We start from the raw sequence: 69,776 nt of genomic DNA on the forward strand, positions 1-69,776 counted from the left end.
GAAGGGGAGAGAGGCTGGAACTGGAGTTAATGATCAATGGTGCCTACATGATGAAGCCTCCATAAAAATCCCCGAAGTATGGGGTTCAGGGAGCTTCTGGGTGGGCGAACACATCTGCATGCCAGGAGGGTGATGCACCCCAGCTCCATGAGGACAGAAGATCCTGCACTTGGGACCCCTCTGGACCTCGGCTATATGTATCTCTTCAACTGGCGGTTCATCTTTATCCTTTATCATATCCTCTATTATATAATAAACCAGTAAACATAAGTGTTTCCCTGAGCTCTGTGAGCTTTTCCAGCAAATGACTGAACCCAAGGAGGGGTCGTGGGAACGTCCAATTTACAGCCAGTTGATCAAAAGCACAGGTGAAAACCTGGACTTGTGACTGGCATCTCGGGGGGTGGTGGGGGACAGTCTCATGGGGCTCAGCCCTTAACTTATGGGCCAGATGCTTGGGGAGAAGCTAGGAGTGCTAACTCCAGGTAGAGAGCGTCAGAATTGAGTTAAATTGTAGGACCCCCGGGAATTCCCTGGTGGTCCAGTGGTTAGGATTCTGCACTTTCACTGACGAGGGTCCGGGTTCAATCCCTGGTCAGGGAACTAAGATCCTGCAAGCCACACGGTGTGGAAAAAAAAATTTTTTTTTGCAGGACCCCCAGCTGGCGTAGCAGAGAAAATTGCTTGGTGTGGGGATCCCACACATCTGGTGTCAGGAGTGCAGTGAAGTATCGGGTGGGAATAAAGGAGACACATAGGGGGTTTTTCCTACAGTGGGGGGAGTGTGTAGGCCAGGGTGGGGCTGGGGGGGGGTCTTTAGATCAGGATGGGGCTGTAATCTTTTGCTCTGCTCCCAACTCCCTGTGTGATTTGGGGGCAGAGTTCTTTTTTTTTTTTTAATAAATTTATTTATTTTTGGCTGCGTTGGGTCTTTGTTGCTGCGCGCGGGTTTTCTCTAGTTGCAGCGAGTGGGGGCTACTCTTCTGTTGCTGTGCACGGGCTTCTCATTGCGGTGGCTTCTCTTGTTGCCAAGCACAGGCTCTAGGCGTGCAGGCTTCAGTAGTTGTGGCACACGGGCTCAGTAGTTGTGGCGCACGGGCTCAGTAGTTGTGGCTTGCGGGCTCTAGAGCACAGGCTCAGTAGTTGTGCCGCATGGGCTTAGTTGCTCCGTGGCATGTGGGATCTTCCCGGACCAGGGCTCGAACCCGTGTCCCTTGAATTGGTAGATGGATTCTCAGCCACTGCGCCACCAGGGAAGCCCGGGGTCAGATTTCTGCCCCCACCATCCTGGTCCTTGGTTCATAAGATGGGAATAGGGGTGGGGAGGTGGGTGGTAAATTGCTGTTGGTTTTGATCATAAAATATCATGCATATAAAGCACATTTGTAAGCATGGCTTAAAGATAATAAAAAGAACAACTATGTTAGGAACCCCTGGCTTAAGAAAGTAACGTTCCCTGGACCTTTGAACCCCCTACACCCACCTCTCCAACCCATCCCCTCCCCAAAGGTACCTGCTTTCTTGAATTTGGATTTTCTCCCATTGTTTTTCTTTTCTTTTTATGTATATGCCCCTCAAATGATGCTGTGTTCGTTGCTTTTGTTTATTTGTTTGATCATTTGTTTGTTTTGCTGCTTTCAGCCCGTATGTAAAAAGAACCATGTTGTAGGTATTCGTCTGCGATTTCCCTCGTGCAGCTCAAAACAGTGTTTGGGATCCGTCCACGTGGATGAGGGTGGCCACTGTCCCCCAACACACTCACCTGTTCCCTGGCTGACGGACCGCTAGGTTGTTTCCAGTTTGAGGTCTTGTTTAGTTTTGTTCTGGTTTTCCTCATTTGTCCCTGTCTCATGGCATGTGCATTCAGGAGGGAAATTTACAAATTCTTGGAGGACATGCGCCCTCATATTCATACGATGATGTCGGATTGTCTTCCCAATTGGTTGTACCAATTTACATCCTCACAGCAGAATATAAGTTTCTTTTGTCTGGTATCCATGATGACATTTTGTATTGTCAGACCTTTTAGTTTTTGCTGTCTTGTAGTTGTAAAAGAAAAAACAAAACCAAAAATAAACACAAACAAACAAAAGCTGATTACAAGTGGGGTTGGGCATCTCTCAAAAGTTGGTGGACTGTGTGAGTCTCCTTTTCTGTGAAATAGTTATCCATGCAAATGTCCATTTTCTATGGGGTGGTTTGTCATTTCTCGTAATGATTTGTAGGAGTATTTACACTATTCCTTTATCAGTTGGAAGAATTGTCAAAACCTCTGGTAGTTTGTGGCTTTTCATTTTACTCTGTTTATCATGTCTGTGAATGGATGGAAGTTTTAAATATGAATGTAATCAAATTTATCATCTTTTTTCTTCATGGTTTAAGTCTCTGGGGGCCTTCTTTAAATCAGAGATTTTCAATTTACTTCTTAGCAACACGCCTCTTTGTTCTACAGAAGCCACATATGGATCCCAACACAGAATGCCCATCCCCTTCCAGGGCCAGCTCTTTCTTTAAAGAAAATTTCTTGGGCAAACTATCATACATCAAAGACCTAATTGCCATGGAGAGTAGTAATGTTACATTTACTCAATAGTTTGTTAACACTTTTCAATAGTTAACAAAATAAATGTGTAACGCTCAGTGTCTAAATAAATGAATCTTTATAACAACAACAATAACAAAACTCAGAAAGGTAAAGACGAAAGAAATCAATGACACCACTGCAAACGCTGCCCAAGGTAGCCCAGGGCATGCTAGCCACCTGGCCACCTACATGCCAAGGTCAGGCTCCAGGATGACTCTCTTCTTCTGCCATTTTTATTTTTTTCCAGATAAAATTAATTCACTTTACAAAATTATTCTTTGCTGTGCAAAGTCATTTCAGAAAGTTGGTAAGTAAGGACATTCTTCTGGAGATCTTGAGATGCAAAAAGCCCAGAGCAGGCCTCCAAAAGATGAAGAGCTTCCAGGAGGCAGGAGGGCAGGGGCAGTAAATGAAGCCTCTCCACTCAGATGGGCTTCTCAGACCTGAACGGCTGCATGCTGGGGTGTGGGGGGCTGTGAAACTGATCCCGCCTTGCTGGCGGGTAGCGCCAGCTCAGCCTGGGACCTGGGCTCCAGCGCCCCTAGCAGGGAGGTGAGGGACCCAGCCAGCCCCACCTGGTCTTCCCTTCCACCTGGGCCCTGTTCCGGCTGTCTGTTAAAATCTAAGTATGGCCATTTGTCCTCCAGCTGGGTGGTTCAGCCCCCGGTGGTGCTGAGGCAGGTGGGCTGGGGTGGAGAGAGCATCGCCCCGGTGCCGGGCCCGCTTTTTGGCCTGGAGGCCCTAACTCAAGGAGCCTGGAACTGGGAAAGAATCCATGGATCCTGTTTCCCCTCCCACGGCTGCAGCCCATTCTCTGGTATATTCCTTCCTTCTCCTTCCTACCATCTAACCAGACTGAGGCCACAAACACCTGGGGCTCCTCATCCTCGTTCCCCCCTTTTTGCCTCAGAGAGGAGATCAGATGACACCTCGGACCCAGGTCCTGGGTACTTCCTGGGAAAGGGGACACAGAGGCGGTCCAAGGCGTCTAGACAGAGGCTGCAGGCAGAGGGGTAGGAGGGGTGTCCGGGGAGCAGGAGCCTCTCTTCAGATCCCGGTCCTGCCACTGACGGTGTGACCCTGGATGACGACCTTCACTGCTCCGTGCCTCAGTTTGCCTCTCTGGGAGAGCAAAATAAGACAGCATTTTCTCCAGGGCTCTGCACACAGCGTCTGGCTCTGGCACGGCTGCAGGTCCTCTGGAGGGGGTAGTAATTATGCTCTCAAGGAGCAGGGGTGCCAGGGATTTGTACCAGCGGCCCAGGAACCCCAGTGGGAGAGAATGACTCCAGTGCATTGCAAGGGCCCACCCAGCTCCAGCCAGGCAGGCTCTCCACACGCCCCCGAGGTTGATTCATCCCCCCACCAGCCCTGGTGTCTGCCCCCCCCCACTCGCTCCGCACCTCCCCATGGCACTGCCTCCCCATCAGCTGGAGGGCTTCCGGTGCTCCTGCCTTTCCTGCTTCTCTCCCGCGCCTGGCGCTTCAGCTCAGATGTGGCCACCCCCTCCCTGACTCCCACCCTCGTGGGAGGGCAGATCCGGCCCAGGGCTGTTTGCAGACTCGATCCCCTCTCCTCTCCTCTGAGCCCAGGGTGAAGCGCGCACAGCCTGGCCTCCGGCAGGACTAATTCTAGTAGATTCCCAGATGGTCCATTTAAGCCAGGAATGCTTGACTTCCTGTTTTGTTTTCCGTCAGCAGTTCTAAACCAGAATTTTCTTTCCCACAAGTAGTATTTCCTCAGGTTATTAACATTGTCACCCCACTCTGAAAACGGGGGAAATTTGGGGGACTTTTTACTTGGATCCGAATTAAAATTAAGGCCGTCCAAGGAAGCAGTGAAGGTTTAAAGCTCAGATCTGGACCTGAGACCTGGGTTCAAACCCCACCCCCGCCTTGAGGCACTTGCTGGCTGCCTGGCTTTGGGCTAATTGATCAGGGACTTGTTCAGTTCTCTCCTGCATAAAAATAGAAAGAAGGATTTCTCTGTTACAGACTTGTAGAGATTAAATAAAATGTTGCAGGAAATAGCTTCTAGCACAGAGCCTGGCGTAGGAAAAACACTCCATGTCCAAAGAAACAAAACTTCTCCCCGACCCACTCCCAACTCAGGTTTTATAGAGAAGTCGGAACCGAGAAAAAGACCACGTGAGAGGCAAAAATTCCTGACAAGAAAGGCTGGCGAAGAAATTTTTTTAAAGAGAAGGTATCTGAAAGGCAAGGGAGAAAAATTGCTGAGGCTCAAAGAAGCAAGTCCAGGCACCAACCTGAATCCGTCTCTCTAATTAAGGAAGAATTTTGCGTCATTTTCCAGGAATTTCCACATCTTTGGAAGGAGCAAAGAATGTGAAATATTCAATCAACCTAAAAGATGTCTATTACTCATGAGGAAGTTTCTATGGGTATTAAAAATATATGTATATATACTGTATATTGCCCAGTGGAAGAGCCAGTCTGAAAAGGCTACATACTGTATGATTCCAACTATATGACATTCTGGAAAAGGCAAAACCACTGTGAAAGCAAAAATATTAGTGGCTGCCTGGGACTGGGAGGGAGAGGAAGGGAGGAGGATTGAATAGGTGGAGGACAGGTGATTTTTAGGTGCTGAAACTATTCTGTTAGATACTGTAATCGTGAATACATGCATGACATTATGCCTTTGTCAAAATCCATAAAACTGGTGAACATAAAGAGTGAACCTTGGGAATTCCCTGGTGGGTTCAGTGTTAGGACTCCATGCTTTCACTGCCGAGGGCCTGGGTTTGATCCCTGGTCAGGGAACTAAGATCCCACAAGCTGTGCAGCGCGGTCAAAAACAAAAATAAAAATCAAAAACCAAAAACTAAACAAACAAAAAAGAGTGAACCTTAATGTAAACTATGAGCTTTACATAATAATAATGTATCAACGTTGGTTCACTAATTATAATTAATGCACCACATTAATGCAAGATGTTAATAATAGGGGAAGCTGTGTGCCAGGGAATAGGGTATAGGGGAACTTCTCTGTATTATCTACTTAACTTGCTGTAAATCTAAAACTGTTCTGGGGGCTTCCCGGGGGCTTCCCGGGGGCTTCCCGGGGGCTTCCCTGGTGGCGCAGTGGTTGAGAATCTGCCTGCCAATGCAGGGGACACGGGTTCGAGCCCTGGTCTGGGAAGATCCCACATGCCGCGGAGCAACTGGGCCCGTGAGCCACAACTACTGAGCCTGCGCGTCTGGAGCCTGTGCTCCGCAACAAGAGAGGCCGCGATAGTGAGAGGCCCGCGCACCGCGATGAAGAGTGGCCCCCACTTGCCGCAACTAGAGAAAGCCCTCGCACAGAAACGAAGACCCAACACAGCCATAAATAAATAAATAAATAAAATTTAAAAATAAATAAATAAATAAATAAAACTGTTCTGAAGAATACCGTATTCATTTAAATTTTTTGTACTTGCCGGAAGTGTGATGCAGTGGAAAGAACATCGGACCAGGTGACAGGGAACCGCGGCAGATTATCACCGATTCGTTGAATGGCCCTGAGCAAGCTCCTTGCCCTCTGAGCCTGTTTCCTCATCTTTAAAATGAGGGCTTTGGGCTAGATTATCTCTAAACACCCCCTCTGGCTATAACATGCTCAGACTTTAGCATTTCTGAAGGATAAACAAGCGAAAGTCCTGAGTTTCTCAGGGAACAGCCTTATGAAAAAAGTTCCGGGTATATGCCCTGCAAGTAGTTTAGTTCCAGGAACCCTCAGATAGTATAGAAACAGCCAAATCTCCCGCCCCGGGTCACCTTGACCGGCCAATTCAAATTTCCTCCAAATACCACGCGGGAGGCGACAGCAACCGAAACGCTAAACTGCCTCTGGTCCCTACCAGCTGGCGGGGGTTTCTTCCCTCCTTGGCTCGGCCTGGAAACTCATATTTTATTCATGAAAATTGAGGCCCTGGGAGGCCTCGGCATAAACAGGATGTAAATATTTGCGGGTGGTTGTGGAGAGGTGGTATTTGATCGGGGACTGTCCAAAGTAGGGACCTCCTGGACAATGCTTACTTGGGACCCGCCCACCTCCGTCTCCTCTATAGGTTGGGAGTGGGGGGCATGTGCAGGCTCCACCCCCCGATTGGAGACCGGGTTTGGGACTCCAGTGCCCTCCAAGTGAGTCGGGATGCCGCTTATCCTTACGGTGCGTCCCGTTCCCCTAATCCCTGGGTCCCTTCATCCCCTCTTCCTCGGTTTGAGACAGGATTGGCTTTCTGGCACTCGCAGAAGTGCCTGGCCTCCCCTCCAGCCCCTCACCTGCCCTTCCTGCAGCTGGGCATCCTTTGTCTCAGCTATTTAAGAGTGTCCCTAACACCCGCACCCCACCTCCCCCGTCATTCCCCAAACTGTACCTTCTCAGGGTGCTGTCCCTTTGTTTTTTCCAATTGCTCCACCCGGTGTGAACTCACCTCTGTGAGCTTCAACTGGTCTCTAAGACACCCCCTCCAGATGTTTGCATGGACTACACCCTTTCCTGGAACCCAGGGCACCCCATCTCTTGGGCTCCCCCAGGAGGATAACTCCCTCTCAACTCTCAGGTCCTGGCCTGGGTCCTGATGCTTCCCCTCCAAATCTGGGTTCAGAGTCCCCCTCCCCGCATCCATGGCCTGGGATTTCCCTTATTGTAGCACCTGCAATGCTGAGCTAAAGCTCTTCCTCATCCGTATCCCACACTCTGATAGGGCCCAGACTCTTTGTTCCTGGTTCACTAAATAAATACTTGCTGAATAAATGAATGGATGGATGGATGGATGAAGAGAACTCAATTACCACCTGTGTCTGTGGCCATCTCTTCTTTTTTTAAAAAAATAAATTTATTTATTTATTATTTTGGCTGCATTGGGTCTTCGTTGCTGCACGTGGCTTTCTCTAGTTGTGGCGAGTGGGGACGACTCTTTGTGGCGGTGCGTGGGCTTCTCATTGCGGTGGCTTCTCTTGTTGCAGAGCTCGGGCTCTAGGCATGCGGGCTTCAGTAGTTGTGGCTCGTGGGCTCTAGAGCGCAGGCTCAGTAGTTGTGACGCACGGGCTTAGTTGCTCCACGGCACGTGAGATCTTCCCGGACCAGGGCTCGAACCTGTGTCCCCTGCATTGGCAGGCAGATTCTTAACCACTGTGCCACCAGAGAAGCCCTGTGGCCATCTCTTCTTGCTACCACCCTCAGATGGAACCCTTCACTCCCGCGCATCTGCTCCATGGATGTCAGACCCTACTCTTTTAGGGCCTTACACACACTGTGCACCAGCCTTTCTTGCTGTGTCTCCTCACCGCCTCACCCTTCAGCCTGTGTACTACACATCTCTGCACCCAGGACACTTCCTGGAGCATAAGAAGTTATAGTCTTGGTGGAATCAGGGTACAGAGGACTTTCGCAGTTACACCCTGCACCCAATGGCCTCAGGTATGAAGAAAACATTTCCACCTGTGAGACACATCCTTCATGGAACTGACGTCCTCGGGGCTTCCCAAGGAATGTGGCATGCTTGCGTGAGCATGAGTGGGCATGCTGGGACTAAGCTTTGTTTAAAATGTTCATGATGCCTTCTTCAGATGAGACCCATGCTTGGCTATTTCTGGGATTAGGGGAAACATAAAATATACCCCCCAAATTGGAGCACCAGCCAGCTAGACTGGACCAACATGAAGCATTCGCAGTGGATGTGGTATTGAAATGGTGGACATGACGTCACATTGAGAAATAATGTCCTGGGGAGACTGTTACTGAAAGAAATGTGAAACTGCTTAGATGAGGTTTTTTGAATGCAGTTAATCAACCCCTAATTGATCCTGTGAGGACATACAGTTTTCTTCAGTATAGGCCTTCTTTTTTTTTTTTCCTATTCAAAAATTTTTTTGGGGGGCCAGGTGGCTTGTGGGATCTTAGTTCCCTGACCAGGGATTGAACCCGAGCCCTAGGCAGTGAAAGCACAGAGTCCTAACCACTGGATCACCAGGGAATTCCCAGGACTTCTTAAGTGGGTTTCCTGATCTGGCAGTCCAAATACCCCATGCCACAGAGTACCCAACAGGAAGTAAAAAAAAAAAAAAAAAAAAAAAAAACCCCACAGATCAGCCTAAAGAGCCTGCCCTGGCTCTCACGTTCCTGCTGGGAGAATCTCCCCACCCCTACTCACACTGCTTCCCCCTCATTTATTGATGCCTTAGCAGAGGTTCAGCCCAGCTGCATGCCCAGGCCCCCAGACCTACTACATCAGAAGCTCTGGGGTGGGTCCGGGCCTCTGCATTTGTGTAAAACTCTCTAGGTGAATCTCTGCAGCCAGGCTTGAGCAAAAACATGCTGTCTCATTAATCATCCTCATACGTTAAAATGTAGTAATTTTAACATTACTGATAGGGACAGAGTAGGTGATTAAATAGTTAATCCCACTAGGGGATTATAAGTAAAGAAAAAATTATGGGCGACCCTGTAAGTTAATGATCACTCAAGAAAGCAGGTTTGCTTAACCACAAAACCAAGCAGGCTTGCTTAGCAGCAAAACCATGCAACAGAAGCATGAGACATGCCCCCAAACAATAAACGGTGGAATGAGACCCACATCCTGCCCAGTGAGCTCAGTAAGTTAATGATTCGTAGAACATGCTTCTCGGTGCCCAAGAAAAACAAAAATATAAGGAAAAGGTGACGTTATACTGAAACCTGAGATGATTTACCGTATTTTAGTATATGTTACTGCCTTTTGGCTCTTTTCCATTGCACCATGACAGTCCCGGCTTGACCACGTAGGGACAAAATAACTCCCCCACCTGACGTGGAGGAGGAGCTGATGATGGAAACTTGATGTCTACTCAAGAATGAGGGAGAAGGTGGTCTTCTCCCCCTCCCCACTTTTCCTTTGATTATAAAACTATAGCCCACTAAGTTCTCAAGGTGCCACTCCCTTGCCCACCCGCTTGTATCTCTCACAAGTGTCTTATACTAATAAACTCTTTCCTTACTTGTCACTCTGCCTCTCGCTGAATTCTTTCTGCCCTGAGACAGAAGAACCTATGCTCTACTGGGTACTGAGATGCGTTCTGCCGGTTTCATTACTGGTGGAGAGATTCCTGAGAGCCTGCATTTCTAACCTGCTCCCAGCTGGTGCCCATGCTGCTGGACCCTGGACCACACTTGACGTGGCAAGACTTTAGACAGAATAATTTTCATTTGAAATAAGATATTTCGGACACAAGTAGCTCACAGGTAACTCTTGTTGTAGAAGATTACAACTAACAGAAGTCCATGAGAGAAAGAGTTCCTTCTCCGATTCACCAGCAGCCCCTCCACACCACTGCCCTCCCCAGAGGGAAACACAGCTAACATTGGTTGTTTCAGGCTGAGATATAGTTTCTTTTTAAATGCATTGGATTATGCTTTTCCTGTGAGTTTTTTTTGGGGGGGGGGCACACGGAGATCTTTCCATTTCAGCATACGTAAATGGTCTTCATTTTTAAGTGACTGTACAGCATGAATATACCATAATTTCCCTACTCATTCAACTACAGATGGACATGTCTATCATTTTCTGTTTGTTTCCATTCTAAACTGTTGCAATGAGGGAATTCCCCGGCGGTCCAGTGGTTAGGACTCCACACTCTCACTGCCAATGGCCCGGGTTCGATCCCCGGTCAGAGAACTAAAATCCTATAAGCTGCTCAGTGCGGCCCCCAAAAACAAAACAAACCAAACAAAAAACCGCTGCAATGAATATCCTAGTGCATATATCTTTGTGAATACGTGTATTTCCTTCAGACAAGTTTCTAGAAGCAAATTCTGGGTCAAAAAAATGTATAGTTCTAAAGCATCAGGACTTCCCTCGTGGCTCAGTGGTTAAGAATCAGCCTGCCAATGTAGGGGACACGGGTTGGATTCCTGGTCTGGGAAGATCCCACATGCCGTGGAGCCACTAAGCCCGTGCGCCACAACTACTGAGCCTGCACTCTAGAGCCCTAGGGCCACAACTACTGAGCCCGTGTACCACAACTACTGAAGCCCACGTGCCTAGAGCCCGTGCTCTGCAGCAAGAGAAGTCACCGCAATGAGAAGCCCATGCACTGCAACGAAGAGTAGCCCCCGCTCGCCGCAACTAGAGAAAGCCCGCGCGCAGCAACGAAGACCCAACGCAGCCAAAAAAATAATAATAATAATAAAAATAGAAATAAAAAACAAAGCATCCCTAGAAACTGACACATTGCTCTCCAAAAGGGCCTTATAATTTGTACAGAACAGAAAAATGGACAAACAGACAAGTCACAGAAGAGGAAATGTCAAAGGTCAACACACATATTAAAAGGAGCTTATCAAGGAAATGAAAACTAGGGAGTTTTCTCGCAGTCCAGTGGTTAGGACTCCACGCTTCCACTGCGGGGGGCTGGGGGCACGGGTTGGATCCCTGGCGGGGGTATCCTGCATGCCTAGCGGCATGGCCAAAAAAAAAAGAAAACAAAATGAAAATTAAAACAGCAATTATACATACACATATGTTATCATTTACAGATAATATGTATATTACATGTACTATACGTGTGTGTGTGTGTGTGTGTGTGTATATATATATATATATATATATATATACACACCAGATTGGCAAAAAAACAAAAGTACTCTCTCTCATCTCTCATTTGCATAATGTTAAAATGTAGTAATTTTAACATTATTGGTGGAGGGATAGCCGGGACATAACTGAACGAACTTCATGTTCTGGTCCCCCATCCACTAGCGGATTGAGAGGTAGCCACACGGAGGCCAGGGCAGACAGACTGACTGAGAACAGGAAGAAGGGAGAGCTTGGATGAATAAACAAACAGAACAAAATGAGAAGTAAAAAATCCAAAGAGACTAACGATCCGGGCTGTCAAGTGTGAGGACAAGTGGTCCAGCACATCCCGCAGCCCTGGGGTCAGCCCCCCATCACAGCACACAAGTCACGCAGCCTCTGTAGTGAAAACCCTAAGGCACCAGGAAACATTCATCCGCTTTTATTTTAAGAAGGCAAGGAAGTGTGTAAAGCAGTTTTCAAAATTTCCCGATTGTTAAAATGTAACGAAACAGTTAAAATGAAAAATTTACATACAGAGGGCACTGAACTGGAACTGCATTTTTGTAGACTAGCTGGTTCTCTGGGAGGGTTTTTAAAGGACTGTTACTCGGGATTTGCCTAAAGCAGGGTGGGCTCTCTGAAATCCCCAGTCCCACCCCCTCTAAAATGCCACCTTGTGAGGAAAAATGAAGGTCTTTTAAAAGGTGCATCTTAGGGTCCTGTGTAGGCATCTTCCCCCTGCCCCTCAAAATGGAGGTGTCTGGGGGCCTAGGACCCAAGATTTTCCGCTGAGAGGTGTAGACGTTTAAAAATCAGGCGTCCTCTGGACACTCTTGCTCAGGAGCATCGATTTAAACTTGAGCTGTGCTTCCTTTGAAGGCTGAGCTCACAGGTCATCTCCCCGTGGGGCCTGGGCCACTCCAGCCGCAAGTGCTCTCCAGGTGCGAGGACCTTCCGATCATGAACTTCTCGTTGGGCTTATTTTTGCATCTCCCACTGTGGTCAGAACAGTGCTCCCAGAACAGAGCTCACACAGGGCCGGTCTTTCGTGGACTGACCATGTGAGACTCACATCCTGGCTCAATAGCTAGGACTGTCCTGGAAAAATGGGCTGCCTTCTCTGGGACGCCTGTGGAGAGAGCCGGCTGGAGGTCACTCCGTGACCTCGTTATCCGGAATGACAGGAGCAGGTCGCAAATTCAGAGACACCAGATTCAGGGAGAGACTCCAGGAGAGACAGAGACAGGCACGGAGGGAGGGCCTTTCAGGTGGCCAGTGCACCTCCTCTGCGGGCAGATTGACCTTAACCCCAGGCCATCAAGGCCCCCAGGATGCCACGATGTCCTCAGAGAGGCAGACTGAATCTCAGTGACCCTTGGTTCTCTCATCTGTACTAACAATAGTACTCAAGCATTGATTAGCACTTAACAAAAATTACCTCCTGGTACTGCGGTAGGAACTATGCTGGTACACGCTGCAGGATACAGTGACAACACCCAGGGGAAATGGGGGTTTTCTGGGGCCCTGAGACAACTTCTGCGCACTGAAATTTTATTTGCAAAGTTACTTAAGTTTTTTTTTTTTACATTTTTGGCTGCGTTGGGTCTTCGTTGCTGCGAGCGGGCTTTCTCTAGTTGCGGAGAGCGGGGGCTACTCTTCATTGCAGTGTGTGGGCTTCTCATTGCTGTGGCTTGGCTTTGTTGCAGAGCACAGGCTGTAGGTGTGCAGGCTTCAGTAGTTGTGGCACACGGGCTCAGTAGTTGTGGCACACGGGCTTAGTAACTCCGCAGCATGTGGGATCTTCCCGGACCAGGGATAGAACCCGTGTCCCCTGCATTGGCAGGCAGATTCTTAACCACTGCGCCACCAGGGAAGCCCAAGGCAAAATTTTAACATCTGTCTTGGTGGCGAGTACATGAATGTGGATATTATTTTCAGTCTATTTGAAATGTTTTACAATTTAAAATTTAGAAATTGGGACTTCCCTGGCGGCCCAGTGGTTAAGACTCCACGCTTCCACTGCAGTGGGTGAGGGTTCGATCCCTGGTCAGGGAACTAAGATCCTGCAAGCCGCTCAGTGCGGCCAAAAATAAAAAAGTATCATCATTAGAAATTAAAAGATCACAAAAAAACACAAACAATTCTGCACGCATTTCCTCCACATGCACGCTTGCCTCCCTCCAGACCACCCGAGGCACGGTTAACCAGAGTGATCGAAACATAAACTGGGTCGCGTGGCTTTTACCCAGCCTCCTCCAGGGGCTCCCTGCTCTTGTCTTGCATGCTCTGGCCCCTGCAGGCCTCATCTCTCTCCAACCCCAACACCCGCTCATCCCAGATCCATCTGTCCGTCACTCATCCCTTCAGGACAAATGGAGCACCTACACTGGGCCAGCACTACAGGCAACGGGGAGAAATGATAACCAGGACAGACAGAGTTCCTGTTCTTAACAAGCTGTCATTCTAGGAGGGGAAACAAACAATAAACAAGGCAATAAACCCAGATAATCGTGGGTAAGTACAATAAAGAAATAAACAGAGTGAGAGGGAAGACAGTCATGGGAGAGAAGGAGGGGGTTAGGAGGTGCCTGCCAGGCAAAGCCAACAGAGATTCAGGGTTCAGATCTCAGGTTAAATGCCTCCTCCCCAGCAAAGCCCTTCCTGACCTCCCAGGTGAGGTGGTACCCTAGGGCTGATATCCTAACAACTAGTCAGTGCTTCTTCTAACACATAATAATCACAGCTAAGTAAACGTATGATTGGCTGCCTGGTGTCCCTTTCCCTCCCTACAAGCTCCTTAGCTTGCCCTGTTCTGAACTTGCCCTGAACTGAAGCTTGCCCTGTTCATACATCCAGTGCCCATAACAGTGGGTGTAGGCTCTCAATCAATATTGTTAGACAGAAACCAAGAGTCAGGCTAAATGGTTTCCAGCTTCCAAATCCCGCAAATCTAATCAGAGCAATTCCTGAGAACAAATCCTTATACTGTAGATATGTTTAGGATATATGCTTTTTCACTACATAATGAGCGTTAGTGTTTTTTTGTTTTTGTTTTTGTTTTTTTTTGAGCGTTGGTTTTAATATTGAAAATGCTAATGAGAATGTTAGAAAAACTCTACCGGTGATGGAATACTGCGGTGTCTGAGGGCAAACAATTATTTCAGTGATAGTATCACCATTAGCTAAAATTCATAAGGAAATCCACTGGAAAACAACAAATGAATTTTTAAAACCTCAGTGTAAACAAAGCAAACAGCATCAAGTAGTTCAACATTTTGGGCCAATGGAGGCTATGAGTGGGTGGAAAGCTGGAATATCTGGCAGTCCTAGTCCTGAGATGCCACCAGATTTCCAACCCCACATCCTGCAATGTCACGGGAGAAGTGAGCTATACTTTAATGGTCAAAGTCAAGGTGTCATCTTAACCAAGACTTGTTGCCTGTCCCATTTGATAAATTTGACTGAAAGCTTCTGGCTTTAGGTAAAGGATTTTGTTTTCAATTTTATTTCCTTTCGACATCTTTCCTCTTTTCTCTAATTGCCCTCTTGTGATAAGAGTCTGGGAGCTTAGCCTATATGTGAATTCAATTTCCTGGGATTTCACAGATTTGTCAGGAGAGAAGTGGAAGATTTGCTTGGACTCCTCTTGCCCTTTTACAAGAGCCTGTGGTTTCCCCAACACTCCTTGGTCCCCCCATGTGGCTGCTGTGTGGCCCTAGGGGAGTGGCTGGAGCTTTTAAGATCTAAGCTCTGTCTGGGCCCAAGTCCAACAAATCACAGAAGGCTCAGACTAGAAAAAAGAAAAAAATGTCCTGATGGTGCAGTTCTGCCTCAAAGGTCATCTCCTTCTGATTCTCCTGGTATTCCAAGCACACCAATGAACGCGGGGTCCTGGGAGCACCAACAAGCCCCCTCTAGAGTGGGGTTTTTGGAGAACCAGGAAAGGGGAAAGAATTATGCACCATTTTCTGCATTTACTGAAAATGTTTAGTTTCTAAACTGTGTATGTGGTGGGACATGTGTGTGTGAGTGACAGCTGACTCTAAGGAAAATATGAATATTACCACATGGGAACAATCCCAAGGGAAAACCACAAAGAGACATTTCAAAAAAAGTTTATATTTCAAGAAAATTTGTGTTTTCTCCTCCAGAGAAATAAAGGGCCTGTGAATAGTGACTCTAAAAATACACAGGATGGCTCTGTTAGTTTAAAGGGGAATGGAAGAGATATAGCCAACTTCAAGTATTTTTTCCCAAATCATATAAAAGGGGAGAAGAAAAACACTGAGTTAGTTTTGAACCTGGAGACTTAAATAATTACCATCATTAAAACAAACTGCTTCAGAATCTGAGTCATTTGAGGTTCCTGCCCAATTGGCAATAACTTGAAAAGAATGAGGAAGCACATGTTTTCTTCCCAACTCATAGAACACAATTGTAAATTGTGCCCACTGCCTTGAACTTGCTAGCCTGGCTGCATAACTGGAAGAAGCAATTGGCAGACATCAATTCCATGCCGCTTATATACAAGGGAAGAAAATAGGAATCGAGGGGCAGGTCCCATGTCCTCAAGGAGCTAAATAAACACTCAGGTTGGAAAGATGAAGCACAGAATTTGCACACGAAAAATGAATAGAACAGCAATACTGTCTTCCCCAATACATTTCCATAATGGGCTGGGTTTCTTGAGGGAAAGAAAATGGAAAAATAAGGATAAAAAGAGAAAACAACTACTTGCAGTATAAATTCTGGAGCGCATATTTATTTGAAAGACCAATCAACTGCCTAGAAGAGAAGTCTTCTCCCTGTAATATATACATATTTTAACTGATGATGGAAGGAAGACATTCATGGGGCTTTAATCAGTTCTCTGATGAAAGCAACCCAGTTCCTCACAGCTGACCCAAGCTGTTCTGGAAACATGGATCCTTACGGTTCATTAAAGATACTCATATTGAACGCTTACAGAGCACCAGGCCTTGTGCTAAGCAACAGGGTAGAGACGAAGAGGTCCCAATCCTTACCTTCAATTCAGACTTTTGTTTTTGTTTTTGTTTTTTTTTGGCAGCTTGCAAGATCTTAGTTCCCTGACCAGGGATTGAACCTGGGCCCTCGGCAGTGAAATCACAGAATCCTAACCATTAAAGTCAGATTTCATCCCGAAATTATGATGCAATACGGTAAGTGCAATAAAACAGAATTTTATATGAACTGTTTTGGCAACATGGTGGGTTGGCTCCACCACGTACAACCCAAATGACACTGGACAAATTAGTCATTCTCAAGCCTGTTTCTTCATCTGTAAAACGAGGATAATGTGAGTATCCACCTCGGGTCTAGTGCTTAGTAGAGGACAGTAAATATAATCACCACTCGTTATTTTTATTAGTTGTTATTATTATGTTAATCAGGCAATGGGAGGAAAGATTAGTTCAACAGGTAGAAAACCAGCCCAAAAGAATACTCAAAGCACTTGTGAATATGCAGTATCTATTTTTCTGGAATGAAACTGAGTCACATTTTACAGAGGGGCAGTTCCTCCTCTGCAAAATGAGAGTAATTCCCATTTTGTAGCATTATGAGAATTTCCTGAAAATAAACGTCAAGTTCCAGGGTGCAGGAGCCCACCCAATGGGAGCTAGTGTTCCGCATGGGGACATTCTGAGCAATCGGGAAAAGTGGGCAAGGGCAGGTCCCAGACGTCGGCTCCGGCCTTCCGCCGTCCAGGACCGCTGGACATCAGTCCCTGTCCGTGTCCGCCGTCGGGTCCTGCGTTTGGGCGGAATGTCCACAGGCTCCGGCTTCTCCCTGCACCGGGCAGGATGCTCCCACCCTGCCAGGCCTGCCCGGCGTGCGGCCCCACCTCCGTGCAGCGGTTCCCCACGGGCCGCACAGAGACGGCCACCCCGACAAACCTCACAAAGACGAAAACCAACGAACGTCCCTTCTGGGAGCGACCAGCCTTCTCGGAAGGCGATGCGGTCCAGTCTCGCCTTCCCCTCACTACCCAGACCGGACACCAGGTCTCCCATAGCAACTGCGGTCAATAGCAACTAGCGCCCCCGCCAGGCCAGTGCCCTCTGCGCAGGCGCAGAAAGGGGCGGGCAGAAGGCTTCCGCTCGCGCCCAGAGTCCCTCGGAAACAAGGGGCGGTGCCTGCGTGATGGCGTCATGGGGTGAGGTCTCGGGCGGCGGGAAGAGGCGGCGGGAGAATGGAGGCGCAGGAGAGCGGCGGTGGCAGTGGCGAGTGCGGGGCCCAGGACCTTGACCCGGCCCCCAGCAAGGCCCCCGGCAGCGCCGGCCAGTACGAGCTGCCGTGGTGAGGATCCAGGCCATCAACGATGGGTTCTCTGGACATGTGGGTGGGCGAGTGGCGGGCCGTGTGTCCCGGGGTAACCCAGGGGCGGGAGCTCATTTGGGGGTCACCTGAGCGGAGCAGGAGGCCCCGGGGTGGTGTCCAGTAGATTATTATTTGAAGAAGGCAAGGGATGTGGGTCGCTAAGCCCACCTGGGGTGGAGAGTGACCAGTCTGTACTCTGGAAGCGGGGTCTTGGTCAGAACAATGCTAATTGTGATAATAGCCGCCCGCTGCGACCACCCACTGGGCACCAGGCGCTGTGCCAGCCGCGACTCTGATGGTCGCTCGGCGGGAAGTGTCGGACGCAGATTCGGAATCGGGATGGTGTGAAGGCACCCGCCTGTTTTCCGTGGCTTGCTCACTTTAAATAGCAGCATCCTGGGCAGCTGGGAGGAAAGGTGACGTGGGAAGTCACCTGCCAACTGGCGCAGGTGTAGGGCAGGCTCTCCACTCGGTTCCCACTCCCTGTGCGCACCTCTCGGAACTCTCCACTGGGCGTGGGAATGGTTTCCTCCCTGTCCGCTGCGTATTCCCATCCCTCCAGCCCACCCCTCTTCTTGGCGAGAGCAGATACCTAAACGAAGGGCAGTATAGCTTACTGGAGTATCTACGCTGCGCCACCCAGTCCCCCCGCCACTAGCCACATGAGTCTGGTGCTAGTCCGAATTGAGATGGGCTCGTAAGTGTACGATACACACCGTATTTCAAGGACTTAGTTTTAAAAAAAACTCATTAGTAATTTTTATATTGATTACATGTTGAAAATGATAATGTTTTGAATATATTAGGTTCTCTAAATTATATTAGTAAAATAACTTCACCCATTTTCTTTTTACCTTTTTAAATGTGACTACGAGGAAGTTTAAGATTACATATGTGGTTTGCATTATAATTTTCACACACGACCCTGTTTTAGATGCTTAAGATACTTCAGTGTGCAAAACAAATTCTGTTGTCACAGAGCTTACATTTGATAGAGAAAGACAAAGTAAAAAATAAACAAGTAGACCTATAATATATTTGATGGTGACAGCTTCTGTGGAGTAAATCGCTATGGTGGTCAGGGAAGGCCTCTGATGAGATGATATTTGAGTAAAGACCTGAATTCAGGGAGGAAGCCATGTGGCCATGGAGGCAGAGAGAGCTTTTAGTCAGGGAGCTGCTATGAAGGTCCTGAAGGAGGAGTATGTTTGCCTTGTTCAGAGTCTAGCTGGGAGGGGCTTCCCTGGTGGCGCAGTGGTTAAGAATCTGCCTGCAAATGCAGGGGACACGGGTTCGAGCCCTGGTCTGGGAAGATCCCACATGCCGGGGAGCAACTAATCCCGTGCGCCACAACTACTGAGCCTGCGATCTAGGGCTCGCGAGCCACAACTACTGAGGCCGCATGCCACAACTACTGAAGCCCACGCGCCTAGAGCCCGTGCTCTGCAACAAGAGAAGCCACTGCAATGAGAAGCCCGCGCACCGCAACGAAGAGTAGCCCTTGCTTGCCGCAACTAGAGAAAAGCCCGCGTGCAGCAACAAAGACCCAACGCAGCCAAAAATAAATAAATAAAATAAATTTATTAAAACAGAACAAAATCTAGCTGAGATTTCAGCTCCAAACCTTCCCAGGTGGCGATTCCTCCCTTCTCTGGGCTTCCACAGCCTGTGGTTTTTATAAGCAGTTTAGCATTGTAGTGGGATTTGCCAAGCTGTATCTCCCCTCTAGTGGGAAAGCCCTTGAGAGCAAGAACTATGTTTTGCTCAGGTCTGCACCTTCTACCTTCCTCCCGTTGAGTGTGCTAACTCCTTACACACCGCTTGGCACCCGGAGGGGGCTGAGTGTGAAGAATAAATGAGGAGGAACAAGCACGCTCCATCTGCTGACCTTGGAGGAGAGCTGTCTCTTTGTTCTCTGCAGTATGTGGCAAAAGAGCTTTGCCTGCAGCTCCTTCTGGTGCAAAACCAGTACCTGGAGGGAGTACAAGCTAAGAGTAAACCAGGGAGTATAATAAAGGGCAGAGGAAATCCTGATGGTCAAATCATTGCAAATCTACTTCCACTTCTCAGAGCCAGGGAAAGTCACTTTCTCTCATAGCATAGCTTGCTTAGTAGAAGAAGTATTGGTCTGAAAAGGCCACTAGGCTGTCCAGTCCACACAGCCTAATAGGATCACAGGATAGGCCTGCGGTTTCTGTCTAGTCAGCCGTGCTGGGCACCTGGCACAAGTCTGCAGACACTGGCAGGTAAGGGATGAGAAGGGGCCCAGTTGCATCCATGTCTGTCAGAGCAGATGATGTCAGTGCCGCGTGCGCGGGACCTCTGTTGTGATGGGCAGACTGTGTGGCCACACAGTGTCACATTTCTCCAGATGGCCTCCTCTGGCCCGTCTCCAGCACCAGCAGGTGTTTCTCTGCTGTGGCGGGTTTGAAGTCTGGTGCACAATTCTCATGCGCTTGACTTTTCAAATGGCACTCGGGCATCTCTTTAAATTTAAAACCTGCAACCCTTTGATGTATTTTTATTGAATGTATATCATCTTCTGACAAAGCTCCCAGAATTGCCCTTTAGTGCTTTCTTTTGGGTAGCGTGAAAATAGCCGTGTCAACATCTTTATGCATTTTCTTAAAAACAGGGTTGAAAAATATAGACCAGTAAAGCTGAATGAAATTGTCGGGAATGAAGACACTGTGAGCAGGCTGGAGGTGAGTTTTTAAAAGAGGATCTTGCATCTCATTATTGTGACTTTGATAAGCTCGAGACATTTGGAGGAAGACAGCCAAGATAGCGAGCTGGGGGCTGGCCACAAATCCAGAAGAATTAAGGGAATGGGAGACATTCAGTTTGGAGAGGAATCTAGAAGACAGGGTGGGTAACTTCAGATGTTTGAAGGAGTGGCTCATTGGAGAGGGCTTATCAGACTTGTTTTGTGTTCTTCAAGAGCAGAGGTGGCAAACTTTGTCTGTAAAGGCCGATGAATAGATATTTTAGGCTTTGCAAACCATATAAAGTCTTTGTCAAATATTCTCTGTATTTTTTTTTGGCCGTGCCGCGTGTGCAGCTCGTGGGATCTTAGTTCCCCAACCAGGGATCGAACCCGCGCCCCCTGCAGTGGAAGCGCAGTCTTAACCACTAGACCCCCAGGGGAAGTCCCTTTGTTTATTTTTTAAACAACCCTTTAAAAATGTGAAAACCATTCTTAGCTAGGGAGCTTATAAAAACGGGTCTCAGGGTGGACTACCCCCACTCCCCCCACCTTCCTCTCCATCCTAATTGCTAAGCCCTGCCTGAAGCGACTAAGTGACAAGGCAGCAGACTTCAGGATGACACGAACCGGGAGCAAGCAGAAACATTCAGCAGTAGAGCAAGCTTTGAATTCCCAGCCCTAGAGGTCTTTAGGCAGAATCTAGAAGCCCAGCTATTTGAGACATGACAGAGGCCGTCTCTGCAGTAACTGGGGCTTAGACTTCAATAGCTACCAAGGTATTTATTTATTTTACAGACTTATTCATTTGGCAGATATTTGAGTATCTTCTCTGGGCTAGTTACGGTGTGGTTTTAGGAACCGTTGATAAAATGGTGAACAGACTAGACCTGAGCCCAGCTCTGCGTGATTTACAGTCGAACCGGGGCAGCATTAAAGTCGGCAGGCCATGTGATAAGCACTCTGCCAGGGGACGTACAGGGGCTGTGGGGGCATGTGGGTTAGCTCAGGGAAGAGTTAACCTGCTTACAGAGTCCTAATTCCCAAATGGAAGAAGCGACACCGAAGCTAAGCGAGTGGGAGTCAGCCAGACTTGGGGGGTCGGGGGTGGAGAGAGGGCAGGCAGCAGGGACAGCATGTGCAAAGGTCCGGAGGTGAGAGAGAGTATGGCTTATTCTACGGGGGTGGGGGTGGGAAATGCCATCTGAGTGGAATACAGAGTAGTGCTTTCCCGACGTGAATGGCATACGAATCGCCTGGGGATGTTGTCAAAATGCAGGTTCTGATCTGGTAGTTCTGGAGTGGGGTCAGAGAGTCTGCATTTCTGACAAGCTCCCAGGAGGTGCCGATGCTGCTGGTCTGTGGAACCCACCAAGTAACAAGGCTGTAGAGCACGTGTACTGGGGGGTAGGAGGGGTGAGCTGGTGAGGTGGGCAGGGCCTCGCGAGCCAGGTTTAAGGGTTTGGGTCATCCAAGAGTTCCAGTCAGGTAAAAGTGTTTTCAGAGATGTGTATTTTAGAAAATTGGTTATGTTACCATATGGGAAATGGATTGGAGTGGGGCAAGATTAGAGGCAAGGAGACCAGCCAATGGCCTGTTGAAAGCAATGCAGGCAAGAGGTAATGGGCTAAGAAGAATCTAAACAAGAGTAGATATATGTATATGTATAACTGATTCACTTTGCTGTACACCTGAAACTAACACAACATTGTAAATCAACTATACTCCAATAAAAATTAAAAAAAAAAAATAATAATTTTTTAAAAAGAGGTCATGGGCTAAGAAAGTGGCAGTGGGCTGAAGAGAAGGAAGTGGTCTCCAGATAAAGGAGAAAGAGGGGCCCAGCTTTTGTCATTGAGGGGCTGCATGGGGTGAGGGAGAAGGCCAGTCAAGGATGACGGTGACCTCCAGGTTCCTGGTGTGGGCGGGAGGGTTGATGCCGTTGACAGTCCATGGAAGGGAAAACATGGGGGGACCTCAGGTTTATAGGGGAAAGTGTTGAATTCAGTTTTGAATGTGTTGACCTGAGTGTTCCACGGGGCATCCACATGGAGCAGTTTGTAGCCATGTTTGCTACACGGGCCTGTGTGGTTGGGGAGACCTGGCTCCTCAAGTTTGCAGATGAACCCGTTTTAACGAGCATTTCTTCCTTCAGGTCTTTGCAAGAGAAGGGAATGTGCCCAATATCATCATTGCTGTGAGTACTGGGTCCTGGCCCTGTCGGACGTCTTGGAGTCTGGTTTTCGCCCCCTCTTAAGCGCTTTCTCATGTACAGAGCTTCCTCCTCAGAGAAGCCCATGATCACCAGAGCCCATACCATTCCCACCTCCCACTGGTCAGGCCTGAGGGTTGGTTGCTGTATTGATCTGGTGTGTGCTATGGGTTGGGGTCGGGTTGGGAGGGTTCTAGGCGGGGGGTGAGCGCAAACGGGGGTGAGCGCAAACAGTGGTGAGCAGTAAATCGGGAGTTCTCGTTACGTTCATTCTGTTGGCTTGAAGCACTTACTGGAGATCTCATTCCTAGGGCCCCCCAGGAACCGGCAAAACTACCAGCATCCTGTGTTTGGCACGAGCCCTGCTGGGTCCGGCCTTCAAGGATGCCGTTTTGGAGCTCAATGCCTCAAATGACAGGTACACCTGGGAGTTAGGCCTGAAGGGTGGCGAGTGTTTTACATTTTGAGCTGTCATAGAAACAACCTTTTTTCAGGTCTCTGTAGCACTTATAGAGCTTGTTTTGCTGTTTGTGTTTTCCTTTAATCTTTCCGATGAAAGAGAATGGGGATTGCTGGCTTGTTGATGTGGCATCATAAGCACTTGACTTACTTGTTTAGTTTTTTTTTTTTTTAATGGAGATTTTAAAAATTACTTTTAATTGTGCTGAAATACACATCACATAAAATTTACCATCTTGGGACTTCCCTGGCGGCGCAGTGGCTAAGAATCCGCCTGCCAATGCAGGGGACACGGGTTCAAACCCTGGTCCGGGAAGATCCCACATGCCGCGGAGCAACTAAGCCCGTGCGCCACAACTACTGAGCCTGCGCTCTAGAGCCCACGAGCCACAACTACTGAGCCCACGTGCCACAACTACTGAAGCCCACGCGCCTAGAGCCCGTGCTCTGCAGCAAGAGAAGTCACCGCAATGAGAAGCCTGCCTGCCTCAACGAAGAGTAGCCCCCGTTCATTGCAACTAGAGAAAGCCCGCGCGCAGTGATGAAGACCCAACACAGCCAAAAATAAATAAATTAAATAAATAAATTTATTTAAAAAAAAAATTTACCATCTTAACCATCTTTAAGTGTACAGTTCAGTGGCATTGGGTACATTCACATTATTGTGCAACAGATCTCCAGAACTGTTTTCTTCTTCCCAAACGGAAACTCTATACCCATTAAACAACAACTCCCCATTCCCCTCCCCCAGCCCCTAGAACCCACCATGTGACTTTCTGTCTCTATGAATTGACTATTCTAGGAACCGCACACAAGTAGAATCATACAGCATTTGTGCTTTTGTGACTGGCTTATTTCACGCATATTTCAGGTTCCTCCATGTTGTAGCACATGTCAGAATGTCCTTCCTTTTTCAGGCTGAGTGGTATATACCACCATGTTTTGTTTATCCATTCAGCTGACAAGGGACACTTGCGTTGCTTTCATCTTTTGAATATTATGAACTGTGAATAATACTGCTATGAGCAGGGGTGCACAAATATCTCTTCGAGACCCTGCTTTCAATTCTTTCAGATATAGACTCAGAAATGGAATCACTGGATTATTTGGTAATTCTATGTTTCAAGTTTTGAGGGACCGCTGTACTATTTTCCATAGTGGCTGCACCATTTTACATTCCCATCGACAGCACACAAGGGCTCCCTTTTCTTCACATCCTCACCAACACTTGTTATTTTCTGTTGTTGTTAGTAACCATCCTAATGGAGGTGGGCTGCTGGTTTACTTTTTTTTTTAAATTTATTTTTGGCTGCGTTGGGTCTTCATTGCTACACGCCGGCTTTCTCTAGTCACATCGAGCGGAGGCTACTCTTCGTTGTGGTGCGTGGGCTTCTCACTGCGGTGGCTTCTCTTGTTGCAGAGCATGGGCTCTAGAGCGCAGGCTCAGTAGTTGTGGCGCACGGGCTTAGTTGCTCCGCGGCACGTGGCATCTTCCCGAACCAGGGATCGAACCTGTGTCCCCTGCATTGGCAGGCGGATTCTTAACCACTGCGCCACGAGGGAAGTCCCTACTACTTTATTATTTTTTTTAACATTAAATTTACCATCTTAACCTTTTTGTTTTTATTAATTAATTAATTAATTTATTTATTTTCGGCCACACAGCGCGGCTTGTGGGAGCTTAGTTCCCCAACCAGGGATTGAACCCCCGCCCACGGCAGTGAGAGAGCCGAGTCCTAACCACTGGACTGCCAGGGAACTCCCCCAGTTTACTTTTTAGACATGGGATAGTAGAGGATTATGAAATGAGGACCTGTTGAACAAAATGTCTGCAAAGTCTGCCTTTGGTTATTCCCTGAGGACGTGGTTCTCTACTTTGCAGTGTTTTCCTGGTTTTGATGATGTACACAGACCTGAAACGGGCTCTGTCCTGTGAATGCAACTAACAGCTAGCTCCTCGGCTGCCATGAACACGCCTGCAGTCGAGCCGTTTTGTAAATGCCGATTCCAGATAGCAGATACCAACAGAAAACTTTGAAAACTTTGGTGGCTCTTAATTTTGTTGAAGAGAGAATGGCCCATAATTGCAAATATTTTCAATTTTAGATTTATTAGAGGGATCCATACAATGGCTTTTTTTGGTTCCTTTATCATCTGTTTCCTTCCAGGAACCTTATTATACACACCTACCTTCAGCTTTTGATCACTTACGAACTGTACCCTGTAAATGATGTGGGTGTTCGAATATCATCAAAGATGAACGAATACTGTCACATGTTCTTTTTTTTTTTTAATACAGTTATTTATTTATTTATTGGCTGTGTTGGGTCTTCGTTGCTGCTCTCAGGCTTTCTCTAGCTGCGGCGAGCGGGGGCTACTCTTCATTGTGGCACTCGGGCTTCTCATTGCAGTGGCTTCTCTTATTGGGCATGGGCTCTAGGCTCACGGGCTTCAGTAGTTGTGGCACGCAGGCTCAGTAGTTGTGGCTTGAGGGCTTAGTTGCTCCACGACATGTGGGATCTTCCCAGACCAGAGCTCGAACCCGTGTCCCCTGCATTGGCAGGCAGATTCTTAACCATTGTGCCACCAGGGAAGTTCTGTCACATGTTCTTTTAGCAAAACAGGATGGTCCAAGTTCTTGTCACAAGACATTGGGGAGCTAAGTCCTTCCTGTTGAGTGACTAACTGGGTGAAAATATGTTTAGTTTTTGTCTTTAGAAATATGTTCACGCCTTGATTCTTAAGTTTGAGAAAATTCATGGAGGATTTTGGCATCTGAAGACTCGTAGTCTGAAATTTTGTTTATGTGATCAATTTCACCATCATCATCAGAGTCTAGAATCCTGCTGTCTCTCTGCTTCATTTTCTGACTTGTCTAATAATGATGAAACATCTTCCGCTGTCATTTCTTTTCTCTGACATTATGGGTAGAAAATGAAAAATTTTGAATTTTCGGCTGTGGTCAATGAAAGCTTTCAGATGGTGTATCTGAACTACTTTTGTGTCTTCCAGAAAGATGATGTAGTACCTCACGAAACAATAAAAAACTGAAGGATGAGGCAGTAGTAACAGTTTTTCCGAATATTGCATCGATCTTCTAAGCATTTCCATCATTCTTTCATTTTATTATTTTAGTCTTTTTTAGCATAGTTGGGAATAATTGATGAGTAATAATGAAATAAGTACTAGGATGATGAAGTAGCAAACATTTTAAGATATAGGAAGCGTACGATTACTGAGACCCCCAAAATGTATCTTAGATTATAAAGAGTCCAATGGGCCCGTATGATAATGGCAAGATAAAATGAGTTTCATTCTGTTTTTAAAAAGTAAGTAAATTTTTTCCTTTGTTCTTCTGAAGACCTCCAAGAAGGAATAAAAGTAATGAATGACAATCCTTATAAATAGTTAGATTGCCCAAAAAGAAACTGAAAAACTAAAGTTGGGTCCATGATGGTGTCCTGAGGGTTAAAAGTCCCCGTGAAGGTGAGTGAATTGGTCTCAGAAGGTGACAGTAATATTGTGGCTCATTGTTTCAGGGGCATTGACGTTGTGAGGAACAAAATCAAAATGTTTGCCCAACAGAAAGTCACCCTTCCCAAAGGGCGACACAAGATCATCATCCTGGATGAAGCAGACAGGTAGAGTGCTTTGCCAAGAATTTTTTACCTTGATCTCTAAGTCTTTTATCTGGCTGTATTAAATCAGGAGGAAAAGCTCTCACCTTTGCACTTCTGTGACAGATTTGCTTATCACATCTTCAAGAGAGATTTAATAGAGGCCTGAGCCTTAAACCTGATCTTAATTAAGTAACTTACAAACATTTGTCTAAGACAGTTAACGTGTTTGTTCCAGCATCACTTACATGCATAATTTAAATGATTTTTTTAAATTGTGGTGAAATGTATCTAACAGAGAATTTACCATTTCAACCATTTTCAAGTGTACCATTCAGCGGCATTTAGTACATTCACGATGTTGTGCAATCATTATCAGTATAAATGAAAAAATGTTCAGTGCCGTTTAGAAAAATAACAGTAATTCATGTTCTTTGAAGAAATTTTCAAAGATATGGGTAATTTCTTGCTTTATTTTATCTCCTGTTTTTCTACACTGTGCATTTTTACATAGTTGAGATGATAATTATAATTTTTGTATCCTGGTTTTGCCTTTTAACGTGAAGAGCAGAGTTCCATGTTATTATAATCTTGTTGTGAACATAGGTTTTAATTGCTGTATTCTGTTGCATTCTGTTCCATAGTGGGGATACACCTTAACCATTTTACTGTAACGTTATTTACAGCAGTAATAGCCGCTAACATTTATCTAGCACGTATCTGTAAGCATTTGCATTATGCCAGGTGCTCTGCGACACACTTTACGTGTTATTGTTTTATGTTATTGTCATAACAACCCTCTGAGGTGGGCAGTAGCATTATCTCCTTATAGGCGATGACATTGAGGCTCAGATAATTTGCCTAAAGATCCCACAGGAGTGGATGAAGGAGCTTTGAGGTGAGCCCAGGCAGCCTGCCTGCAGGGCCTCTGCTCTGTCCGTGTGCAGCCTGTCTGCGTGAGACCCACACGGGGTCCCGGAGAGAGACTGAGCATGCCCAATCAGGAGTGTAGGCTTCCCAGGGTCCGTAGGAGGGTATTTGTGTCCCGTGGACCTTGGGTCCCAGCTGCAAACCGCCCCTTGTGTTTTTCTTCTTAGCATGACTGATGGAGCCCAGCAAGCCTTGAGGAGAACCATGGAAATCTACTCCAAAACGACCCGCTTCGCTCTTGCTTGTAATGCTTCGGATAAAATCATAGGTGAGGGTCAGCTCTGCATGGCTCGGGGTCCACGTGCCGTTCACGTTGGCTCTTTAGCTGCAGAAGAGAAGGGGCTTTTTGATCGCCTGCCGTGGCCTGAGCACTGTATAATCCGCTTTCTCATTTAATCTTATATAATTCTATGCGGAGGTATTATTAGCTCTACCTTAGAGATGAAAAAAACATGGAGCTCAGAGAGGTTGAATAGTTTGCCCAAAGTCTCACAGCAAGCCGAAGAGCTGGGATTGGAACCCCAGGTCTGTCTGACTCTTGCATCACAGACACACGTGATGTTTTGGTATCCTGTGCGCAGTGTCACGGTCATGGCCCCTGCGCAGACGCGCTCTTGCGCTTTCTGTGTGTCCGGAGCACTTGGCATACAGTGTGTCTGCACGCTGGGTTTTGTCGTTACCAGGAGCTCCCTCCCCTGTGAAAGCTCACACGCTCATCTTCCTGACCTGGCGTTGGTCCTTCCAGCCCCCTCCCTCCCTCCCTCCTTCCCTCCCAGCAGTCTGTCTTCCTCCTCACTGCTTTGAGCCCTCCCGCCTCAGTGTCTCAACTTCCTGCCGGTTTCACATCCTTCCCTTTCTGATACAGACTGCGAGCACAGTCCAGCTTTTTTTCACTCTCTCTCTGACCATTTCTCACAGCTCTCTTGTCCCTCTGTCCTTGCCTCACGTCCGCCCTGCTAACCCCCAGCCTGTGTAAGCTCAGCCGTCTGGCTCCTCCTTCTCCACCCAGACAAGTGTGGTACCAACCATGATGCCCCCACAGAGTCACTGTCTCCAGCCCCAGTGGGCTCGTGTCCCTTGACCTTCCCCAGGTCATGAATCTGTTCCACAAACATTTACTCTGTTCTTAGTAGGTGTCAGGCACCGGGCTAGTGCAGAGCAGACAGAGTTTAACAAGAAACATTCTCTACCTTCAAGACACCCACGGTGCAGTGGAGGAAACTGTGCTAAAAGGTCTTGATTTATGGCCGTGTATGTTGCTTGTCTCCTTACGAGTGGTAGGACAGGTTTGGGAGGGCAGGAGCCGTGTTATACTTAAAGAACTGCCCCCATCCCCCAGTGCATTTTTTTTTTAATTTAAATTTTTATTATAAATTTTACAGTAAAAGTGAAATGAACAATATCCTAGAAGTCAAAATTCTACCTACAGTTAATGGTAAGAGTAGGGAAACTACAGAGTCCAGGTTTTACCAAATAATGTTCAACTTTCCAGATCAGCAGCTTAACTGGAAACAACATGAACTTTGTAAGCAAACAGATTTCACATCAAATCCCTGCTCCCCTAACTAACAACTGAGTCAAACAAGGTAGCTGTGCTATGTTGTTTTTTTTTAAAACATCTTTATTGGAGTATATAATTGCTTTACAATGTTCTGTTAGTTTCTGCTGTATAACAAAGTGAATCAGCTATATGTATACATATATCCCCATATCCCCTCCCTCTTGCATCTCCCTCCCACCCTCTCTATTGCACCCCTCTAGGTGGTCACAAAGCACGGAGCTGATCTCCCTGTGCTATGCAGCTGCTTCCCACTAGCTATCTATTTTACATTTGGTAGTGTGTATATGTCCATGCCACTCTCTCACTTTGTCCCAGCTTCCCCTTCCCCTTCCCCGTGTCCTCAAGTCCATTCTCTACGTCTGCGTCTTTATTCCTGTCCTGCCCCTAGGTTCATCAGAACCATTTTTTTTTAGATTCCATATATATGTGTTAGCATACAGTATTTGTTTTTCTCTTTCTGACTTACTTCACTCTGTATGACAGACCCTAGGTCCATCCATCTCACTCCAAATAACTGAATTTCGTTTCTTTTTATGGTTGAGTAATATTCCATTGTATATATGTGCCACATCTTTATCCATTCATCTGTCAGTGGACACTTAGGTTGCTTCCATGTCCTGGCTATTGTAAATAGTGCTGCAATGAACATTGTGGTACATGACTCTTTTTGAATTATGGTTTTCTCAGGGTGTATGCCCAGTAGTGGGATTTCTGGGTCATATGGTGGTTCTAGTTTTAGTTTTTTAAGGAACCTCCATACTGTTCTCCGTAGTGGCTGTATCAATTTACATTCCCACCAACAGTGCAAGAGGATTCCCTTTTCTCCACACCCTCTCCAGCGTTTATTGTTTGTAGATTTTTTGATGATGGCCATTCTGACCGGTGTGAGGTGATACCTTATTGTAGTTTTGATTTGCATTTCTCTAATGATTAGTGATGTAGAGCATCCTTTCATGTGTTTGTTGGCAATCTGTATATCTTCTTTGGAGAAATGTCTATTTAGGTCTTCTGCCCCTTTTTGGATTGGGTTGTTTGTTTTTTTGATACTGAGCTGCATGAGCTGCTTGTATATTTTGGAGATTAATCCTTTGTCAGTTGCTTCGTTTGCAAATATTTTCTCCCAGTCTGAGGGTTGTCTTTTCGTCTTGTTTATGGTTTCCTTTGCTGTGCAAAAGCTTTGAAGTTTCATTAGGTCCCATTTGTTTATTTTTGTTTTTATTTCCATTTCTGTAGGAGGTGGGTCAAAAAGGATCTTGCTGTGATTTATGCCATAGAGTGTTCTGCCTGTGTTTTCCTCTAAGAGTTTTATAGTGTCTGGCCTCATGTTTAGGTCTTTAATCCATTTTGAGTTTATTTTTGTGTATGGTGTTAGGGAGTGTTGTAATTTCATTCTTTTACATGTAGCTGTCCAGTTTTCCCAGTGCCACTTATTGAAGAGGCTATCTTTTCTCCATTGTATATTCTTGCCTCCTTTATCAAAGATAAGGTGACCATATGTGCGTGGGTTTATCTCTGGGCTTTCTATCCTGTTCCATTGCTCTATATTTCTGTTTTTGTGCCAGTACCATACTGTCTTGATTACTGTAGCTTTGTAGAATAGTCTGAAGTCCAGGAGCCTGATTCCTCCAGCTCCATTTTTCTTTCTCAAGATTGCTTTGGCTATTTGAGGTCTTTTGTGTTTCCATACAAATTGTGAAATTTTTGTTCTAGTTATGTGAAAAATGCCATTGGTAGTTTGATAGGGATTGCATTGAATCTGTAGATTGTTTTGGGTAGTATAGTCATTTTCACAATGTTGATTCTTCCAATCCAAGATCATGGTGTATCTTTCCATCTGTTTGTATTATCATTAATTTCTTTCATCAGTGTCTTATAGTTTTCTGCATACAGGTCTTTTGTCTCCTTAGGTAGGTTCATTCCTAGGTATTTTATTCTTTTTGTTGCAGTGGTAAATGGGAGTGTTTCCTTAATTTCTCTTTCTGATTTTTCATCATTAGTGTATAGGAATGCAAGAGATTTCTGTTCATTAATTTTGTATCCTGCTACTCTACCAAATTCATTGAGTAGCTCTAGTAGTTTTCTGGTAGCATCTTTAGGATTCTCTATGCATAGTATTATGTCATCTGCAAACAGTGACAGTTTTACTTCTTCTTTTCCAATTTGGATTCCTTTTATTTCTTTTTCTTCTCTGACTGCTGTGGCTAAAACTTCCAAAACTATGTAGAATGATAGTGGTGAGAGTGGGCAACCTTGTCTTGTTCCTGATCTTAGAGGAAATGGTTTCAGTTTTTCACCATTGAGAATGATGTTGGCTGTGGGTTTGTCATGTATGGCCTTTATTATGTTGAGGTAGGTTCCCTCTGTGCCTACTTTCTGGAGAGTTTTGATCATAAATCGGTGTTGAGTTTTGTCAAAAGCTTTTTCTTCATCTATTGAGATTATCATATGGTTTTTCTCTTTCAATTTGTTAATATGGTGTATCACATTGATTGATTTGCATATATTGAAGAATCTTTGCATCCCTGGGATAAATCTCACTTGATCATGGTGTATGATCCTTTTAATGTGCTGTTGGATTCTGTTTGCTCGTATTTTGTTGAGGATTTTTGCATCTATGGTCATCAGTGATATTGGCCCGTAGTTTTCTTTTTTTGTGGCATCTTTGTCTGGTTTTGGTATCAGGGTGATGGTGGCCTCGTAGAATGCGTTTGGGAGTGTTCCTCCCTCTGCTGTGTCTTGGAAAAGTTTGAGAAGGATGGGTGTTAGCTCTTCTCTAAATGTTTGATAGAATTCGCCTGTGAAGCCGTACCCCAGTGCATTTTGCACAGGGCTATGCGTGGATGAGTCTGTGTAGAGATTTGAAACTGCAGTTATTGGTGGAGAAAGGTCTGGCCCTCCCTTTTCATGAAATTAATTTTTCTGGTATATATAGGTAGCATTCTGATTATTTTTTAATTTCTAAAGGGATATAAGAACCATGTAAACCAAATCTCTAAAGAAACGTATTGCTTAGCTTTAGAGGAAGTGGTTCATGATCAAATCACTGCAGAGCTGATTTTTGAAACCATCAGTAACAACCTCACCTTAGCCCCTGGAGTTATACCAGTTAAGGGAGAGCCCTGCTTTCTTGGAGGAAGGCTATGGCTGCTTTATTCTGACGTGTATCTGAATTCGCAGCTTTTGGTACTTCTCCAAAGAGAAAAATCTATGAAAGGAAACTTCTAGTGTAGTTTGCATATTAATTGCTTTTAGATAAGAATTCCATTGTGGTTCTTCTGTTTCGTTTTGTTTGTTGTTTTTTTTTTCACTTTTTGGCCGCACCACGTGGCACGTGGGATCCTAGTTCCCCGACCAGGGATCGAACCCATGCCCCCCGCATTGGAAGTGCGGAGTCCTAACCACTGGACCACCAGGGAGGTCCCAAGAACTCCCCTTTCGAATTGGTCTTTCTCTTGTCTGTGCTGATAAGCCAAATATGTAAATAAGGTTCTGTCATGAATCTTGCTGATTTCAGATAAATTGAAATGAACTCTTAGGAAAGCTGTTCTTTGAAACGTCTCATCCATTGGACAGATGTTGAGCACAGTATTTTATGTGCACAGCATCTCCTCTGCCCAAGGCACAGTGGAGGCTACAGACCTGTATGAGCCTCTGTCCCTGCCCATCAGGGGCTCACACAAGGCGGGGGTGCGTCCCAAAGCCAGCAAGCCCTGAGCCATCTCAGGTCCTCCCTTGTCTGCTCACCACCGCAGCCAGCCCCTCACCAGAATCAGATCCAAGGTCATCCCACCTCCCCAGTGTCTTGAGCCCCTACCCCTCCTTCCCTCACTCTAGGTCTGGCCTCAGTTTCTCCCCTTCACTGGTGCAGTGTCCCTGCAGCTTCTCTGCACTTGAGTCACCAGCTGGCTGCCGGAGTCTTCTCAGCACAGGTCTGACCCTGCCACTCCCCCACTGAACCCTTCAGTGGTCCCTCATTGCCCACACAGCCACGCCCACCCCCATCCTAGCACACAGGAGCCCGTTACCTGCAGCCTCATCTCCTTCTACCCTGTGTGATGCGGCCGCAAAGTGCCTCGCGGTTCCCCAAAGCCCCTGTGCCCTTTCATCACTCTTGCCTTTGAATGTGCTGTTCCTTTTGCCTTTCCGGCCTGGAAAGCTCGTCCCTAAAGGCCCAGCTCAGAACTCACCTCCACCGAGCTGATCGCTCTCTGGCTGGGCTCCTGGAGCCGTTCCTACGAACCTCTTCCATGGCCGCGTCCCAGGGTGTGGGAACTTCCCTGTTGATGTTCACTCCTCTATCCCGGCAAACCTGAGCTCTGAGGGGCCCGGGCCTGGTCGTGGTATTCGTCCACTGCATCCCCGGGGGAGGGAACTGGTTTCTTTAATGCAAGTAAACTAACAGGAACATGGTCCTTGAAAGTGTACGTGAGAGCAGAGGAGGGGCGGTCACTTCAGTCTGGGGTGGTCTGGGCCGGCTCCACGAGGAGGAGGGTGGGAGAAGAGCTTTTTCAATGACGGTTGTGATTTAAGTGGGAAGAAGCTGGGAAGGGACATCCTTGGTGGGAAGAGCTGCCAGGAGAGCACAGGTCGATTCTTCCATGGGAGGCACGCGCGCGGGCTTAGGAGAGGAGAGACGGGTGAGGTTTGCGGAAGGTTTTATGTAGGAGGGTCAGAGGTGGTCTGTACTGTGACCTTGGTGGGCAGTTGAAGGGTTTGCCTGGGCAGGCAGAGGTGACGGATCAGAACATTCTGAGGAAGGCCAGTGGGGCAGCAGAGCAGGGTGGGTCAGAGAGAGACCCACTCGGGGCCTGGAGATCACGGAGATGCTCTTGTCGTAGTCTGAACTGAAGGTCAGGGATCGCATCCAGAATTCGGCATCCATCCATCTGGTGGTTCTCATGTGCATCAGAATCGCCCATGGAAGCTTAAAGAAGCCACGCAGGTGCCCTGTTCTCACCCCAGACTGGCTGGGTCGTGACCTGCCCAGAAGGGCCCAGATGTACCTCATACACGGTGGTTGAGGAGTCCACCTGGGCCAGCACTCACTCTCCTGTGGGCTGTGGCACGTGGCTGTCTCTATCCTGGAGGATCTTTTCCCCTTCTGGAGGCCCTGGCCAGCCAACGTCAGTCTGGGCAGTCCTAGCTGAGGCCACTATTGGTTGATATTTTGAAATTGAGCCCTGTTTGCCAAGTCCCTCTTGAGCACTGCGGGGCAGGGGTTGTGGTGCCAGCATGGCCGGGCCACGTGGATCGTGCGGCTGCTTCCGAGTAACTGAAGGACCGACGGGGTCATGCCGAGCTTTGCTGGGGAGCCCGACTCTCTTCCTGTCTCGTCCAGAGCCCATTCAGTCCCGGTGCGCAGTCCTCCGCTACACCAAGCTGACCGACGCCCAGATTCTTGCCAGGCTGCTGAACGTCATCGAGAAGGAGAAGGTGCAGTCCACGGACGATGGCCTGGAAGCCATCCTCTTCACCGCCCAGGGTGACATGAGGCAGGTGCGTGTGCCGCCGCTTGGGCGCCGGCCTCCCGGGCTTGCTGCACCCCTCGTCTGGGGGGAGAGGGGGGCGACTGCTGCCTGGGGATGAGCGTAGCCAGACTGGGGAACGTTGACCCGATACACTGGTGGGGCCTCGGGCCAGTGGGGAGCAGGCCTGCAAGTAGGGGGGTAAGCTCGGATCCCAAGAGGGGAGATGGGGCGGGCAGAGACTGAAAATCACCCTGGCCTTGTTTCTGTTCCTCGGCAGGCATTGAACAACTTGCAGTCTACTTTCTCGGGATTCGGCTTCATCAACAGTGAGAATGTGTTCAAGGTAAAAGCTGGCGTGGGCATCACAGTCGACAGAGCATCGTTTACCTGCCGGGGCCAGCAGAGGAGGGCGGGTGGGCGGTGTTGGGAGGAGGGGCACAGACTCGCCCCCGGGGGAGCAGGGAGGGGAGCACGTCCTGCTCCCCCGCCACCGCGGAGAGCAGGAGGGGCTTGGCTGTGGCATGGTGTGGGTGGCGGACGTGCCCCGCTGCTGCGGCAGGCCCGGGGCTTCCACGTGCGTCCTGTTTGGTCCTCACACATCCCTGCACGCAGATGTTCTCATCATTTTGGGGCTGAGGAAACAGGCCCGAGATCACGCTGAGGCTGGGGGCCATGTTCAGGGCAAGCCTGTTCCTATTCCAGGTGGGAGATGGGCCCCAAAGACCTCCCAGTTCTTAAGTGGATTCAGAGAGTCCACTGGGCAGGTGATCTTCCCAGTGATGTAAGACAGGTGACTCGTGGCTTTGAAGCTGCCCCTTGAGCATACATTCCTTATTGGCTCTTGTGAATTCATCTTGTGTGAGAAATCTGTAATGATGATGTCAGAGGCTTTTCCTCACCGCACTAGGTCGACACCGAAGTCTATTTGGTGACGACTCTGGTGGTGAGAGAGGCATGCCCAAACCTGGTTCTGTTTGCTGGAGAATTCAATGTAAACAGCAAGTGAAGACGGTGGGTACCTAGGTTGCCCAGACGTGGGTCTGCCAGGGCTCCACCTCGGATGGTCCCCCTCAGCCCCAGACCGGCCTCTCTTTTCTGTTTGGTCAGGTCTGTGACGAGCCCCACCCCTTGCTGGTGAAGGAGATGATCCAGCACTGTGTGAGCGCCAGTATCGATGAGGCCTACAAGGTGGGTCTCCTCCCGCTTTCCTGACTCGGGGGGAACCTCTCGCTTCTTGAGCCGGGCAGAGAGGGCGCTCCCTGTGCTGGGGACTTTGCGCCACCTCATTCTTAACTGATGCTAGGAGTTGGGTACCCTCTACAGGTGAGAAAACTGGCTCAGAGTCTAAACTCGTTGCTCTAAACCACACTGCTTAAAAGTAATAGACCTGGAATTCAAAGTCATGCCTTTCTACTCGAATTATATTCTCTGCAAGAGGAATGTGCCCTCCTAGGATATGAGGAAAGGACAGCCCAATTCCTTGCTTTGTAGAGAAAAGCCATCTTTCTCTCTGTGGAGGGGAGCTGTGCCCCTCTATCTTCCTGAAGAGCCTGGGAATGGGCGTCCTGGGACCCAGAGCCCGGTCCTATGAGCAGATTCCAGTGGGCATCGTTGGGGTGTAGGTGACCCTCAAGTCCACATGGAGGGCACTGATGTGATCGGAGGCCATTGCTCTGATTGCAGCCGGTTTCCCTCCCCCTGCTGCCACCAAACTAAGCTAGAAGCTGAGTGGGTTTAGGGCAGAGCTCGACCTCTCGTGAAACTGGCGTGCAAGGCAGGGAGACCCGGGCACGTGGCCTGAAGGACGCCGTCAGATTTATGGACACGGGGCTTCCCCACCCCCTGCATTTGCCCCAGGGAGCCAAGGACTCCAGACCCTGCAGTTGGGGTGGGGTGAGCGTTGGAACTGGGACCTGGGGTTGAGAAGGCAGGAGGCTGAGACCACTGCGGTCATCTCTGCCCTGGTCAGGATTTGTTCAGGCCTAATCGTGCTGGGGGTGTTCATTAAAAAGAGTGGCAGCTCAGAGAGCGTAGCAGACACTCTGGGGTGCTTACTGGGACGATTAAAAAGGCTTTTTAAGAGCCTTGGATAAAGACGTTACAGGGTATGGTGGTAGACCATCTTGCAGTATGGTTTAAAACATTTGCGATACTATCTCTCTGCCTGCTGGGAAGATCGATCACCCCACATGACCTAAAGGGTGCGGCCCACCAGCAGGGCCGCTGCGTTGGGCCGATTCTCAGAAGCACTCGTGCTGTCTCAGATGGCCTGTCTGCTCCCAGCTGTGTGACAGGCCTGAGACTGGTGTGGGTTTGACCTCACTTCCCCCAGTATCCTTGTTGTTCACAGAGTTACACGGCCTCCGTGTGTTTTCTTTTGTCTAGATCCTCGCTCACCTGTGGCATCTTGGCTATTCCCCAGAAGACATCATTGGCAACATTTTTCGAGTGTGTAAAACCTTCCAAATGGCAGAATACTTGAAACTGGAGTTTATTAAGGTTAGTGAGAGTAGAGCAATGCTTCTCTCGTCAAGAATGTGGGCCACGCTGAGGTTTTGTTTTACTCACAGGCCAGGTGCCTGGAAGATGCTCAGTCAATGGCCGGTCATCCTGGGGGCTGGGGGTTTGTTTTAGCCAGTCCTGCCAGGCAGTGACCTAGTGTTCCTTGGAATGACTCTCTTTTTGAGAGAGGTATTTATTTGTTTGTTGTTTAAGTGAGATTAATTGAGGTGTAATTTAAATAGAGTAAGATTCAGCCTCTTGGGTGCATTCTGTTGACAAAAGCATTCAGTCTTGTAAACACCACTACAATCAAGATATGAACAGCTCTGTAATCTCCCCAAATGTATGGGCCGCTTTGTAGTCAGCTCGTCCCCCTAGCACCTGGAAACCACTGATCTATTTTCTATTTGGGGGACAGAGTTTTTCCAGAAGGTCATACAAGTGGAATCAAGCAGAACGTAACCTTTTAAGTCTGGCTTCTCTCACTTCACTTAATGCATTTTGGATTTGTTCACGTTGTTGCCTATGTCGGTGGGTCCTTCCTTTTCATTGCTGAGTCGTGTTCCCTTGTGTAGACGTCCCACTGTTGTTCACCAGTTGAAGGACATTTGAGTTTCCAGATTTTGGTGACAATGAATAGAACCACTATAAACATTTGTGTACGTGAACTGGTGTGAACATGAGCCCCAGTTTTCATTTCTCTTGAGTAACTTCCCAGGAGTGAAATTCCTTGGTTGAATGGTAATTGAAGGGTTAACTTTATAGGAAACATCCAAACTTTTCCGAAGTGGCTATAGAATTTTGCCTTTGTATCAGCAATATGTGAGCATTCCAGACGATCCCCCTTCTGGTCAGCACTTGGAATGCTCAGTTGGTCTTTTTTAAGCCATTCTAATAGGTGTATAGTAGTATCTCATTATGGCTTTAATTTGCATTTCCCAATAACTAATGATGTCGAGTACTTTTTCATGTGCTCATTTGACATCCATGATCTTCTTTGAGGAAGTGTCTAAGTCTACCCATTTTTAAATTGGGTTGTTTGTGTTCTTATTACTGCGTTTTGAGAGTTCTTTATATATTCTGGTTGCAAGTCCTCTGTCAGATATGTGTGTTACAAATGTTTTCTCCCAGTCTGGCTTTTTTTTTTTCTTTTTCATTTTCTTAGCGGTACCTGTCAAAGAAATATCAGCATCCTTTTAGGAAATAAATTGAACTTCTCCGAGTTCATTTTCCAGCTGGAGTTTGAGTTCACTGCATCAATTTTGAGCAAACTGTTCGTTTAGATGTTCAGATTTTAAAAACTAAACTTCCTCCCTCACTAATTAACCAGATTTAAATTTGATTTTTTTTTTTTTTTTCAGGAAATTGGATACACTCATATGAAAATAGCGGAAGGTGTGAACTCCCTTCTGCAGATGGCAGGGCTCCTGGCCAGGCTGTGTCAGAAGACAATGGCCCCGGTGGCCAGTTAGAGCAGAGAACTGATTTGCTGGGTTATGAGTCCTCGTCACTGAGAGGCAGGAGTCACAGCCTTCTGATTTGGAAAAAGTGCTGCCTTGGACGGCCCTGGAGTGCATCTTCCTGGCCGTCACCTTGCTTCCAGTACGTCTCCCCTGCTCCTGGAGCGTTTACCCTCAGCCTCAGACTCGTGGTGGGATGACAGCATGGAAAGGCCCCAGAGACCCTCCAGGGCCCAGTACCCGATCTGTGCACGTGTTGGCATTTTAGTAATAAAACCGTACAGCTTTGTCAGCAGGAAGGTGGCAGTGCAAGGCCGCAAGGAAAGCTGGCTTCCTGTCTCTGTGTATACGCCCCTAGCGTCCTACAGGTAGAAAGGTGATTTCGATAATAGACTGGACAGGCTAATCTCAATTTTTCTAGAAGCCTAAAGGACAATCCCATAGGGTGAGGCAGGGTTTGTTGTAATTTATCAGCTTCTCAGAACAGCCCCGGGCCCTGAGCCCTTCAGAAAGGACTTGGCAAGAATCACAGAGGAGGATGGTGCAGACAGGCATAGGGGACCCTCCTACCAGGTCGCCTTTTCTGTGCAAACGGGTGTACTCATTTGCTTTAGAATTTCCCAGTGAATTTTGCATTAATTTGTAGAATTGCTTTTTCTTTTTTGGCAAGGTGTTATTTTTTTCCATGTTTAAAAATTATGAAAAATATCAATTGTACATAAAACAGAAAATGATACAGTGAACTTCCACATACTCATCATCCATCTTAACAATTTTACCAACACGTGGCCAGTCTTGTTTCCTCTGTACCCTACCCCAGCACCAGCATCCTACCCCACTCCCAGATTGTTCTGAAGCAAATCCCAGGCAGGGTTAGACACGTGTCCAGACCACATTGTTGAACGGATACAGGAAAGGCTCCAAGGTCACTGGTTCTTTGCGGTTAGGGTTTTGATTAAGAGGGGGAAAAAAAATTAAGGCCCTCAGAAACTGCGGGGTGAAGTTTTACAAAAATACTTTGGTATACCTTCTCAATCTTTTTTTTTTTTTTTTTTTTCTGGTGCACGGCTTGCGGGATCTTAGTTCCCCAACCAGGGATCTAACCCAGGCCCCCGCAGTGAACGCGCTGAGTCCTAACCACTGGACCACCAGGTGAATTCCCTACCTTCTCAATCTTATTTTTTGTCTGGAGCCTTGGGATCCTTATGAGGTGAAGGGATGCTTGTGCCCGTCGTGCAAGTGAGACCCCAGCTTCCCACACTCAGGGACGGCGGGGCAGGACCCCCTCCCGCTGGAGCCTCACTGCAGCCCCACCACACCTGTGCCCAGGCCTAAGCTGTCCTCTCCACGTCGTGAGGCCAGGACTGCGGGGTGTGAAGGGACAAGTGGCCAACAGCTGTGTTCTAGATGTTTTTTTCTTCTAATTTCCTAACTTGCAGCATTAACTTCGTCTCATAGAATCGGTGCAGCATCTGGAAAGAGGGTTGGACTCAGGGACCAAGTTCTTGTCCCCAGCCTTCTCTCTCTCTAGGCCTCAGGGTCCCTTTCTATGAAACAAGAAGGCTGGCTTTCATTGCCTTAGAAGGTTCTACATGAAGCAGGAAAAGCAGACAGGAGAGTCACTGCCCTTAAACTGGAACGGTTTATTGAGATGTTTCGGTTGGAGGAGGCATTTTGTTTCCCTGACTCTGGCTTCTCTGACTCAGAAGGTCCCTTGGACCCCGTCCTTCCCATGAGATGGTCCTGTTTCTGCCCAATCAGCTGAGGCTCCAGGCCACTCCCACTCCGCCTACCCCTTCCCCAGAGCTCTGTCCACAGCAGACACTCCTGCTGAAGGGTCACGAAGGTGGCCGTGGCCTCGTCTCTGATTTAGTCAACGGAGGCCCAAAGAAAGGAGCGCCAGGGCTCCCCGTAACTCTGCTGAAGTTAAGTACATGTAATGTTTACAGGAGACAAGATAGACACAACCTCTACTCTGAAACGCAGAATATTAAATACGACTCCACCTATATAAATTAACTGTACAAGCTTATCCACGCACAAAAATCCCAGCAACCAACATTAGTAAGCAATTTGGGATCAAAATCCAAAGCAAAAAAGGACACGAACACCCATGTAGTATGATGTTTTAAATGTGGTTAAGGGGATGCGACTGCCCTGAGTCCTGGGCATCTGACCACAGCGGGAGCTGCCCTCGGCCCCAGGCTCCTGCCTTGCCCGTGGGAGCCAGTCAGACGGCGGCTCCATGCGTAGCTGTCCTTTCCCGGGCTGGGTACCCCGTGGCCGGCTGGCTGGTCCTCAGGATGCATTGGTGCCCCTCCCAGGAGTAGCCGTAGGGGGTCTAGAAGTTGAGCAGCTCTGGAGAAGGGACCCTGGGGAGGCAGTATATGGTTCCCTGGCTCCTTCAATGAAAAGGGAAAGTATTTGTTAAAGAGGAAAAGGTTTGCCTGGCCTGACGCTTTGTCCCCTCAGCCCCGGAGCAGCCGGCACGGGTCGGGGAGGATGGTCAGTGTCCAGTGAGCACAGAACCCGCCGTCAAGCAGCCTTAAGCATGTTTCTTATTCCAGGAGCGTCTGCGTTTTGTTTGAAATCCTGACTGCTCGGTTCTGGCCGAGGCCCGAGTTATTCTGACGTGCCTTGGGTGCAGGAACACCCTCCGCACAGCAGCTGGCGGCCTTCCCCCGCACGTGTCCTGGGACCAGTACCATTAAGCTGCGTCCTCTCCCCTCGAACCCAGAAGGGACCTGACAGGGATACCGGGCCCTAATGCCACTCCGCCTTCCCCCTTGCCTGGCGGCCCTTCCGCCTGCTAGAATATAGGGATTGGGCCTCTGCAGTCTTGTCGGGCTGCTGTGGGCCCCAGCCTGTGCAGTTCAGTCCGTCCTGTGTGCGGGGTCCCGGGTGTAAATTCCAGCCAGCCGTAGCCAACCCAGACTCGAACCTCCTGTATCGTTTGTCAGCGTACAACATACCCTTATTTTCTTTCATCTGAAGAACCTGCACAACCTCTCCACTCCTGCCTCTCCCTGAACCCAGGCGCAGATCTCTAACTGCCCATTTCATACATCCTCCTGCACGGCATCCCCAACTTAACAGGCCCAGAAATAAACCGGCCTTGCCCACAAAACCTGCTCCGCCTGTAGCCTCCCTGATCTCAGTTGCTGGCAGCGATGCCCTCTCATTACTCAGGCAAAACCCTGCAGGCCTCGTCAAGTCCTCGCTGTACCGGGCAGCCGACACGCCGCGCATCAGTGAGCCCCATCGCTCCGCAAACACTCGCTGGATTCCTGCCTGAGCGCGCTGGTCTCCCCTCCTCCACCGCGTCCCCTGTATTCATGTCTCTACGGCCAGCGATCCTTTAGAAACAAGTCACGCTTCTGTTCCAGACCTTCCCCTGCCCCATCTCAGAAGAACCCAGGTGCTGGCCCTGCACGCCTCCCGCCACCGCCCTCCACCTCTGCCGACGCTCCCCCATCACTCCGTCTGCCCACACACATCATCAGACGCAGATTCCTGCTGGGGGTCTTTGCCAGTCCCTCTGCCTGGGTGTCCTTCCTGTCCCCAGAGGGGCGACGAGGGGAGCCCGGAAAGGTTGTGCTGCCTCCCGGCTTAAATCATGGCACCGCCTCTCCCCGCCCCACGTTGCTCCCTGCCCCTTCCCACCCCTAACGTGCTAACGTGCTGCATTTCTCTCCTCTTCTCTTCCAGCTGGTTATCTGTTTTCTGTCTCCCACCAGAACGGAAGTTCTAAGCGGGCAGGGATTGTGTGTCTTCTGTTCATCCCTGTATCCCCAGCCCCTAGGGCAGGACTCGCCCCTGGCAGGTGCCCTCTGGGTACTGGGTGAGTGAATGAACCACGGGCTCTGCCCGTTGGGCTTCAACTGCTGCCGCTGACCCTGCTGCTGGTTCTCAAACGCCCAGAGCGGCCGCCCACTGAGAGGGCTGCCCGTGTCCCCCAGATCGGGACTTTGGGCAGCCTTCTGGGGCCCTCGGGTCGACCTGCTCCCCGTGAGGCAGGGCCTGGGCTCCGACATCTGAGCACTTGGGGGACTGTTCCCTCCTCCACTCACTCTAAGTGGGACCTCGGGCAGGTGGCTTGCCCGTTCTGAGCCTTGGGGGCGCCAAGAAATGGTGTGTGTGAGCGCTTGGCACCATCTCCTCCCGATCCCGCCCCGTCCCTGAGCCCAGCTGGTCCTGCTTTCCGTGCGGTGCCTTGTGTGTGTTGTCTAAGACACAGGTCCCAGTAGCTCCATGTTGCAAGCGAGGAAATGGGTCGAGGGAGGTTAAGTCTCTCGCCCAAGGTTGCAGAGGCCCACCCAGAGCCCCCCTCTCACCCCATGACTCACCAGCCTGCCCTGCCTGACACCCCCTGGGCCTGAGACTTGGTGTCCGCCGGGGATCTGTCACCGTCCCACACCAGCCACAGGAGTGGGGGCGGGGTGGGTAGGGACTGCTCGGGAGGCCCAGCACCCAGGGCGGCGTCCCAGCGCCCCGAGGAGCCACCCTGTTTCAGCATCCATGGGTGCTGCCCCACGGTCCCTGCTGTGGCTCCTCCAGCCCCAGCTCTCTGCTTCTCCCTTGCAGTGCAGCCCCTTAGGCCTGTGCGGCCCCCCACCCTGGACCGTACCTTCCTTCAGGGCTTCTCTAGGCTTTGGTGGCTGCCACGTCCCCGTTCACATAATCAGGCTCCCCGCCGTCCTCGTCTGGGCTTCCTACCAGAGAGGGAGGTGCTTCCCTCCGGACGGGCTCTGCGACCACAGGCAGATGGTCAGAGGGTTGACACGCACATGCCCAGCCCTGTTCCCGCCACCACACAGCCCGCAGGAAAGGCTACACTGGATGGTGTGTCTGTCCCGTCCTCTCTGGGATTTGCCGGAGGTGTGTCCTGCCCGGGAGCAGGGCGAGTGCGATGCTGTCGTGCAGCTGGATGGGCAGCCGGCCAGGAGGACCCAACCTCAGGAGGCCATGGTGCTGCTGAGGGGGGTCCTGGCACAGTTTGAGCCTCTGCAGCCGCTGATGTGCCAGAAGCTTCGCTGTGGAATCAGCTGGACTGGCCGTAGGGGAGCCCACCCGGCCTTGCCCTCCCAGGCCAGATCCCCTAAGCTCCCCTCTCTCCCCCTCCCCTCGACTGTCTGTCCCAGGCCTGGCCCCTCTGAGCCTGCTGGAGGTGACCATTTGGGAGCATCGGGGCTCCGGCCACATACCCACGACTCTCCTGGACTCCCGCCACTGCCGGATGTATGCCGAGTTCTGGTAATCCTCAGACCCCTCGTCCCCTGCAGGGAGAACACCGGCAGAGGGGCTGGCAGAGGGGCAGCCACCACGGCCAGTCCTTAGGCCAGAGAGGTGCCACGGCCACCCCTCCAGAGGGGCCGCCTGCGTCCTCGTGCTGGGCAGCCCCCTCGAGGGAGGGAGCGAGGGAGAGCCAGGACTGATGGGGACTCCTCCCGGGACACAGAGTCTGATACTGGTGAACCGTGCAGCGGGGACTTCAGAGCTCAGCGGGGCAGGCGGGCCTGGCCTAGGAGGCCTGCCTCCCTGCCCTGCTCCTGGGAGGGCAGCCTCACCTGATTCGGTTTTCTTTGGCTCACAGATGAGCACATTCTCGTAGGAATTGGTGTCGTCATCGTCTGCCAGGGAGAGAGGAGAGGGCACAGGATGCTGCTGGGCCCTGCCCGACAGGCCTAGCCCTTCCTCTCTGCCTCTGTCTCATCAAGCCCCCAGCCCTCTGGGTCCCCCAGGGCCTCGAACATTCTCCCGGACAAGCTTCTGAATGGGCGCTAGCCTGGCTCCAGCAGCCTCCACCCTGGGCTCCTTCTCTGTCTTCCCCTGAATGCCCTGGGGAGGGGAGATTAGGGGGTGGGGCTGCAATCAGGCCCACGAGGGACAGTCGGAGAAGGGAGGCCCATCTCTGTGGGGCCAAGAGGGGCAGGGAGAGCCGCTGGGGGCCCAGGAGACAGAAACCTGCCTAACCCTTCAGGCAATGGGGTGGGCTGAGGATCCTTTGTCCGGGGGCCTAGGCTGGTTGTGGCATATCAGAGGCTGGTACCCCGGCATTCCCCCCCACCCCCCAACGGGGAGGCTGAGCTCTAAACACCAGCCCACCCTGCGTCCATCTGTGTCGAAGAGGCTCTGAGAAGTGAGGGCTTCTCCCCAGTTTAGAAACGCAGCGGGGAGAAAAGGACCCTCCCTCTCACCCCAGCCTGGCCCAGGCAGGAGCCCAGCCCTGTGCACCTCTCAGCAGGCACTGCCCACCCTCGGTTCTCAGCGTCTGTAGAGCAAAGGTGTTAGGAGCACCTTTGCTCTTAACAAAGGGTGCCAGCATCCTCGGAGCCTGCAGGGCTCAGCGTTTGTCAACAATGCTGACCGGTCCAGGGCCTTCCTTCAAGGTCCCCTGTGTGCCCAGCCTTGAGAGGGGCCTGGATGACCAGGGGACCAGCCTGCCCCCTGCCCCTGCCCTCAGCTCCTCTTCTGGCCCCCCTACCCCTTCTTCCCGCCCATCCCTTCCCTCCTCTGCACCTTGGCTCCTGCCCACAGTGCCAGCCTCCCCCAGGTCTCCCCACCCAACCTCCTCCAGCCATCTAAACCTAGGCCTAGCCTCCTCCGTTACATCCTCCCTCCACCTCTGGCCCCACCCCAGGGGTGTGACTTCCGAAGCTGCGCTCCCAGGCCACCTCCTCCCTCTCCCCTTCATTGACCTTTGCCTCACCTTCCGGGGGCTTCTGGAACTGCCCACAATCGAAATAGTCCGTGGCGAAGGGGTGTCTGGCAAGAAAACATAGACACAGCACCAACTGCTGGGCAGGCCCATGGTCGGGCCGGGAGCTTCGTGAGCGGGCAGCGAGGCCAGGGCTGCTCCGGCCATCATTGCCCCTGGAGCCCGCGGGAGCCCTGCCAGGGTCTCCCCCGATCCTCCCACCCTGCTTCCCTGCACCCCTGAGCCGCCCTGGCGCCAGCCACCTCACCGTGTGGCCTTATGCAAGTTACCTCCTGCCCTGGGCCTCAGTTTGCCCAACTGTGAGACGAGGAGACGTCCTGGGGGCCCTTCCTTTCTGAGGGTCGGTGGAACTCGTCTCTGACCGGGTGGTGCAGGATGAGGCCCCCCTGACGGCCTCCCCCACCCCCAAACAGAGCAGGGCTCCTGTCCTCAGCCCCCCCTCAAAGCTACGGTCATCTGAGGTAAACAGTGCTACGGAGAGCCTGCCTGGGCCAGCGGGTTCCAGGGCAGGAGGCCTTTCTCACGTAAGGAGGCTGCGGGCAGGGCGGGCAGGGCGGGCAGGGGGGCGAGGGGGCGGCCAGGGCCCGGAGAAGCCCGCTCACATGTAGGCTGCATCTGATCTGCGTCTACTTCCTGCAGGAGGAGGCGAGAATCAGGCCTGAGCGCGGGCTGTATGCCCCACTGCGGCCCCCTCCTCCGCGGAGCCCACCTACCTTTGCTGAAGTTCTGGTACCTGGAGGACGAAGAATCTGGAAGAAAGGCCAGGCCCGTTGGCTCAATGCTGGTTCCCCAGCCCCCGGCCCCTCCCAGCTGTGACCACCGGAAGAAGCCCAGGTGTTTCCAATCTTCACACCCTCACACCTGCTCTCCGTCCCCTCCCCCTGCTGGGCCCCGTCAGGCCTCCCAGCCCAGCTCACAGCGTCTCTCCTCTGGCACGGCCTCCTGCTCAGTACCTGTCCCATCAGGTATTCACCTGTCTCGGTCCCACCTCGCCCCTGCCCCCAACCCTGTGTCCCAGGGCACTCACCCTCGAGGCTGGGGGAGAACTGCAGCAGCTTGTCCTTCCTGCACGGGAGTGGGGCAGGGGCTGAGGAGGGGCTGGGAGAAGGCCCCGGGGTTCCTGGGGGTCTGGAGGCCACAGTCCCACAGCCCCCCGGTAGGGCCCTCAGAATCAGAACTGGGGCTCTGAGGTCCGAGGAAGGAGCAAGGTCTAGGCCTGGGCTCAGCCAGGTGGGGACCCCGGGGCCCACCTCGTCGCCTCCCGCGGGGCTGGGATAGGGGCTCCTTCCTACCTTGCTGATGCCGCGTTGGAGGCCGTGTCCACCAGGGGCCCTGGCCAGGCCTCCCTGACCACTGCAAAGGTTGACGGGGTGTTGGCTGGGCCCCCAGGCCAGCTGCCCAGCACAGCCCCCTCACCCCATCACCCCACTAGATCAGGCCTGGCCACAGCCTCAGAACAATGGGGACGAAAGGGACTTTGATGTGGACACTCCCAGTCCCGAGCCCAGCCCTGGACCCTTCTATCTGGGGACTCACACGTGTAGGTCCGGGCCACTGCGAAGTTCTGCTGATTCTCTTGCCTGGAAACACATGGAGCTGTGCTGAGCCAGGGCCTGGCCTCCCACAGCCCCAGGGACAGAGGGACAGGACAGACGGACAGGGAGGGACAGACCAGGGCGAGAGTGAGGAGGGGCTGCCAGCCCCCCAGGACTCTCTGATCCAGAGCTTCCTGATGCACCCCTTCTCTAGAGTGCTTCCCTGCCTGCCCACCGCGTGCCCACACTTCTCAGATGGCCCTGGGCTGGAGCCAGCTGCCAGCCAGACATATGCCCCCACAGAGCCTCCCCAGGACCCCCGGAGATGCCCAGGAGAGTCTGTGGGCAGGGCTGGGGCAGCTGCTCAGGGACCTGGCAGTGACTTCAGCCAGGAGCAACAAAGAGGCTGCTCCCACCACCTGCCATCCCAGGAGTGTTTAACATTCCTAAGAGAGCACGGTCCTCTTGAGTTGTTCACACATGCCATTTACTCCCCAGTAACTGATGAGGCAACTTCAAGGCTTAGCAGACACAGCCAGGTATCTAACCATCACCTTCTTCCTTTGAAACAGAATGCTGATTTTTTTTTTTTTTTTTAAAAGATAAACCTGATTTTAAATTACTACTGATTTTTTTTTTTTTTAAGATTTTTTTTGATGTGGACCATTTTTAAATTTATTTATTTATTTATTTTTGGCTGTGTTGGGTCTTCGTTTCTGTGCGAGGGCTTTCTCTAGTTGCGGCAAGCGGGGGCCACTCTTCATCGCGGTGCGCGGGCCTCTCACTATCGCGGCCTCCCTTGTTGCGGAGCACAGGCTCCAGACGCGCAGGCTCAGTAGTTGTGGCTCACGGGCCTAGTCGCTCCGCGGCATGTGGGATCCTCCCAGACCAGGGCTCGAACCCGTGTCCCCTGCATTGGCAGGCAGATTCTCAACCACTGCGCCACCAGGGAAGCCCCAGAACGCTGATTTTTATTTAGACAGCCACATGCCCATCCAAAGGACTGTATTTCCCAATAAATGGGACTACATCAAACTAAAAACCTTCTGCTCAACAAAGGAAATCATCGACAAAACAAAAAGACAACCTACCGATTGGGAGAAGGTATTTGCAAATGATATATCCAATACGGGGTTAATATCCCTTATAATATAATATATAATTAACTCAACTCAACAACAAAAAAACAACCTGATTAAAAAATGGGCAGAGGAACTGAATAGACACTTTTCCAAAGAAGACATACAGATGGCCAACAGACACATGAAAAGCTGTTCAACATCGCTAATTATGAGGGAAATAAATGCAAATCAAAACCATGATGAAGTAACACCTCACACCTGTTAGAATGACTATTATCAAAAAGACAAGAAATAACAAGGGTTGGCGAGGATGTGGAGAAAAGGAAACCCTTGGGCACTGTTGAGGGGAATGTAAATTGGTGCAGCCACTATAAACACAGTATAGAGATTCCTCAAAAAACTTAGAGCTACCATATGAGCCAGCAATCCCACTAGAATACAAAATAACTAATTTGAAAAGATATATGCACCCGTACGTTCATTGCAGCACTATTTACAATAGCCAAGACATGGAAACAACCTAAGTGCCCATCAACAGATGAATGGATAAAGAGGATGTGGTATATATACACACTGGAATACTATTCAGCCATAAAAAAGATGAAACCTTGCCATTTGTGACAACATGGATGGACCTTGAGGGGATTATGCTAAGTAAAATAAGTCAAACAGAGAAAGAAAAATTCTGTATGATTTCATTCATATGTGGAGTATAAAAAACAAACAAACAAAAAAACCCAAAATAAATGAACAAACCAAACAAAAACAAACACATAGATACAGAGAACAGAATAGTGGTTACCTGTGGTTACCAGGGGTGGGGGAGAGCAAAATGGGTAAAGGAGATCAACTGCATGATGATAGATGGAAACTAAATTTTTGTTGGCGAGCTCGATGTAGGGTATACAGAAGTAGAAATATAATGTCATACACAGGAAACTTATATGATGTTATAAACCAGTGTTACCTCAATTTTTAAAAAAAGGCTATATTTCCCAGCCTCCCTTGCATTTATGTGTGACCATATAATTCTGGTTAATGAAATGCAAAGCCAAGGTTGTTGGGCTTTCAGGAAAACTCCTTTAAGGAGGCACTGCTAACTGGGATGCCCCATTTCTGTCCTTCTCCTTCATTCTTACTACTGCCTGGAAGGCAGAGATGAGGGCTGGAGGTCTAGCTGCCATTTTGGACTATGAAATGCCCTTGGGAATGAAAGCCACTGCTAAAGATAGTGGATCAGATTAGCTAATCATTAAACCATTTGGGGTTCCTCCCCTGGACCAGAATGGTGACCTGCCCCAGGCTTCCAGCCTGGGGGGCTGGGGGTCAGAGTGATCTGATTTAGGAATGATGCCCTAAATCCACAGAAGAGAGTCAGGCATGGCTTCCCAGAGGAAATGATGCAGGAACCGGGCCTGGCACACACAGGCTGATAGGACTGAACCCAAGTGAGGTGGGGAGAGCCCAAGTCTCCCCTCCCACCTCCTCCCACTTAGGCCTAGTTTTCCCACCTCCCACGTGAGGAGGTTTAACTTGTGCCTCTGACTATCTTCAGTTCTAAGATTAATCAGGGGCCTGGAGTGGGCAGGGACTAAGGGAGGAGGGGAGAGGGAAGATACTGAGGAACTTGCCCTGGGGCAGGGGTGTGGGTGGGCACTAGGGGAGCCCAGCCCAGCCCTGGTGGAGGTTATGGGCTGGCAAGCCAGAGGACCAAAAGGCCCCAAAAGCCTGGGAAGGTCCAGCCCCGGCCCCAGGAGTGGGCATGGATGGGAAAATTCTATTTTCAAATCTCACTGTGGTTTTTCAGTTGCAAAAGGAAATGAGAGCGGGTGTGTGTGTGAGTTTGTATGTGAGTGCCTGCCCAGGCGTGCAAGCAAGTGCCGTGAGTGTGAGAAGTGCACGCATGAGCGAGTGCTGGGGGAGCCTGTGGGTGCGAGTGGGCGTGCAGGCCTGTGCACGTGTGTGCACGCAGGTCTCAGAGCCCTCTACCAGGCATTGTAAGGACACCACGGGCTGCTGCCCTCCTGCCTCGAGTTGTTCTTGGGTCGCCCCCCGATCTGCAGCGCCCAGCACTGCTGACCCTCCCAGGGCTCACAGAACGGCCAGCCTGTCCCCAAGGTGCCTGGAACTCCCTCCTGCCCAGGTCCTGCCACTCTGCCTGGGGTCAGTGGCCCCGTTTCATCTCACCCCCACTGCCCTGCTTCCAGCTCTCCCGTGGCTCCCTTTGGCCCTTAGGACAAAGGCCAAGGCCTCTCTCCACAGTCAAGACTCTTCTTCCTCCGCATTCAGCTGATCTCTCTCAAGACATGCTCAAGAGACCACCTCATCCCCAAGACAGTGTCCACCCGGCCCTACATCGGCAAATGCCCACACCATTCCCTCTCTCTCTGGATGTCCCCTTTCACCTTCTTTTTCTCTTAAAATCCCTCCCGCCTCCTCCAGGAGGCCTTCCCTGGTCCCCCAAGTTTCACACCCATATCCTCCCCTGAGGTCCTTTAGTGTTTTCCAGGGGAGACTCGGACACAGCGCCCGGTCTCTGTCCCCCCCACTGCCCCGGGAGGGTGGGATTCCTCTGTCGACCTCCAGCACCGGCACAGTGCCCTCCCCAGGGGTGGGGTCACCGCGGGGATTTCTGGAGATGCTCCTGGGCTAGCTGGAGCGTGGCATCCCCTCCTCCCAGAGCCCTCCCTGACCAGGCTGGGGCCGGGTCTGGACAGCCCCTGGGCACCCCCTCGCCCTCCCCTAACTGCTTAGAACCCACTAGAGCCCGGCACGGAGGAGGTGTGAGTGAAGGGTGGGGGTGGGGCGTGGCGGTGCCCGAGGGGGTGCCCACATGGACACCCATGCCCAGGGCACACAGCGTCGCCGGTCTGGGGACACCGAGACACTCACCGGCTCCTCTGCTCATAGATTTTCTCGGACCTCTTTGCACCTGCAAGAACAGGACCAGATTAGCAAGCGTCCCGGGGCCAGGTGGGAACTGAGATCCGAGGCCCAACCATCTTGTCTCCCCTGTGCCCTGTGCAGGCCTCAGACCGGACGTGCGGGCTAAGCCACCAATCACTGGGGGCCACCTGACGCCGGCAGGGTTTGCTCACCATTTATTTAGGAACGCGGAGCGTGGAGAAGGTGGGCGCAGGCAGCCCAGCCCCCCTCCCCACGCTTGTCCAGTGCATGGCCCCAGACACATGCCCTTGACCCAGCAGAACCGAAGCCCCCAGTGAGCCAGACTCATTGTCTTCAGAGGAGAAACCCAGGCCCCCGGGGTTCACTTCTGCCTCCTGAGGCTTATCTGACTGCCCCTTCCGACTGCAGCCAGGTCTGGGCCTGAGTGGCTCGCTGGGTACACCGCCCGCGTCTCCCTCGCACCCGCGACCCCAGCCTTTACCTGGGCGGGAGCAGCGCACACACAGGCCGGCCGCCGCCCCCAGCAGCAGCAGAAGCAGGGCCGCCCCCGGCCACAGCAGCTCCATGTCCGCGCTCATGTCCACTCCTGGCCACGCTTCCTGCAGGGCTGCAACGTGGGGGCACTGTGAGCCGGGGGTGGAGGCTGCAGGGCCGCCCCCTCCAGGAACCCCAGGTTTCTGACCCCCACTCTCCCCAGCCAACCCCACAGCTGAGCCCAGCATCACCTTCCCTCCCTGTTCTGGGACCAGGCGGGGACAGAACCAGCCCTGTTCCCCCATCTGACCCCCGACCCGCACCCTGGGCTCCCAGGGCCATCATCAACTCTTGGTAAGTGCTGGAAGGTTCTGGAGACCCGCCAGACAGCGCCACATGTATGTGCACACCCCCACACACGTCTTCGCTTAGTCCCCCAACTGCCCTTTGAGGGAGAGGCTCGAGCCATTTCACAAACAGAAAAACGGAAGCCAGAGATCCCACAGCTGCTAAGGGGAAAAACAGGATTTGAACTCTAGCCTCCAGACGCTAACGCTGGCTCTGCCCACTTCATCCTGTTGCCTCCTGCCAACCCAGCTTTATTCCCCAACCTCAGAGGCCATGGCCCCTTCTGCCCGGGAGCCCCTGGCAGCCCCCATCGACCCTAGGGTGGTTCTCCGCTCCCACCCATGGCCTCCGGGGAAGCTGGGGGTGGGATTTCCATTCCTAAAACACCCATCTGCCCAGATTCCTCCTGCCCTGGGTGCCGGAAGGAGGGAGGTCAGGAAGGCTTCTTGGAGGAGGTGGGCCTGAGACCAGGAGGGGAAGAAGGGCGCCTGGGCAGATGGACCTTGGTGGCTGGTGGTGGGATGTGCTGGGAGGTGGGGCTAAAAGGCTGCTTCTTGGTCAGTGGTCAGTCCCAGCCTCGGGGCCCCGCTGTGACTGCCAGGCCTCAGCAAAGCCACAGGCACCCACACAGGAGGGCCTGGTGAGTACAGCCATCTTGAGAGGCCCTCCAAAGGGAATTGTTACAACTATAAAGAGACTCAGCCCCCTTGCAAATGCCAGTGACAGAGCTGAGGGCAGCCGGGGGTCCTGAGGAAGCGGTGCCCCGTGGTGGGCACGTGGAGCCCACGCTACTGAGTGTCCCCTTGGTGAACACCTGTTCCTCCTGCCACGGCCACCTGGGAGGAGGCTTCTCCCCGCTTCCCAGCTGGGGAAGGCAAGGCTTGGGGAGACCTGAGCTTTGTGCTGCCCGCCTCCTGCTCCGGGCTCCCCAGAGGCCTGCACTGCACCCAGCCGTCCCCCTCACCACTCTGAGCTTCCTGAATCCCTGTGGCAAAGATGACAAGGAATCTCCGTGCAGGGCCGAGCCCCGGTCAGGGGCCCGTCATGAAGAAGTCACCTCTCCTTCCCCTAAACGCCAAGTGAGTCAGCGGAAACATGACCATTCCCAAACCTCATGACCTGGCGGCCTCCACACGAGGAGAGAGGATGACCTGGGCACCCCAGGAGGTTGTCCGAGGGGATCTATGAGCCTGGGCACTGCCCTCCCAGGCCGCATACCCTCCTCCCTCCCCCCGACCTCATTCTGCCCCGGGGCTGCCTCCCTCCCGGGCCTCCAGCCAAGGCCCAAGTCCGTCTCAGGCTGGTGAGGTTGGGAGCACCTGCCCTTGAAGGGGGGAAGCCTGCCTGTGCCTCAGGGTCTCTTGGCCTCAGTTTTCTCACCTGTAAGACTGGGATCAGGGCTTCCCTGGTGGCACAGTGGTTGAGAATCCGCCTGCCAATGCCGGGGACACCGGTTTGAGCCCTGGTCTGGGAGGATCCCACATGCCGCGGAGCAACTGGGCCCGTGAGCCACAACTACTGAGCCTGCGCGTCTGGAGCCTGCGCTCCGCAACAAGAGAGGCCGCGACAGTGAGAGGCCCGCGCACCGCGATGAAGAGTGGCCCCCGCTTGCCGCAACTAGAGAAAGCCCTTGCACAGAAACGAAGACCCAACACAGCCATAAATAAATAAAATAAATTAAAAAAAAAAAAAAAAAAGACCCCAGGAGCAAGTCCACACTCTCAGCTTGGCATTCACGGCCCTGGGACCTGGGCTGCTGACCTCTGCTGCCCTCCCTCCCAGAGGCCCCACCCATCAGAAAGCCCTCTTGCTTCCTGGCCCTGCTGTTCTGGGACGAGCAGCACAGCACGCTCGGGATGCCCCCAGCCCTGGTCCATCTCCACCCACCTGGCACTGGGCGAGGGAAGGGCGGGGAGCAGGAGAACACAAATTCCGCCCCAGCTGTTGAATCCCAGTGTCACCGGCCTTTGGTCACCCCTCTGTTAAATGAGGGAAAGAATGACACTCAACACTCAGGTTTGTCATCCGAGGCCCAGCATTGAGAGGACGCCTGTAAGGTGCTAGTGCCGGCTGGTGGGGCACGGTTGGCTGTGACCACTGTGACTTGCCATCATCACGGTCCCTGTGGGATGGGAAGAGACAGCCGCATCCTGTCGGGGCCAGAGCTGGCTGGACGGCCTGCACTGAGCAGTGTGGGTCAACCCTACCTGAAGCCCTCCCTGCCGGGTCCCCCAGACATGCAGGCCTGAGCACCCCCCTCTACTGCACCATGCAGGGCGTCGTGGTGGGACCCTGGGAAGGGCTGGGATCTGAAGGAGAGCAGCGCTGTTGCCCCAGCCCTTTGGTTGTCACGGACGCGGGTAGCATCACCTTGGAGATGCCAGCTCCTTTCTTCCAAGGGAGGAGAGGGAGGCCCAGAGAGGTGAGTATTCTGCCCAAGGTCACACAGTTGACCAGTCACAGAACCAAGATCTACACCCAGGGCAGGCTGACTCCAAGGCCTACACTCCTTTACGTAAATCCTTTCTTATATTACATTTTTAAGAATCACGCAATATTTTTTAAAAGAGAGGCTCATTTGAGGAAAACTCTGTGGCTGCCCCCCAGACTGAATCAATCTGTCCTCTCTCCTTGCTTTCCCAACCAGGCCTGAGAACAAGCGGGGCAGGGGAGTGGGGAGGGAGAGGAGCTGGGCCCCTGGCAGAGGCAGGCCCGGCAGCCCCAGGAGGGCCCCAAGGGGCCAGGCAGGGCTGAGTCGGGTGGGGAGGGGAGGGGAGGCCGCCACAGCCCGTGGCCTGCAGGCCAAAATAGCAGAAAGGGAAGTGGGCAGTTTTCATATGAACAAGTTTTGCAACAAGCCGATGGCGGAAAAGCTCTCAGGGCTGGGCTGAGCAAGCCTCTGCACCCAGCCTCTCACCCTGAAAGGCCCTTGGCAACCCTCCTGCCCAGCCTCCCAGCCCTCCTCATGTTGTACATGGGGAAACTGAGGCCCACCAGGGCCGAAGGTCAGGCTGCGGGGGTAGGGGTGGACCCAGAGGTCCCCGTCCGACTCCTGGGAAGGCTTATCCGCTGGGCTCTGCTCCGTTTTCCCAAATAACCTTGGCCTTCAGATGAGGCTGACCAAGAGGTCTCTAATGGAGGCTCTTAAAGCTCAGGCGGCTGGGGTAGGGACCCGGGCAGCCCTTGTTCCGGGCACGGGTGGGGGATGGTGAAGGTCAGGGCCACCCGTAGGCAGAGCAGGGCACCAAGAGCACCCCAGGTCATTTGTAGAGACGTGGATGCATCTAGAGACTGTCATACAGAGCGAAGTAAGTCAGAAAGAGAAAAACAAATATCGTATATTAACGCATACATGCGGAACCTAGAAAAATGGTACAGATGAACTGGTTTGCAGGGCAGAAATAGAGACACAGACGTAGAGAACAAACGTATGGACACCAAGGGGGGACAGTGGGGGGTGGTGGTGGTGGTGGGATGAATTGGGAGATTGGGATTGACATATATACACTGATATGTATAAAATGGATAAATAATAAGAACCTGCTGTGTAAAAAATAAATAAAATAAAATTCAAAAAAAAAAAAAGAGCACCCCAGGGCCTACAGTTTCTCAGACCCCCCAGCAGAGAGCTGGTGGCCAGCCTGGGGGCTGGGTGGGGTGGCCGGGACAGCTTCTTCCTCCAGGCCAGGGGCAGGACCTGGGTCTGCTTGTCTGTAGCATCTCTCCCACCCTCCCACAGCCCTGGGGCAGGGTTGTTACAGCCCCATTCTACAGATGAAGAAACCAAGGCTCACGGGCCTGGGCCTGGGGAGATGCTGTCCTCGACCCTCACTGGACTCTGGAAGTGATGGGACCCGCCCTGGGGGGCTTCCCAGGGCTGTGCAGGCTGGGCCGGGGAAGGCGGGGTGGGAGAGGGGCCAGAGCCCCAGAAACAGCTGCCCCTCTAGTGCCACAGGGTCTGGGGTGAGGGCTTCCTAGCTGGGGGCGCTAGGACAGGGCTGGGGCCAAGGGAGGGGGTGCCGGGCATCCCGGCTTCTTCCCAGCCCACCCGGCGGGCAGCCAAGCGCTCCTGCTGGGCCAGCAGGGCCACTCCCAACCCCGTGGGGTGTCGGGGGGGACAGCCTCAGGACCCCTGCCTTGGGGGCCAGGCTCCAGGCACCCCTGGAAAAGACTTACCTGAGAGCGGGGGGCTCCTCACTGCGGCCACCTCATCCTGAGCCCACACACCTGCCTGATCCGATGCCAATGCCACAGACACTGGCAGGCAGGATGCAAGGCGGCGGGCTTCCTGTCAGCCACTGAATCATCCCTCATACATCCGCTGCTCTGCCGGACAGGCTCTGCTCTTAACAGACAGAGGCAGAGAGAGAGACAAACAGAGACAGAGACAGAGAGAGACACACAAACAGGCACAGAGAGAACAGAAAGACATGGACACACAAACACACACAAAATTCACACTAAATACACACACACAAACACATGTCTCACAAAGAGGAAGAGACACACACCGCGGGACAGGGACAAAGGGAACGAAATGGGGGAGCTCGCATAGACACGCACGGGCAGCGAGAGAGTAGGAAGACACGGAGAGACACACTGAAAACACACACACACACGCACATAGAAATACACGTCCACACTGAAAACACACACACACACAGATATATGTGAATGAGAGAATGAGAAACACAGATACACACACACACACACACACACACAACATGGGACGTGGGTGGATGGGCACAGAGAGACATGCGCCAGGGCAGACATCACAAACGAACAGGCAGAGACAAAGACAGATGGACAGAGGAGTGGACAGTCCCTGGCATCAGAGGAAGGGACCAAGCTGAAGGACAGAAGGAAGGACAATCATGACTCCTCTGCCAGGCCTTGGAGCCTCCTCACACCCATTTTCCAGATGAGGCTCACAGAGGTGTGGAGCCAGCCTTGGGCAGGCTGGTTAGAGCTCAGCCCCCTCTCCCTCCACCTGCTGCCCTGGTGCCTGGGCCCTTCCCTCAGAGGTGAGGATGGCGCTAGAGAGACGGGTGCCCCGTACGCACGCAGCAAGTGTTCCCCAGTGCCTCCCGTTACTGGTCATTAAGTAACTTGCCCAAGGCTGCTGAACTCTCAGTGGCGCCCCACCCGCTAGAGACCAGGAAGCCCACAGGGGTCACCCCAACCCCCATCTGTCTGGCATCTCAGAGCCTGGGCTCCCCAGCTCTGGGCCCCTCTCTGCTGGGACAAGGTTTTTCTTTCAGCCCCAGTCCAGGGCCCACAGGCTTCCCAGACCCGGCCAGGCGACAGTGGAAGTGCCGCCAGGAGGCCCAGATGGAACCAAAAGAGAAATGCAAGGGCTGGATGCCCGCTGCTGCCACCCTGTGGGGAAGGGTGGCGCAGGGACTGGAGCTTATGGGAGATCCCGTGGGCCCTGAGCATCAGGAGTAATCCTCACCCCCGCAGGTTGTGGCACCAGGACTAAAGCCACCTGACTCCCAAACCTGAGAATCACTGCTGCCTCCCTCATCCCACATGGGGCAGTGCTACGTTTAAGTCCCACGGCAACTCTTGGAGGGAGACCTTACTTTTCCTATACAGGTGAGCTGACTGAGGCTCAGAGGCTAAGCTGGATTTGAACCCAGACTCCAAAGCCTCCAAAGCCTGTTGTCTTTTCACCACCCTTGAGCGCCTGCCTGGCTCCTCCTCACCCACTGGGACAAACAAGCCTGTGTTGGTTTCCATCCATCCCTGGACTACGTACCTGCCCAGGGTTTCCTGCCCGCAGAGACGGACAGAAGCTCCAACATGTCCAGTGGGAATGGAAATCTGTTCTACATGCTGGCTTCTGTCGCGGCCTTAGCGATGGCAGATGCTGGAGCAGTGACCGCCAACCAGTGGCAAAGTCTCAGGGCCCAGCTACAGTGGCACCCAGGAGCCCTCTTGCACCCTCTCTGAGCCCATTTTCCATCTATAAAAACAGGGGTCTGTCAACCTAAAGACCCTTTTTGGACTTGAGTGGAAGGAGGATCCTGTCCCCTTTTAGGCAATTCTCAAATTCCTCCAAGTTCTATTTCATTTATAGACCAGTTTTGTTTCAAAAACAAAACAAAACCAAAAACCCAAATTAGATATTTCGTGTCCGGTTGTGTAAATGCTAGTGCACTTGGGTTTTGTTTTGTGCTCGCGGCATGTGGAATCCTAGTTCCCTGACCAGGGATCAAACCTGCGCCCCCTGCCTTGGAAGGGTGGAGTCTTAACCACTGGACCACAAGGGAAGTCCCGGGGTTTTTGTTTGTTTGTTTTTTTGTTTTCAATTCAATGGTTGCTGGTATATTACATTTTAAAAAGTTGTGACAAAATATATGTAACACAAAAGTTACCACTTTAGCCACTTTTGTGTGCAATTCAGTGGCATTCATTATTCACGTTGTACAACCATCACCAGTCTATTTTCAAAGTTTTCATCACTCCGAACAGGCCTAATTGGCTTTTCAGCTCACAGCTGAGTGTCAGTTGTGTACACATTTGTTACAGAAGCAAGATATCTAGGTAGTAATGCAGCAGTTCTAAGAACTCAACAACGCCAAGGCTGAGAATCTTCTGGGGTCATACATCCCTTAAAGGCTAGTGGGAAGTGAGGGATTTTCTTCAGAAAAATGCACCTTGAGAAGCGTACACAACATTCTAGAAGCCCCTGGAGCCCGTCTATAAAGCTGTCTGCCACCCTCAACTCTCAAGGTACAGACAAGCATCATTCCTATCCCTTATCTCCAGCCATTTATGACATTTATGTTTGGTCATGACCTCACTACCCAACGGAACCTAGAATATCCCCCCATTGTTCTGCCTCCCCCCACCTACGTGACTTTTTTGTCATCTAGGTGTATTTCTAAAGTGTCCTTTATGTATAAAATTATCATGCAGTGTGGCTGTTATTTCTCTTGGGTACGTATCTGGGAGGGGAACCGCTGGGCTAGAGTGTGGGAACATTCAATTTTCAGGTTAATGGTTATTTCAAATTAATTCCCACAGTGGCTGTACTCACAGTCTCATTTGTAACATGTTGAGAGACCCACAAACTTGCCAGCAACTGGTTTGTCAGGCTTCTTGCCGTTTGCAGGGGTGTAAAGTAGTATTTTCTTTGTAGTCTTGATTTACAACTCCTTGACTGCTAATGAGGCTGACCATTCTGGGGCCATATTTCCTCTCCTGTGAACTGCCTGTTCATGTGTTGCTTAGTTTTCTACTGAGTTTTTCTCTTACAGATCTGCAGGAAATCATCATATACCCTTCATGTATTTTTAGTCTGTAATACCTTCGTTTTATTTATATTTTGATACATTACTTTAAAAAAAATCTAGTGAGCATATTCTTAATTTCAAGAGTATAATGCACGTGAGAGACTTCTACCAATTCCGAGGAGTCTTGGTGCTATTTACAGAACCTCCGGGCTACCTGGAAAGCTTCTCTGATCTCCCTCCCTCCCAATCCCGTTTGGAAAGATAAGCTTCTGGGCCAGTAATTTTATTACCATTTACCTTGTCTCCCACGGTGAACGAAAGAACAGGTACAGGAAACAGATTTTTTCTAAGTGCCTGAACTGAAAAACCAAAGAGCGTGCCGCTGCAAAAGAGTGCATTTCTGTTTGTATATTTAATATTTTACAGTTAGAGTGTGGTTACAGATGGGGGAAGAGATTAGTAGTAGGCTATAATTAAGTACATAGCTTTCATTATTTTGGCTCATTTTCATGACAAAAAACTGCAAAAGGAAAACTCTCAGATACTAGATGTGTTTATAAGCCTGTGAACCTCCCCCCAGCGAGAAAGTAACTCGAACATCTCAATGTTGTTAAAGACTGGCCAAGAAAAGGCAAAAGACAGAGCAAAGCTCCTCACCAATAAGGGCAGATGTGGCCAGGCCCAGGCCAGCTGTCCCTGGAAAGAAGCACAAGGGGCCCAGCCTGCCGTCCACACAGCCTCCCTTCAGGGGGACCTTTTAGGATGATTCACTACCCTACATGCCAGGCAAACTGTTTGGGGAGGGTGGGGAGAACCAGGAGACAGCCATCTGTGACATGCGCCACAGACTTCCGGTACGGATGATCCTTCAGAAAGTTCAGGATGTGACCCATCTCCCTTCCCAATTTCCCTACAAAGACAGTGGTGAGAAATCCCACTGTGCAGACATCAAGGAGCAGCTGAACTGAAAACAGGCCACTGACCCCATCCTCCACGGGACCAAGTAGCCCCCCAGACGGCACTGGGCCCCCTCAGGTCCTACTGAGGTTGTCATTCCAAAGAGGGAACCCTGTCATGGTACTAGTGACCCCGCATGACCTCAACAGCCATTTGGAATTTGAGAAGAGGACTGAGAGGAAGCAAAAGTGTATCTGAAGTATAACTCGTGAAGAGAGATTATAATAAGGTTGTTTAAAAAATCAGGCACAAGAATCTCTAGAGGCTGCATTGCACCATCTCATAACATAGCAAAGAAATGCTGTTTCTAACGCATCTCAAGCCAGAGTGGCTTTAACAAACTCAAGTGAATCAGTTTTTCTTCTTCTAGACTTGATCTCTACCAAGTAACTTCCTTCACCGAGAAGACCCGGCTACTCCTGAGCAATCACGAATTGCAAGGGGACGCGAGGTAACAATTTCAACACCTTCTTTCCTCACCGGAACGTACGCCCATCCTGACTACTTCCCCCTTTCTGCCTCGAGCTCACTAAGACCTCCCTGAAGACACGAGACATTTGAGTCATGATGGGAAACCCAGGCTTCTGGGAGCCTGCTGTGGAAACTTGTCCTCTCCCAGGACCTGGAGAAACAATCTGGCTTTGGACAAAATGGACTCCGAGGAAAGAACATTCTTAGAAACCTGAACCCCTTATTAAAAGGGCCTCACTTGGCACTCCACTAAAATGTTTCTCTGAAGCCAGTTCAAGAATAGCAGAGAGAAACCAGATGTCAACTATCTGTCTAAACCTATCTCTGGAACACTCACATAGGTGGTACAAACTTTTATGAAAATGACCCTATTTATTTAGGCGCTTATTTGGAGAAAGACATACCTTCCCGTCTCAGTTCAGTTACTTATGGATGAGACACAGGTACTAAAACACTTTCTGTGATGTCTTAATATTACAAAAGTATTACAGGCCAAGGGAAGAGGTGCTTGTGAGAAGCAACCACTGCAGTTACAGCAACATCTGGGGGAGGCAGAAAGACAGCTGCAGTCTCATTTCAATCATAAGAAACCTCTGAATTACTGGGAGACCTAGATGATCCTTCCAAGGGTCTGAACATTCCACAGGCCCTTAAAGGTGGTATCCAAAGAACCTTTGGAAAAAAGGCTCAGAGTTGGATTTCAAGCCTCTGGCCACCAGCCCCAGGAAATCCCTCCAGGAGACCAAGTTCCAACTCCTTAACTTTGGGCAGAGGGTTTCCAGCCTCAGGAATGCTCCCACTCTCCTTTTAAGGAACACCAGTCGGCATCAAGTCCTCTCCTCCAAGCCCTCTCGGCTGAGGAGCAGCTGCAGTAAACAGTCCCTCACGCACTTGGCCGGAACAGCACCCATCCTCCCCGCCTTGTTCCTCCAGATTAAGTTGCAGTCAGGCTCTGACCGCAAGGTAAGCCACTTCTGCACCCTCCCCACCAGCCTGGCCTCTCCCGCACGCACGTAGCTCAAAGCCCTGCCCCTTGCCCACTGGGTCATAAAATCACCCAACTACACAGCAGCGCCTGCTCAAACACACGATCTGCTTGCCATGAAGTAGCACCCGTCGTGAACACGAGGAGCACCTAGGATTTCTTCTCAAACAAGCAGTTATTTTTAAAAGTTCCTTTACCCAACCAAAAACCATGACCACATCATGTAACATTTGTTAGAAAAATTAGTTTTTGGGGAAAAAAACAAAACAGGGAAAAAGTTGGCATCCCATCTCTGATCATCACTAGCTTTTAAAATAATTTCACAAATCTTGTAACTTCCGAAAGCAAGACGCTTTGCTCACTCCGCAGTACATTCCACTAAATTTGGACACTACTTTCCAAATTTAAAATTGTTAACTTCACAAGCAGCTAAAAAACAACTCAGAAATAAAGACAAGCATTAAATATTACGTAAGGTTTTCTTTTATTTAAAAGATCATTCACAAAATACCATATCCATAGATTTACTTTCTGTCATATAGCTGAATGTGTTAAGTGTTTGGAATTCCATTCTTACATTTAAAAGTCAACTGGATTGCCCAGAAGTTTAGATGAATTTGTTTTGTTCTTAATCTTTTCCACACTGAAGATGTAAGTAGGTCATCTGAAAGCATCAGGTTTGATTACAACCACATAATGCATGTCTTTCTTAAGGTAAGTATTGGTGTTACACAAATGGTTCTTATTTCAGAAGCAAAGATGACAGGTGGAAGGAAGGAAAGGAGGGAGAGTTCTGTAAATTGCTGAGACCTGGTGACAAAGACAAAGTAAGAGAAGCCGAGGATGGCAGCTAGCGAGGAGCTACCTTCCAAGCACACTGCGGAGGCCAGCCTGCCCCCGGCCCTCCAGTCATGCTGGTGAGGGTCTCTCTTTTCCGGGGCTCTAGCTGACCCCGAACTGCTCCCAACTGGATGAAGTGGGACTCGGGTGCTAAAGAATTTGTTCACACAGAGGTGTTCAAGCTCAAAAGCTGCTGCCTAGCCTGGGTGAGTGCTGAACACTGTATGCGGGAGTGAACGTCCTAAAGCTGAGAACTAGTGACCTCAAGCCACCTACCAGCTATCTGACAGCTCTGCAGAGTCAAATTCTCAATTCATCAAGTGAAAGAGAGTAAAGTGCCAGATTCTAGGCCCATTCTTTCACTCTAAAATTAGGGGATGGTGGGAAGCGCAGTATCTCATTATTACTTGTATCAGGGAACAGACAAACACAGGGAGTGATGCAGAACACACGACAACAGGGGTTTGAGAGGAAGCAGCGGCCGCACTACGAAGTGAGCCCAACACCGCGCTCCCACCTGCAGTGCCCGAAGCACCTCTGCAGCCAGCAGAAAGGAAACTAGAGAGCAGTTCGCTACATCCAGCCACAGAGGAGCCTCTAAAACAGCCGGTGAAAGAAGGGAACCGGTTTGGACACGGTGTTGAAAGAGCAATAACAAAGCATGTGAACACAGCAGTGCATTCAATTTATCTCCTATGTGCACACCCACCAGCAGTTCACATTATCCTTTTAGGTTTTGCTGTTTGAAATGTGAGCCTATTCTCCCATCTGGGGAGGGAGTAATGGAGTCAGGACGATCTATAAATAGTTACAGGAAGGAATTTGCAAAGATCAACAGATATTTTATCCTTGTTTTGAAAGCAAGGTGTCCCAAATTCTGTATGTTGATCACAGCTGAATAAAAACAAGATGCTATCCAATTTGTGACTTGTTTTTTTTCTTGGAAGCCACAGCAATACAGAACTCAACATGCAGGTCGCTGAGAAAAATCAAAGGAAACGCCCAGTGTGGCTAAAGGAAAAACAGAAAAGCAAAGGAGAGAAATGAAGCAGCACTTCAATATAAAGAACTCCCGCATGGCAGCTGCCTTTGTCCCTCTAGAGAAACTCACGTGCTGGAAGGAAAACGGACAGAAGGAAAATAGGAAAGGAGTGGCAGGAGGAAAAAAAAAAAAAAAAAAAAAAAAAAAAAAGCACAAAACAGGCACTAGGTAGATACGGCAAAGCCAAGAATGTACTAAAAACCACTTGTTAACTGCTGACATGCACTCACAAGCTCTGTGTTTCCATTGTAAGAAAGGAGGACAAAGGTCAGGCGCAGGAATGGTAACTGCAGGACTGCCGGTCTGGGGGGCCAGTCAGGCTGTGGTCTTGCTCGAACTCCCCCCACATCCCATTCCCTCCCAACCACAAGCTCATTCTTGCTCCTTGTGAACGACTTCCTCTCTGGGCCTGGCTCCCCCGAAGATAGCAGAGTTGGGGTTGGCTACTTGATTGAGGGGCGTTGCAACTGTTCGAGGTTTAAGCTGGAGCCGTGGTCTCTGTGCTCTTTCCTCTGGGGGAGGAGGGAAACACAACATGGCTTACAAATGTGTCACGAAGACACCCTCCAGAGCTCCATTTACACGTTCACAGTATCGTCATACCTTCTGTTGGTTCTCTGAAATCCATATTGGACCCTCGAAGGGGAGGGCCATCTCTGAAACGACTTCCCATTGGGGGGCCTGTTCGCCGGTCACCTGGGCGACTCCCTCCCCTGCCTCCTAAGAAGTCATCCCTGAAGCCTGAAGGAGGAAGATGACACTGAATTATCTTTTGAACTACTGTCTCAAAGCTGATAACATAGCTTGTGTGAATTAAGTTTAATTTTAAATTCTTTAGTTTGTCCAGCATCAAAAGTGCATACAAAATGAGTCCAAACGTGAATCTGTTGGGTAATTTCAATGCTAACAGACTTCTAAAATAAAAAAAGAATCTTAGGAGAGAAAAATAAAACGAGCTGTAAATTCTTAGCTTGCAGGAAAAGTCCATAATATTCTAATATGGCTTAAAACAAAAATGCTCGAAGCACATTTTACTGTTTTCTAATACAATCTATACAGTTATTAAAAAAGATAAACCTGAAATTTAGAAGTTACAATTTAGAACACAAAATCAAAAGAAAAAAAGCTAGATATGAAGGCAAAATAAAAATACAAAGTCACCTCTGGGTGACATTCCCCATTTTTCTGTTTCTGCTGCGATTCGGGTGTGGATCATTCTAAAAGCAAAGCACCTGTGTGTAAAAAAAGCTGTGATCAGGCCCACTCCCTTCCCAGAGAGGGCGCCAGAGAGCAGGAACCGCAGACCCAACCCACACCTCCTCTGGCTGCAAAGGGTTTTTTTCCCCCATTCATTTGTGCATCCGCTAAAATAATTACCAACAGAAGTAAACTGCATCTCATTTAGAATTAAAAGTAAGTTGCAATTTGGACTTCCCTGGTGGTGCAGTGGTTAAGAATCCACCTGCCAATGCAGGGGACATGGGTTCGAGCCCTGGTCTGGGAAGATCCCACATGCCGCGGAGCAACTAAGCCCGTGCGCCACAACTACAGAGCCTGCGCTATAGAGCCCACGAGCCATAACTACTGAAGCCCGCGCGCCTAGAGCCCGTGCTCCGCAACAAGAGAAGCCACCGCAATGAGAAGCCCACGCACCGTAACGAAGAGTAGCCCCTGCTCGCCGCAACTAGAGAAAACCCATGCGCAGCAACAAAGACCCAACGCAGCCATAAATAAATAAATAAATAAATTTATATTTAAAAAAGTAAGTTGCAATTCTCATCAGTGTGAAGAATATTTTCTCAATGGACTTTAAGAACCGTAAGCCTTAGCTAGTTTTGTATTTAACCGAAAGCCATGGGGGGAGGTTAAGATAATTAACCTTTTAACAGTATAACCTATTTAACTTTCAGTAAAAATTTAAGAAATAAGACTGTAATTAAACAAATGAGCTTGCCCCCTCCGTTTAAGCTCCTGAAGGTGACTATTTTTACTCACTCCAAGGATAGTGCCATTGCTCAAAGCTTTGTAGGAACTTATCCTTGAAGAAGGATCCTGAGCTTGAGAAATATTCTTCTACTAAATAGTTGATCCCCATTATTCATAGATTTCACGTTTGCAAATTCGTCTACTCACCAAAATTTATTTGTAACCCCGAAATCAATACGTGGGGCCTTTTGCTGTCATTCAGACATGCACAGAGCAGTGAAACATCTGTCACCTGACACATACATTCTCAGCTGAGGTTGAACGAGCCAACACTCTGCCTTGTCTCAGCTCAAACAGTAAACAAGTAAACAACTGTCCTTTTCACAATCTATTTAGTGCCAGGCTTTCTGCTCTTTTGTGCTTTTTTTGTTAGTGATTTTGCTGTTAAAATAAAACAGCACCCAAACATCATGCTGAAGTGCTGTCTAGTACTGCTAAGTGCAAGGCTGGGATGTGCCTTGTTAGAGAAGCCTCACGCAGGCATGAGTTACAGTGCTGTTGGCCGTGAGTTCACTGTTAATCAATCAACTATATATATTAAACAAGGCGTCTTTAAACACAAACACATAAAGCAAGGTTATGTATTGAATGGCTGACAAAAATATGACCAGAGGCTCACAGGAGCCTGTGTATTTCCTCTAGGAGCGATGGCTCAGTATCCGCCAATTTGGTGTTTGCAGTGGTTTTAAAGAACCTAACTACTGTGAATATGGAGAATCAACTATCTGCAATGGTGGGGTTTTTTTGTTCTTTAAGGGTAGCAAGGAATTTGTAAATTGATCAAGTTATCTGAAACTCAGTTCAGAGACTAAATCGAACAATTTCAATTTTAACAAAACAAGTAATGACAACAATTCTAAGAAGGTTTAGACCAACAGGAGCACTGCTTTGGGGGAAAACCCATTTTGGAAGCATATAATCAAGTATAAGTTTCTTTACAAAATCTTTTCTATCAACCAGAGAGGATACACCATTCATTAAACAGGCTTAATTAGTATTCAAACATTTAACCTGACACTTCCTCCAAACTAAACTGTGTGTACCTTTCCACGTTGATTATGAAAGTAAAGTTACTTCCCTTTTAATGAGATTAATTTTTGCTACCAGTGTTTAGCATAAAACAAATCAGCTCACACCCACACTGACAAAGCACATAAACACAACTGCTACTTTGCCCAGGTTCATGAGACAAAGTATAGTGGGGAAAAAAACCCCCCCAAAACCCAGTGTACATTAACATCAAGTGACCACCTCATTTCAAAACTCTTATGATATGAGCGGTAGGAAGATTATGAGGGGGGAAAAAAAAGCAAGGTTTGACATTAACAATTATCTTTTCATCAAGTTTGATGACAGATTTCTAGGAGGCACACTATTCATGAAAATCTTCTGAGTTTTCTTTACGAAGTTTAGTTTAACACACTGCCTAGGGACTTCCCTCGTGGTCCAGTGGTTAAGACTTCGCGCTTCCACTGCAGGGGGCGCAGGTTCGATCCCTAGTGGGAAACTAAGGTCCTGCATGCTGCATGGCACGGCCAAAAAAAAAAAAAAAAGATAAAAAATAAATAAAAACATACTGCCTATTTCTGGTTGACAGGGACTGTCTTATCTGTTTTCTTCTTTGTATTTTTTTTTGTATTGCTTGAAAAAAAATTTTTTGTTTTACAATGAGAGTGTGTCATTTAAAAAAAGGCATTATTCTAAAGAGTAAAAAAGGTCTACCTATACAAATCATGTATATAGGCCGTACCCCACCATGTGGGCACTGCTGGTTTTAGATTATCACCAAAACACTGTAGTTTACACTGGTTGGTGGCAAGGTAGTTTCTCTGGCTATGTTCACTGTATGTCTTGTTTCAGAGTAAAAAAGCGCAAGCTAAGCCAGCAGCAGAAAGGCATCAGTTTCTCTGGTAACCTCCAAAGCTGTGAGCTCACTGCGCTACTTCTCCAGTTCTAGGAGATGCAAAACTGGCAGACTGGAGAGCACCACTCGTCAAGTCACTAGCTACTACACCCGAAGTGGCTTTGAGATGACATTTGTTGCATTTTTCAATCAGAGACTAGCTTATACATAAAATTACAGGTTTACTGGATTATACTGTACTTTTATGAATAAGCTCATTTCTGATTGGCTATAGGACTTTTAGGAATTAAATTATTCAACAGATATAAGCAGTAATCTGTTTAGCTAAGGCAGTACTGGAATGAACTTTTAAAAAATGTCGACTCACAAGACCAGTTCCTCCCATACTTACCAGTTACTTTCTACTGATTTTTGTTTTGATTGGGGGGGGGGTGGTGATTGGGGGGCGGGCACTAATGATCTCATCTTATGTGGTGGCAAGTGCAGAGATAATCTCAAGTTTATAGGAAAGAAAACAGACTTGTTTTTCATTCTCTACCTTATGGTTACAATGGACATTTTTACCATGTATGAATTACCTTCATAATTTAAAAAAAAACAAGTAAAGTGATGAAGAAATGTTTAGGAGATCAACCCTTCAAAGCCTGGCATGCAAACTGACCTCTTGAGTTGACACAAGGAGGCACCCACTGGTATGCTTTGATGAGTTAAGAAAAGCAATGATAAAGTGGATTATGTCCACTTAAGGGATAGGGGCTCCACGCCCTTTAAGAAACAAAGAGGTCATCAGGACTACCTATTACCATCTAAGAGGGAGCCACCAGGAACCATTAGTATGAGGCTTTCTGTAAGCTTCTAGAACCTTTAGACTTCTAGAAATAATAGTACTTCTATTCATGCCATACACACAAGCACCATCAAGGGGCTCCCCTGGGCTAAACCTTGAGAAAGACTCAGCATGAGACACAGGCACATATAAGAACAGTAGACTAAGAAAAGGTAACAAAATAAGGCGGATCAGTCCAACTTGCCCACGATGTGGAAGCTTTCAAGTCCTACCCCAAACATTGAGGTTCTAACAGAGGCTTATTGCATGCCTGGGTACCTTTTAGGAAAGTTTCATTTGTGAAAGGAACTAAAGTAGTCCGGCCAGGCGGGCTACTCACAAGAAATGTACAACAGCAGCAAGGCCACTGAAAAGGGTAAGTGGTGATACTTTAAATACTGATACCGGAATTGAAGTCATCCCGGGAATCCCATCCACCTCTAGATTCTTGAGAGCCACCCATTCCTGAGGATACACAAAAAAGATAAAGTTGAGGTCGTATCATTACCTTGCTGCACAAACATGGAAAAATTCATTGGGAAGACGTACAACTCATGTGATGGGAAGTTCAATGAAATTATAAGAGTTTTTGCTGCCAACAGGAAGGAAAAAAACCCAGGCTTGCAGAAGCATCATCCATTCTTTCTAAGATTTTACACGTTTTTAAAAGCTCATAAACACCTATCAGACCTACGAGATAGAGTTCTTCTGGTAACCTTCAAGAGCTGTAATCAGTGGGCATATAGTAAGTTTTATGTTCAGTTGTAGAAGAACCAATCACCTCTGTCATCTGGTCCACCTTTCCTGAATCCAAAGCCGCCTTTATCTTGTTTTCTGCCTTCTGCAATATCCACACGAAGTGACCGGTCACCCAAGAGCTAATAAGTGGAAAACACTGTGTAAGTACTGGCAAGAAAAAAATCTCAACTACTAACACCACAGAGAAAACCTGAATATACTTACTGCACCATCGTACGTCAAGGCTTCCTTAAGGGAATCCACTTCATCAAATTCTACATAGCAGAATCCTGTAAGAGATAACAAACCCCGATTTCCTCAAGGAATTCCGGGTTAAAGATAAGGTGGGATCCCTGTCTGTACCATTTCCCTACATCATAACTAACACTTCTGTTGCATCTAGATGGCAGGAAACTTGCAGAACCTGAAAAAGCATATTTTACTTTCTAATAAATAGAACTTGGCTGGTATTCCTCCCTCTTAATTATATTTTTTCCCCTCTTAATTATATTCTATCAGAAAGTGCTAATCAAATAGGTACTGAAACAGTAGCTGTGTTTTTATAAAGCTTTATGTTTTAACCATAATAGTAAAACCTCCCTTGGGTCACTGAAGAGCTTTTAGTTCTGACTTCTGAATGACTTTAATATAACCTAACAGGGGCTTTAAGACACAGACTTCAAATTCGATACCAAACATGCTTTGATGGAACAGGCTGAGGGTGCCATTACTTACTACTCAGGTAGGTGGTATAAAATTTGTTTTACAAAGCTAAAAAACATATCCTCGGCCACAAGCGCATCCTCCTCAGGATGCTCATTAATTAAAGACAGCTGGCCTAGGTGCAGCATGCTTTATTGACAACTTGAGTCTCTAACGCTAGATTCTGACACAGGCCTGTAAGCAGAGGACACTCCAGGCAGAAGAAACCACACCCTCTCTCTCACCTCCAACCTCTGAATAAGCTTCTCCTTCTACCTGCAACACTCTTGTCCATGCCCTTTCCTTGCCTGTCTCATTTAAATCTGGGTTAAGCACGCCCCCTACCCCGTATGCTCACACCACACCCTGTATTACCACCCTCCCCATCCCCATTCTGTATGACGACTACACTTCACCTTCAAAGCCCACTAGACTGCAAGTGCTTCTAAAGCCTGGGTCCAAACTTTTCCTGTTCACCATTTGCTTACACAAAGAATGTACTGCTTGGCTGTAGAGTTCCCCGTCCTCCACCCCCAACCCATACTCCACCTCCCCATCCATGCCTTTTGCCCTAAGTGGATTCAATGTTTAGAAGAACTGAGAAAACCACTTGCAAGTTCAAAGAGGCAACAAGAGCCTAGTCACTCCAGAGCTCCCACTCA

General features: G+C 49.6%; 3 protein-coding genes across 4 annotated transcripts in view; 1 reads left to right on the top strand and 2 right to left on the bottom strand.

The window, feature by feature from the left end:
* Positions 1–17,324: 17,324 nt before the first annotated feature.
* Positions 17,325–39,141, top strand: RFC2 (replication factor C subunit 2). The gene is made up of 11 exons (XM_061208253.1): positions 17,325–17,464; positions 20,121–20,190; positions 22,345–22,386; positions 22,713–22,819; positions 26,400–26,501; positions 27,575–27,675; positions 34,307–34,464; positions 34,714–34,779; positions 35,544–35,624; positions 36,822–36,935; positions 38,300–39,141. The coding sequence occupies exons 1-11, from the start codon at positions 17,358–17,360 to the stop codon at positions 38,408–38,410; spliced, it is 1,059 nt and encodes a 352-aa protein (XP_061064236.1). The 5' UTR covers positions 17,325–17,357; the 3' UTR covers positions 38,411–39,141.
* A 1,255-nt stretch (positions 39,142–40,396) lies between these two features.
* LAT2 (linker for activation of T cells family member 2) lies at positions 40,397–55,743 on the bottom strand. The gene is made up of 13 exons (XM_061208833.1): positions 55,639–55,743; positions 51,122–51,247; positions 50,626–50,665; positions 46,653–46,696; positions 46,409–46,469; positions 46,144–46,181; positions 45,830–45,865; positions 45,719–45,749; positions 45,108–45,163; positions 43,966–44,028; positions 43,603–43,674; positions 43,026–43,146; positions 40,397–40,800 (listed from the first exon to the last, which is right to left on the bottom strand). Exons 2-12 carry the CDS (start codon positions 51,216–51,218, stop codon positions 43,043–43,045), a joined length of 642 nt encoding a protein of 213 aa, XP_061064816.1. The 5' UTR covers positions 51,219–51,247; positions 55,639–55,743; the 3' UTR covers positions 40,397–40,800; positions 43,026–43,042.
* Positions 55,744–61,581: 5,838 nt separating this feature from the next.
* Positions 61,582–69,776, bottom strand: part of EIF4H (eukaryotic translation initiation factor 4H) — a 22,327-nt gene continuing 14,132 nt past the window's right edge. The window contains exons 3-7 of one of the 2 annotated variants that reach the window (XM_061207819.1): positions 68,638–68,702; positions 68,456–68,552; positions 68,080–68,139; positions 63,602–63,739; positions 61,582–63,510 (exon numbers count right to left, since the gene is read on the bottom strand). In XM_061207819.1, the coding sequence (XP_061063802.1) occupies positions 63,371–63,510; positions 63,602–63,739; positions 68,080–68,139; positions 68,456–68,552; positions 68,638–68,702 (500 nt within the window). In that variant the 3' untranslated portion in view covers positions 61,582–63,370. The remainder of the gene's footprint in view (positions 63,511–63,601; positions 63,740–68,079; positions 68,140–68,455; positions 68,553–68,637; positions 68,703–69,776) is intronic. The other variant, XM_061207820.1, reaches the window with a different exon arrangement.

Source organism: Eubalaena glacialis, chromosome 13 (assembly GCF_028564815.1).
Source record: "Eubalaena glacialis isolate mEubGla1 chromosome 13, mEubGla1.1.hap2.+ XY, whole genome shotgun sequence".
In the NCBI taxonomy this organism is placed as follows: domain Eukaryota; kingdom Metazoa; phylum Chordata; class Mammalia; order Artiodactyla; family Balaenidae; genus Eubalaena; species Eubalaena glacialis.

Excerpts from the sequence above, each read along its gene's own strand:
- RFC2 (XM_061208253.1), top strand. The coding sequence starts at position 17,358 with ATGGAGGCGCAGGAGAGCGGCGGTGGCAGTGGCGAGTGCGGGGCCCAG. Across the intron at positions 34,465-34,713 it reads CCCAGGGTGACATGAGGCAG|GCATTGAACAACTTGCAGTC; the intron begins GTGCGTGTGCCG and ends GTTCCTCGGCAG. Across the intron at positions 34,780-35,543 it reads ACAGTGAGAATGTGTTCAAG|GTCTGTGACGAGCCCCACCC; the intron begins GTAAAAGCTGGC and ends CTGTTTGGTCAG.
- LAT2 (XM_061208833.1), bottom strand. The coding sequence starts at position 51,218 with ATGAGCGCGGACATGGAGCTGCTGTGGCCGGGGGCGGCCCTGCTTCTG. Across the intron at positions 50,666-51,121 it reads TGTGCGCTGCTCCCGCCCAG|GTGCAAAGAGGTCCGAGAAA; the intron begins GTAAAGGCTGGG and ends CTGTTCTTGCAG. Across the intron at positions 45,750-45,829 it reads GTACCAGAACTTCAGCAAAG|GAAGTAGACGCAGATCAGAT; the intron begins GTAGGTGGGCTC and ends CTCCTCCTGCAG.